Raw genomic sequence first — 60948 nt, 5'->3', positions numbered from 1 at the left:
ACTTTTGAGTTAATATCAGTTATCAAAGTACCTTTCTTATTTATTACCAATTTAAGAGACTCAAAATTATGTCACTTTCAATTTGGAAAAGTTTAAAACATGGTGTTGATTTGGAAAATATTGCTTTGGGAATATGGACCTTGACTTCCTATTTGTTTTCGGGGATCTTCTATTTTAAAGTGACGCAGGGGATGGGGGCGTGGCTTAGCAGCCTACAAGTCCAAACTCTGGGCACACCGTCTTCTGTGAGTTACACCTGCAGCAGGTTACACATTAATGGAACAACCTGAACTTCCGGCCTGAAGAAAGTCCCCGCACGTACCGCGCGCCCCGGGGTAGCAGCAGCAGCAGTAGCAGCAGTAACGGCGGCAGGCCGACATGGACCGACACCGGTACTTCATTTTCAACCAGAGGAGCGTGCTGGTCCTCGGCATCCTGCAGGTGGCCTGCGCGGCTCTGTGCGTGGTGTGCGGCTTCATGGACGCCGTTTTCCGCAAGGAGACTCCGCTGAGCTCCAGCAGGACCCCGCTGTGGGGAGCACTGGTGAGACATCCCAATGTTTAACTGGTCTATATACGCTGAATAACGTCACGGGCCAATCCTGGACCATGACGGCACTACACACACTAAATGTCTCGAATGTTAAACCTCATGGAAAAGTTGAAGTGGTTTAGTCTTCGTGATACGCAGGAATACGCAGTATACCCACTAAGAAAGCTCCAGGATTTCCATAACACAGGTGTTTCTGTTTTTAGGGAAGTCCTGCAAATTATACTTATAATTAATTTATAATAATTAACTGTGTGTCAGCTGTTTGTTGATCTTTCTGTGTCATCTGGTTAGCTCCCTACTTATTCCAACTAATTTAGTATACTTTCCAGCGACCAATGACACGCAACAACATACTTTCTGTTATATTTTGGATATATTTTAAAGTGATCAGCTGTGGTTTTCTTCTTCGCATAGGCTAAATAAAGGTGTGTGTATATATAGCCACCGTAAGTTGGTGCATAAAAGTGTATCCGAATACAGGAAATGAAGTTGTTGAAGCTCAAAACATTATATATATATATATATATATATATATATATATAAAATATATATATATATATATATATATATATATATATATATATATATATTTTGTGTGTGTGTGTGTGTGTGTGTGTGTGTGTGTGTATGTATGTATGTATGTATGTGTGTGTATATATATATATATATATATATATATATATATATATATATATATATATATATATATATATATATATATATAAATAAATAAATATATATATATATATATATATATATATATATATATATATATATATATATATATAAATATAAATAAATTACAAAAATGCAGTATACCCACTACCATACATTAGACTACACCACTGAGAAGTTGTCTCTTCCAGATCATGGCCTGTCCAGGTGTGCTGGCGCTGTTCGCCTCCCAAAGGAAAAACTCTGTGCTGGTAGGTGTCAAGGTTCCTCTTTTTATTTCCCTGGTCATTCAGTTATTTGTTAGTTAGGGATGAGTCCGATTGACTACACGTGTATATACATTTCCAACAGCAGCCCCATGATTAATAGTTCAAATAATACAAGAATGACTAATAGAAAGAGCACTACTCTGCACTAAATTAATAAAACCACCTTACTAGGGATATCCCGATTGGTTGTTTAACTGATCGGGAATCGGCAGCAGCGGTGGAAGTCTCTGTTACAGTAAAAGTCCTGCGTTGAAAATGTTACTTAAGTAAAAGTATGCAAGTATCATCAGGAAAATGTACTTAAAGTAGGCCTTCTAAAAGTAAAAGTACTTACCGTGTGTAGGCGGCTTCCGATAACTTACCTCAGTAAATTCTACACCATTCTAAGTAGAAGCACTACATTTAATGTATTAAGCTGAAGACATGTATTTCGTTACTTTGTTTACTTAGTTATGTTTGTAAACAATACAATAAAAGTAAAGGATCGGGACTCGGTATCTGCAGATATTTCATATTTTCTTTAAACTGATTAACATGAATCCTTTCTAGCGTTTTGACTGTAACATTCTTACGGGAACTGGTGCATAAATGTCTTATTTTTTTCTCAAAAAGTGTCAACACTCTAAGCAGTGGAGTCCCTGAACTAAGCCTGAGGTTATCAGGAACTTTATTTGAAGAGGAAATGGAGAATTTGGCACTTTATCCTGACCCATACTGGAGTTTTCAGGTCGAAAACGATATATTAGTAATGTTTCTCAACAATCTTGATACGGACCCGTGAGATTTTATTCTAAATACATACTGAGGGTGACACTTCAGTTTTCAAATCAACTTGTGAATTCTCTTTGGCGGGCAAACTTCATAATGTCATAAACTGTATTCTAAGTGGATTACATTATTCTGATGAAATTAGATATAAAGGAAAAGACACACAGACAGACAGACAGACAGAGTGTGTCCTTGTGTCCCTGCAGGTGAGTGTGATGGTGCTGGCAGCAGGCCTGTCCTGTGTGGCTGCAGGCCTCATATCCGTGTACTCCTGTCTCACGCTGTCATACGGGGAGGAGGACTCAGACGTCTTCCACCATCACCACAGTCCTCAAGTGGTAAACACACACACCCACCCCTAAAGGTTTATGTGGTGAATGGTGTAGTTAATTCGATGAACAGCATCCAGGCATTGGATGGAGCCATGGTTAGTAGTAGTCTGCCTACTTGGTGTGCTGTGCGGGGATCATTTTGATTGGTTTAGAAGCCCATGTGTTTTAGCCTGGTCCTACCAGACTCTCGAACATTTCATTAGTGCAGAGAGTCTGGCCTCTCTCCATTGACAAGTGTTAACTTCCTTGAAGGCGGGTACTCTGTTGAAGTTTAAATCTATTGGATCTGCCCAGAGCCACTCTGGATCTGCCATAACCACTCGCTAACGTTTGGTCGTGACGTTTGGCTTAGCATCGCTAGCGTTAGCCTTAGCCGACTCCTTCACCACTTACGGAGCGAGCTGGAAAATCAAACTTTTCCCGAACCCCGTGGGGAGGAGGGGCCACAACATCACGGCCACCAACACAGCTCCGCAAAGATTGTTCTTGCTCGGGCTTTAACTTCCGGATATTCGCCGGCGTCGCTCGCATCTTTCTCCACCGCTGTTACGAAACTACAACTCTAACTAGCGCACGACCTCAACGTCATCGTTCTCAGCCACTTCCTCTGTTGGCCATGACGTAGTACTGAAGGCAAATGGAAAATTGAGCCAAAGGAGCGCGGAGCCAGGCTAAATGTGTTTCCCCCTATCCCAGAATAGGTCAGTGGTGTGGCTAGCCTTGACAGAGCAGCGGATGTGTCTGGCAATGCGAGATTCAGTTATTAGTAAGACCGTTTGTATATTTCTGAGACTGTCGGAGGTGCTGATTCAGCTTGCTTGTCATTGTGGGGACCACGGAGTTCTAGAGTAGTAGAGAGGTCCTTATGAAAGACGGTGCTATGAAATGATCAGCCCAAAGCGACATGCCGGTGTTTCTCTCCGTCATCAACATGGCCGAGATAACCTCCTGTTGCTGCTTTGTTCCCGCGGTGGAAGTCCCAGATACATCGGGATAACAAATGGCGTCACGTCCGGATTAATAATATCGTCTGGAGGAGCCAACGGCTCGGTGAGTTTTATCGCCTTCTCCAGGAAGTTGCCCCCGGATGACTGCTGCTACTTGAGGTTCAGATTTCGCTGCGATTTTAATTGCAATAAAGAATAAAAACAGCACACAATAACACCATGATGATAAGCGGTGTGCAAAAAAAAAATCGATTCACATTCGTATCGCGATTCCAGCTCTACCGATTTCAAAATCGATTCATAGAATTCCAAAAATCAATTCTTTTTTCTTTTCTTTTTTTTTTAAATGGTATGTCTACTGCAATCACATGGGAAAAGTAACTACATTTACATACTGTGAATCGTTTTTTTTATTTTTTATCGACAATCGTTTTTTGAATCAAATCGATTTTTGAATCGAATCTTGAGCCTAAAATGCGATATTGAATTTTCTGAATCATGCACCCCTAATGATGATGCCGATTTGTAAAAAGTCTGAATTCATGCTTTGTCAAGTCTGTCGGCAGGACGACAAGCAAACTGCTTTTTTTTCTGAATGGAGTTTGGTCAATCGGGGCTATGCTGCAGGAGAATCTGAATGCTGATAGGCTGGGGCAGAGATGCATCTATTCCGGTCTTTGATATCGCTCCGTGAAACGCTTGCTTCCTGCTCAGTGTGTAGACACCATGTCAGTCTGCTGTTTCCATTTCAGCTTTTTAGAAAAATGTGTTCTTCTGTAAGTCCCTGTGTTGTTACAGAGCAGATCTCTATAATCCCAAAAGGTGTGTGTGTGTGTGTGTGTGTGTGTGTGTGTGTGTGTGTGTGTGTGTGTGTGTGTGTGTGTGTGTGTGTGTGTGTGTGTGTGTGTGTGTGTGTGTGTGTGTGTGTGTGTGTGTGTGTGTGTGCGCCTCCAATCTTTAAATAAGTGGCAGCTTGCTTCGCACTTACGACTGCTCTCTTGGTGTCTCTGCTCAGACGTTTGTCCTCCATCGGATGGTGAAGGGGGCCAACGCCACCATCCTACTGACCTGCACCATCAGCCTGGCCCTCTCCTCGCTCATCGCCTACGTGGGCTGCCGCAGTCTCCCCGGCTGTGGGTGCTACGATGCCAGAACAGGATTGGTAAGGAAGGGGCCAGTCCAGTGGTGTATTTGATACGCAGTATACCCACTAAAGAAAGCTCCAGGATCTCCATATACCCACTTCAAAATGCCCAATGACACACAACAACATACTTTCCATTATATTTTTGATATATTTTGAATTGTCATCTGTGTTTTTCTTCTTCACATAGGCTAAATAAAGATATTTCCACCGTAAATTGGTGCATAAAAGCGTATTCAAATACAGGAAATGAAGTCGATGCTCAAAACCTCCCTGGGGGAGGACACCCATACCCCCTACTATGATATGGCCCCTCCCTCCCCCAAACGCAGATTCTAGCCAATATACAGAACAGTACACCCACTAATACATTTGTGTGTGTGTGTGTGTGTGTATTTTGCATTTTGCAGGAGACGCTGGTTCCTCAGTGTGACCCTGGGGACACGGAGATGGTTTGTACATGGCAAGGTAAGAACTCATACGGTCTACAATTGCCGTTTGGCCCTCGGCAGTCATGTGATGTAGTTTGTGTGTGCGCCAAGCAGGGGGGGACGACAGGCTTTTCAACTCTCCTGTCCCATCCGGTGACCGGGGCACCGCTGAGGAAGACGACGGCCCTTCCAGACTGCCTTCATACAGCAGGCTGACCTGACCCACGTCCACATCGGGGACTACACATTTCACAGCTGTGCCTAGACATTTCTTCATTAGTGGATAGACAAGAGGGAGGGACTGATGGAAGGAAGAGATAGGAGTCCTTTGGTTGGTTGTTTCCTCTTTGACCAAAGATTTGTGGAGACAAACTCGTTTGCCAAAGTTGACTACCTGAGCTCACTGTGTATGTGACATGCCTAACTGCCCGAGTGAAAGTGTGAAATTTGTGTTCTCATTGTATAAATTCAAGACATTGTATTTGTGTATTTAATAAATAAAAGCTGACCACAGTTTGAAATGTTCAGGGTACTTTATTACAAACCGTTCTATCCTCCCAGTAGTTTGGTTCTTAGTCACTGTGAAGGGATAGCACTTTTCTTTCTGGGCAATGAGAGATACAGGAGCGTTATGTGTTCATGGCTGAAGTGAAGATGAGGCAAAGGAAGCCTTAGAGTGTGTGTCCGTGTGTGTGTGTGTCCGTGTCCCTCCAATCTTTAAATAAGTTTAAAATGTATTAAAAACAAAGGACACTTGAAGAAAGCAGCAACCAAACATAAACCCATCAAACCGTCACAGTGAGCGGTGATGCAGAGCGTGAGCAGCGGAGGAGCTGTGCATGGTAACGCCACCCGGCTCAAGGATCTAACCGCGACATGCTGAATACTGAATCACAAGCTTCCGTACAGGAGAAGCTGGGGATGACGGCAGCAGCCTTGATGTACAGCACCTGCAGAGGTGCGCGCTACAGAAGAACGGCCCCTTTCCCTCTCTGACGGGCCGGCTGACCCCACACTGCCACCATTTAGTCCCGTCCTGCTGTTTACGACAACCGGTAGATAAAGTAACGCGGTAATAAAGATGAAATGCTAACGATCCGGAGCCTTGCAGGCAGCTGGTTACCCGGTCCTCTGGGAGGATGACCAAATCACTGATTGTTACGTTGGGATTACTTTTTTCATGGCACGCAGTGCCGACCACTCACAGCAACGTGAAAGATTACTTCAGGACTATTTTTAAAGCACTACTTTTCATTCAGAACAGCACGTTGTTATTTCTGTAAATATATTTCCAGAGCATTTATCAGTAAGTTGAGTCACTAGTTAGTCTGGAGCCCTGCGCGAGAGAACGAACAGGGTCATGTGATACAGCAGAGAGTGGGAGGAGGCCTCCAATAAGACCATGCATGACTCATCAGCTGACTGCCAGCCCAAAGTGGGCAGGCCTTGACTGCTGACACCGAGCTCCCAGCTGCCCTCACAGTGAAACGTATCAAAAACGGAGCGGTCGAGTATTCCCTTAGGATTTTGGGTAAACCTGGATGGGATTACCGAGGTTGTTGTTCAGTAATCCCTCTTTTCACTGAGTTGGCTCAGCATGTGCTGCCAACACAACATTGATCTGACATGACTTCTAAAGAATCAAGGTTTCTGATCCTTGGATTTATAAAAAAAAAAAAAAAGGTGCCCTGTGAGCTTTTTGACCACGAGTGGCAGCAGACATCTTTTTTACTGAAACGTACTGAACGTACACGTATGGTAAAGACTGACCCGCAGCTGGTGGCGATAACACATTCAGCAGTTTAATACGGTAGATACATAGATAGTTTCTAAATATTTGAAATATTGCCTTTTGCAAATACATTTTAAAAGAAGGAAATGCATTCACATCTACACTTTGTGTTTTAGTGAGACGGCTGAATCAAAACCAAATAGATTGTATCATAATGTCTTCTGTTATTATGTCCACCCCCAACGGTCTGCTCTCCCATCATATCTTAGTAAAGCTGTTGTAGAAACAAAGACATTTCTATGGCAAATCATGTGTTAATGCCACTTTACTCCATGAAGAAAAAGTGACTTTAAAGCTCGGCGGTGCAGGCTCCAGACTTAAATAACGACTGAAGGAGAACTGATTTAGAATCAGATAGTTGGCCTCTTGTTCAGGATCCTTTCCATGAACCAACGACAGATTTTGGCTTTCACATAACAACAATTGTACTGTAAATACCACTTTAAAACATTTAAAGTCATTTATAAAGTTAAGCGCGAGCTTTGGAACGAGATTCATCTGCGCGTTTGTGCTGATTGTGAAGCCGCTCAGCCGCTCCTCCACTCCACTTCCCTTTTCATTCTCTCGGGGTCGTCCTGTGCAGCCTCAGCAGCTGCTGCAGCCCCAGCTCCTGGCCCCGTCTCCCCCGTCGTCCCTCCCCCTGCTCAGGTGGACGGTACCCCCCGATCCCCCGGGCGGCTGGCTCAACACCAGGGGCTTCTGAGACTTCAGCTTGTGGGCCACCGTCATAAAAATCGCCTCAACGTGGTCACTGTTTCCTCCGCCACCGCTCCCATCTCCCTGGCTGTTTGGGTTCTTGGCAGACGTCTCAAACAGGGGCATGGAGTGGGCGTCGGCGAACTGCTGCGCCACGTCTGTGCCCACTTGGACCGAGTCTTGAAGGTCGCACTTGTTTCCGACTAGGATCCTGGGTACCTCTGTGCCCAGAGCGTGCTGCTTGCACTCCTCGATCCACGCCGGCAGGCTGCGGAAGCTGGACGCGTTGGTCACGTCGTAGACAAAGACGACGGCGTGCACGTTGCGGTAGTAGTGCTGCACCATGGACTTCCTGAAGCGCTCCTGACCCGCGGTGTCCCACAGCTGGATCTACATCAATTAGAACATGTAGAATATGAGTGTGTTTGTGTGTGTGTGTGTCACAGCACACTGGGTCTTTTTTATGGGATTTGTTGACACTAAGACAAATCTAGAAGAACTTCACACCAAACCCCATTCAAACGAGGAAATCTGAATAAAAGTTCACACTTTATCAATTTGTAAGATGGAACTAAAAGCAAGTGTTTATTAGCGAACGTGGCTCGTCTTCTTCACTTCTCATGTCCTACATGTCCTTTGGATGAAGCCCAGATGTGTCGCTTTCAATTAAAAGGTTTAGTCGTCTTTACTTTATATAAAATCGTGCAGGTTAACAAAGGGAGTATTTACTATTTAAAAGGGGTCATCTAAGGACCAGTGGTCAGTGAACCAGAAGCAGTTGTCACTCCCTCATTGCCCTTGAGCAAGGCACTTAACTCTCAACTGCTCAGTGGCCCACAAAGAAGAACCCCGCCTCGATTTAAGACGTTAATATGTGAATCAGTCCTGCTCTCCCTATGATATAGATATTTTCCCTTCAATTCAATTTGATTTATAGCATAACAACAGTTATTTCAAGACAATATATGGATTATATAAGGATATATGAATACACTGAGCGACTGTCTGCAGTGCACACCCTGATTTAAGACGTTAGTCTGATATATCTGAGGATGAGAGTTAAATATAAATATATATTTTTTATCTTAAATATATACTCGTGAGCAGAATGTCTGCAGTGCACACCTTGATTTTCTCGCAGTCGATCTCGACCAGCCTCTCCCGGAAGTCCACCCCGATGGTGGCCTCGGTCTTCTCGGGGAACCTCCCGGCACAGAAGCGGTAGGTGAGGCAGGTCTTACCGACCCCCGAGTCCCCGATCACGATGATCTTAAAGATGCGAGTCCTCGGCGGCGGAAGCGTCGAGCTCGGCAGAGAGCCGCTCTCCGCCATATCACACCGACAGGCTGCCGGCTGCCGTTAGCAGTCCGCAGGGAAGCCTTCAGCAGCGGCTCCTGCACCGGCGGCAGTCCGTCCAGCTCCCGGTACCGCTCCCGGTACAAACCCCGGTACTACCGCTGCTCCCGTTATTCTGCTTCCGGTACCGCTGCTGAAGCATCCGTTCAAATCGGTTCAAATAGGGTTAATATACATCCCGTATATTTATCTTGAAAACACTCCCAGTCCTCCTCAGCCTATGAAGCCACGTACTTGTTGTCCAAGCCCGTGTGTTCTCGCGAGATAAAGGGTCCAGGGTCCAGGCTTGCTCCGTCACGGCCCCTCGGCCTCGGGACGGCCCTATGGGACGGCCTGCCTGACTACATAAGGCTCGCAGAGTCACTGAACTTCCTAAACATATTTTTTTATAGACCTGCTTCATGTGATGATATCTCTTATTGCTTTTTATTTTTATTTATTTCATTTTACTTATTGATTTTATTGCTTTTAACCCCTTTATTTGCACATTTTAATTTGTCATGTTTTTTTATTTGACTCCTCTAGTATGTTTTGCGTCTTTTGTCTTCTTGTCTGTTTAGATCTCTGCTGTAAACTGAGTTTTTAAAGGAGCTATATAAATGAAGATGATATTATTATTTAGTAATGGTCTTATCGGTTGCTATAGAGATCAGTGTATTTGTACAGGGGGTTTTCATGCGTGATGTGAGCAGATGTCACAGACTGGCTTCACTGCTGCCACCCAGTGGTTCATAGAACTTTCTAAAATATGACTTCTAATGCAATATCTCAGGGATTAGGATGGGTTGACTTCATATGAATGAATTGTGTCTTTTTGAACTAAAAGGGCAAACCTTCTCAATGGCCAGCTTTTCCATTGTGATGATGATTAACTCTTCCCCTTTATGTGTGACAGTCAGGGCAAGATTTTTGGACACTGGACCGTTGATAGATTACACAAGAACGACCTTAGCAGCTGTAGGAAGTTGTTATAGAAATGTTTCACTATTGTGTGACATGTCATGGTGCAAATACAAGGAAATAACTGCTACAGATACATACGTGTTGACTGTGATGATGGCCTCTGAAATATGTCATAGATTATAAGAAAACTCTTCTGATCACCTGGATGAATCTCCTTCTCCTCTTTCAAATAAAGAGGTCTCCCAACACTGTGTAGAGAGGCCACTCGGATTTTTTTCTGGATATGAACATAGTTTTTCATGAGGTATCAGCCTCCCTGATGCAACACACGTGAGCCCTGGTTACATCCATGGTTGTATTGGTTACATCATGACCTTCACATCATGCCCACTGCGTGCAGCTGCCCTCTTCTGTTCCTGATCACAAAAAAAGACAAAGGGAGAGAAGTGTTTAGTTTGTACATGATGCACGTTTAATAGCGAATAGTTGTCATATTCGTAATTGCATGCGTGCCTTCATTTAATAAACAGCTCTATAATGTGCAGTTAACTGTTAAAAAAACATTCAGGCAGTACACACGCAGCCCGACGTGGGGTCCTTCAGCGCTGCCTTTTGCAACATGTGTTGGATAATTCTGGAAGGAGCTCCAGCAATTCGCTTCTATTCAGTCCGACGACAAGCAACCGCATCTCGGCCTTGACGCGCCGCCTGAAACCCGGACCTACCGCAGCTCAGCCCTATTGTTCACACAGCTGGCCAACAGTAACCCTAGCCGGGGACTCTTTATTCATACCACGCCTTTTATTAATAAACTCAGCTATACTGCTGCAAAGTTAGCCCGCAGTTAGCTTTCTCTTAGCCTGCTTGCTGTTAGCCGACTTGTCAAAATGTTGGGTGTCGCCAGAAGCGTTTCCAGAACTCTAACGCCGACACGGACCTGTGTCACCAGGAACGTGTCCTCCATGCTGAAGAAGGTGAGTTACAAATTTAACTGGTGTGCGTTATTGTAACAGTGTTGATCATACAGTAGCTAGTTAGAAATGTAGCCGGCTAGCTTGGCATGCTAACCGTGTTACCACCGTCCGCTCCTTGTTCACATTGACAGTGACACCAGGTGTTCAGGTAACGTTAACTAAGTTGGACGTGTTACCTGTCGCGTGTCTGGTTAAACGGCACAGAACGTGGCGTTTAGAGGTGTAATGTATTTATTGAATAGATTGAAGTAATCATGAGAGGGATGTGATATAGTGGGCTCCCTGTGACCTTCATGAGGACATGCTGCACCATTATAATGCATCCCAATAAGTTTTATTAACAACTTCACGTTACTGATCCTCTCTTGTGTTCTCAACATTAGTCATGTTGCGGTACAGAAGCTAATGTGTCTACAGTGTACCACCTACAGACTTAAATGTGTATTAGGCATTTACTCTGAGAAAGCTCTTTTTTTTGTAATATGATTTTTTTTTGGCATAAAATCACAGGAGAGAAGGTGAGCTGTTATGTTGCCTGAGCTCATTGCTCTCAGACATTTGGAAACGTCTGTAACTGTTGTCTGGTTTGTGCACAGGCATGCTGGAGCGGCGGTGTCCAGCCAGATGCTCTCAGAGCTCTGTCCAGGAGGGAGTATGCGTGAGTATCCACACTACACACAGGATATCCCAACTGTCCTGTAGAAATGGATAATGGACAGATAGTACTTGACTTACATCAGCATATGCACTGTCAAAGATCCAATCACTTAAATAACTTAGTTTCTCACTCAGGAGTGCCAAATAGTTTTTAAAAATATCCTGTGAAGTAACTTGATTGTTGGAACGTTCTAGTCAAACTTGTAGGATGCATTCCTAATAATATTAACAATAATACTAATATCTGTGTGTAGGTCAGAGGCCATCAAGGGCTCAGTCATTGGGATTGACCTGGGAACCACCAACTCATGTGTCGCAGTCATGGAGGGGAAACAGGCCAAGGTGAGGTTAAGCAGACACCTAACCGTATGTCCACATGGGAGCTTTTCATCCTCGTATGGTAAGATAGAAAGCTCAATGTCCTGGGGCCAGTATACTCATCAGGAGCTCCAGTTTCAGACCCTCTTCTCTCTGCTCCTGACTCGCTACAGTCATGGATTCATGGTTTGCCTAAACATCCTTTTTCAGACTAACTAAATTGCAGAAGTCACATTATTTGCCTAAGAAAATTGGATTTTGTGGCAAACTTAGGTGTTTGGAGAATGTTAGTCCAAACAAGTCAAACTAGTTCTGACATGCTCTTAATCTTCATTAAGGACATTCTTATATAGGGTTACTAGTTTTTAGTTTAGTTGAATGGAAAAAGGATCTGTTTCGTAAAACATGGTGATTTATTGATTAATTTAAAGCAACATTGTGCAACTTGCCCCCTGCAGTTTAGGAGTGTAATTCACGTCTACAAATACCAAGTAATACCAAGCTCTCGCCAGCCACTCTAAGCCAAAGCTCCTGTGCTAGCGATGTAAACGGGGACACTCCCCCGGTGCTCAGTGAGCCAGCCTGGCAGCATGCCTAACAAAGACAAGAAATGAGACCGTCATATAGTGCATCAGTCAGTGTGGATGAACGGGCTGAAGTTTGAAGTAAAGTATTTGTCTTTGCCTCTCAGGTGTTGGAGAATGCAGAGGGAGCCAGGACGACTCCTTCAGTGATCGCCTTCACAGCAGACGGGGAGCGTCTGGTGGGCATGCCCGCCAAACGCCAGTCTGTCACCAACCCTCAGAACACACTGTTTGCCACAAAGAGGCTGATCGGACGCCGCTTTGACGACCCCGAGGTCCAGAAAGACCTGTGAGTGCATCTTAGGCTCTATTTAAAGAATTCTGCATTAATGGATGTACTTATTTCAATTTAAAGGAACACGGCGACTTATTGGAACTTTAGCTTATTCACCGTAACCCCCAGAGTTAGATGAGTCCATACATACCCTTCTCATCTCTGTGCGTGTTGTAACTCTGTCCGACGGCTCCACCGGTAGCTTAGTTTAGCACGGATCCTGAAGGTAATCGGTTCCAACTAGCCTACTGCTCCCAATAAGTGACAAAATAACGCCAACATGTTCCTGTTTACATGTTGTGATTTGTATAGTCACAGCGTGTACAAATAAGGTCACATGAGACACAGCCATCTTCTAACCGTTTATAAACTGGGAACTATATTCTCAGAAAGGCGAAGCAGTGCTACTTCTGCTACTTGGGCGGAGTGATATGCTTGCAGCACCTGAGAAGCCCTGAGCAGAGAGTAGCAGTGCTTTGCCTTTCTGAGAATATAGCTCCCAGTTTATACGGTTAGAAGATGGCTGCGTCTCATGTGACGTTATTTGTACACGCTGTGACTATACAAATCGCAACATGTAAATAGGAAAATGTTGGCGTTATTTTTTTTTTCATTGTTTTCTACATAACTAAAAACAGAGGAAACGTTGGAGATTTTAGACAGACTGAACCAGTCAACGGATTCATCAGCTGGACTCTTTATTTTATCTTTATTTTTTTCCATTAACAGGAAGAACGTCCCCTTCAAGATTGTGCGTGCATCTAACGGAGATGCTTGGGTGGAGGCTCATGGGAAAATGTACTCCCCCAGCCAGGCTGGAGCCTTCGTCCTGATGAAGATGAAGGAGACTGCAGGTATGACTGAACCTGCACTGGAGGGAAATTTACTTTCATATCGTGTGTGTGTGTGTGTGTGTGTGTGTGTGTGTGTGTGTGTGTGTGTGTGTGTGTGTGTGTGTGTGTGTGTGTGTGTGTGTGTGTGTGTGTGTGTGTGTGTGTGTGTGTGTGTGTGTGTGTGTGTGTGTGTGTGTGTGTGTGTGTGTGTGTGTGTGTGTGTGTGTGTGTGTGTGTGTGTGTGAGATAATGATTTGGTATTTGTGTTGCAGAGAACTATCTGGGAACAAAAGTGAAGAACGCTGTGGTCACTGTACCGGCCTACTTCAATGACTCTCAGAGACAGGTACGCACACACACAGGCACGCATATACACCTCATGCCCCTAATGGTAGTAATGTTGTGATTACATGTTGCTTTTATAAGTCTGCAGCTGTCATTACATGTAATGACATGTAATATATTTGAATATTTTTTTTCTGTGTGTGTAAGGTTATCATGGGAAGTCTACAATGGCATTTTTCACCATTTTTACTTTCATAGAAAAGTGTTGAAGAACCCGTCACCTCTGTAGTTACTGTAACCTTTCTAGAAGTGTTGACAAAATGTTGGCTTGCCAGCACCTCACATTCCCAATGTGTGATTTCATTAGGCTACCAAAGATGCTGGTCAGATCGCTGGTCTGAACGTCCTGCGTGTGATCAATGAGCCAACAGCGGCTGCGCTGGCCTACGGCCTGGAAAAAACCCAGGATAAAATGTGGGTAGAGAAGGACTAGCACTACACTGCTCCTGCCAGATGCTACTTTGCACAGGGAAACACAGAAAGTGCCCACTGTTTTATTCAGTTTTTGTTTGCCTGTGTTATTAAACTGCCTTGTGTCTGTTTCCAGTATTGCTGTGTATGATCTAGGTGGAGGTACGTTTGATATCTCAGTCCTGGAGATCCAGAAGGGAGTGTTTGAGGTGAAGTCCACCAACGGTGACACCTTCCTTGGGGGAGAGGACTTTGACCATCACCTCCTCCAACACATTGTTAAGGAGTTCAAGAGAGAGGTAAATAATGAAAGTATTTATCTCTAGAGAAGCTTCTCAGCTGTAGTTGAGGATTTCATGAGTGTTGTCTTGTTTCTTCAGTCTGGCGTGGATCTGTTGAAAGACAACATGGCTCTTCAGCGAGTCCGAGAAGCGGCTGAGAAGGCCAAGTGTGAGCTGTCCTCTTCACTGCAGGTACACACAACACCCTCTGCATCCCTGATACAACAGCTGGCCAGTCCAAATTAAGCATACACCAGAGGGTTTGAGTCCACGTCAGCGTCTCTGTCGTGCCAATCATGGCGTTAAATCACTCCCTCTAGGTTCATGTTGCCATGCTACAATAATGGTTATTAACAACATGAAAGATATTATCATACTGTATTTATATTGTGGGGCAATTCACCTTCATAATAACTATTTATTAGATATTTGGCCCCTCCCCATTTAGTCAGTCAACCAGCCAACTTGAACTAGCGTTAGCTTTGTAGAGATGGTGGGATTTTCCAAAGGGAATAAATCCCTTAACAACATAGAAACACTAAGATGCTTTGTTAACTCAATCTTGTTGTAACTAAGATATCTGTTTTTAAAAAGAATATTTCCATCAACAGATTTAGCTCCTGTATTTGGGAATGGTAATGTTATTAGCAGTAGACTTAATTAACCTGGGGTGAGTCTGATGAAAACTGCTGCGTCCGCCCGGTTCAGCTCTGAGATCTTCTCACATTGCACAGCGCTGTGAAGGAATAATCTCAGATTACGCCATGTTCTGCCTCTGGTTAGAAGTGGTGAATGTAGGCTACAGCTCATAGCATCTTAATACTGTACGGTGTCTGTCTTTTGTTTGATATATAGTGTTGGCAAATTGTTTTTTATTGAGTTTCCTCTTAGCGAAATAGACGCTGAAAAGCATAGGGCCTTTTTTTTTCGCCAACCTTATTGCGATGTTCCTTTCAGCTATACGCTCATTCTCCAGCAAAGTGAAGAAAAGTTAGTTTGGTATATCCAGCAATCATGTAGCTAATGTTGGAAGCAGGAGAAGAGTGCTATGCACGTGTGTTTCTTCAGTGGTTCTAACAACAGAGACCAATACGTTGTTAATTATTAGTTGCTTTATTGCTATTTGTATTTAACTATAAAGGATCATGTAGCTATGTTACTGTACCATGTGCATTTTATTTGCAATTCTTAATACAATTTGTTCTGTCCAGTGAACTGGGACTATAATTTGGCAAAGAATAAAATGATGAAAGCTAATCACAATCCTCCCAAATGATAGTCCTAATTCACTGGACCAGTAACTATGTAGGCTATACTGTACATTCATGAAACAGGGAGAGTACACCTCAATGTTTTATTATATAATCTTATATAATCCTGGGGAAAAAAATAACTGACTGTGTGTGCATGGAATTAAGATTTCAGAGTCCAATTTCTTCAGGTTCTTTTTATCCCTATATAGGCTATATGAGGAAGCAAAGCATATGTTAAGAAGTAAACTCGGTGGCTGTAGTGGGAAAAAAAAAGTGGCAGACAATAGCGGACTGACTGAATGAGTCTAAAATACATTTACAAACCACTGCTCTTTACTGCAACCATTTAAGGAGTTTAGTTATTTGCAAAAACGAACAGTTGTACACTTTGCCTTAAAAGCAAGCAGTGAAAGTTAAAGGGACACGCCGACTTATTGGGACTTTAGCTTATTCACTGTATCCCCCAGAGTTAGACAAGTCCATACATACCCTTCTCATCGCCGTGCGTCGTAACTCTGTCTAGCGCACCCGCCGCTTGTCTAGCTTAGCACAGATCCTGGAAGTAACCGGCTCCATCTGGCCTACTGTTCCCAATAAGTGACAAAGTAACGCCAACATTGGGCGCCTGGATAGCTCAGTTGGTAGAGCGGGTGCCCATATATATAGATGTTTACTCCTTGACGCAGCGGGCCCGGGTTCGATTCCGAACTGCGGCCCCTTGCAGCATTTCATTCCCCCCCCTCTCTCTCTCCCCCCTTTCATGTCTTCATCTGTCCTGTCAATAAAGGCCTGTCAATAAAGGCCTAAAAATGTTTTTGTGATTTGTATAGTCACATGAGACACAGCCATCTTCTAACTGTATACAAACTGGGAACTATATTCTCAGAAGGCGAAGCACTGCTACTCCGGCAGAGTGATTTGCTTGCAGCACCTGAGAAGCCCCTTGATGAGGAGCAGAGAGTTCGCTCAGAGTTGGAGTAATTGATATAGACAGACAGACAGACAGACAGACCGACAGGACTATCACAACATTTTAAATAGAAAATGTTGGCGTTATTTTGTCACTTATTGGGAGCAGTAGGCTAGTTGGAGCCGGTTACCTCCAGGATCTGTGCTGGGTGAGTCAGACGAGAGAAGGGTATGTATGGTATTGTATAACACTGGGGGATACGGTAAATAAGCTAAAGTCCCAATAAGTTGGGGTTAGTGCGCTGAAGCACAGAAGGGAGGGAACGGGATGAGGAGGAGTGAGCTAGTCTTCGTTTTGTTTGAAAATACTTTGAACGTCAACAAGAAGTAACGTCACCCAACATCACTTAGAGCACCTTTTAATAAAATCTAAGGTTTTATTCGGGCTCAAGTCCATAAATACAGTTGCATACGGGCACAGAGACGAACTAAAGGCTTGGTTAGCAACATTAGCTCCGGTTAGCTCCAGTTAACTCCATTATAAAGATGAGTTGGAGCGGAGACTGGACCACGGGGGGATGTGGTCATGGGAGCAGGTGTGGGGGAGGAGGCAAATTTGATTTAGGACATTGGCAGTGGAACCATTGGGCAGAGACTGGCGGTGTTTCTGAGGTGGAAGAAGGCCGTTATGGTGATTGGTAAAGGAGAACATTTCCACTCTGTACTGATGCATACTGTATGTAAGATCCAGAAGACTCCTTTAGCAGCGCTGAGGTTTCGCTAATCAACAGGAAATTAAATGTACCTCTGTCTCCGTCTTGAGACCTTTTTTGTTAAAGTGGTTTATTCTCTCCTCCAGACTGACATCAACCTTCCCTACCTGACCATGGACGCCTCTGGCCCCAAACACCTCAACATGAAGCTGACCCGTTCTCAGTTTGAAGGCATCGTGGCTGATCTGATCCGGCGCACCGTGGCTCCCTGTCAGAAGGCCTTGCAGGACGCTGAGGTGTCCAAGGGAGACATCGGAGAGGTGCTGCTGGTCGGAGGCATGAGCCGTATGCCCAAGGTACACAGCAGCCGATCGGTCCCACCATGCAACAGCACGCAGACGTGAAACAAGATGCAGAGACGCAACAAACATGCAGACATGAAACAACACGCAGACATGCAACAACACTGTCTGTGAAGCTTCGGCCCGCTCGTTGGGGACTCTGCACACACTTTAAGCCACGCGACATTTAGAACTTTTGTTTCCATCATGTGTCGGCAGTAGGGGTGGTACGGTTCACAAAACCCACGGTTCGGTTCGTATCGCGGTTCTTGTTATTTTTTTCTTTTAATCTTTAACACTCCAGAATATACTTCAGCATATAGCTACAATTAGCATATTGAATGCATGTTGCACAAAACATGCACACAGTGGCAGTTCTATATTGTTTTATTTCATCATAGGTAACATGAAATCCAAAATGTTCCCACACACCAGACTATAAACGACGCTGGCGCATCCTCCAGCTCTGGGCAGCCTCTCTCCCACCTGACATCTCTAAGGTGACGTGACCTGCAGCAGCAGCAGCAGCAGCAGCAGCCCCGGTCAGCTCGGTGTCTCTCAAAATCTGACGAAAATCTTTTAAACTGACCTTTGTTGATCTGAAATGAAGACAGATTCAGCAACTGCATGGCCTATTTCTCACTTAAAATGTTTTCAGAAACACGTTTCGGTGAACTATTTTAGTACAATATGAGATCGTATTCTGAACAAGCCGCCATGACAGTCTGTTTTGAAATTAGGGACCAGCCAGACCCATGTGATGCAATCGTCCAATCAGCTGCCAAGGGTTGTATTTGTCACGCCCATCGCGCTCATCATTTCCAGTAAGTGTTTTAACATAGGTGTCGAAAGTGGGCACAACGGCAGTAAGTGGTTAGTGCACATTAACAGTGTACTGACGAACCGTGTGGTACATACATGCTCCGAACCGAGCGGTTCAGGTGTTTTTTCATGAACCATACCACCCCTAGTCGGCAGGCATTAAACCAACTGGACTTTTATTTAAATAATAAAAAAAATAGTAAACTTTTGTTGTTGAAAGACCTTTACTCAACCAGTATAATTCTCTGCAGGTCCAACAAACGGTTCAGGACCTGTTCGGCCGCGCTCCCAGCAAGTCCGTCAACCCTGACGAGGCCGTTGCCATAGGAGCAGCCATCCAGGGTGGAGTTTTGGCCGGTGATGTCACTGATGTGCTGCTGTTGGATGTCACACCCCTGTCTCTGGGTATCGAGACCCTGGGCGGAGTCTTCACCAAACTCATCAACAGGAACACCACCATTCCCACCAAGAAGAGCCAGGTACTGAACCCTGAGGCTGGGACTGTGTCTTCGTGTTTGTGTAAAAGCTGTTTCCGGGTGTTAATGCGTCCTTCTGTCCCCCCGCCCCTGCAGGTGTTCTCCACGGCGGCCGATGGACAGACGCAGGTAGAGATCAAGGTGTGTCAGGGAGAGAGGGAGATGGCAGCAGACAACAAGGTGCTGGGTCAGTTCACTCTGGTGGGAATCCCCCCTGCCCCCCGCGGCGTCCCTCAGGTTGAGGTCACCTTTGACATTGACGCCAACGGCATTGTCCACGTCTCGGCCAAGGACAAGGGGACGGGCCGAGAGCAGCAGAGTAGGTGTCCTGCCGAATGCTAACACAAGGAGCTGTAGGGCTCCCCCAGGGGCATTTCTTTCATATCAAATTGTACATTCAAAACAGGAATTACATTCAAATCCATTAATTAATCTATTATTAAATGGAGAAACTGTAAAACGATTTTCAAAATGAAACTTTAAAACAGTAAATAAATACCTAATTTGTTTAATACATTAATGAATTCCTAAATAAAAAAGCATTTATAGATCTAGATTTGAAATGCAGTTTAAAAACCGAAATTAATAATTGTATTAAGAATAGTTTTTAACGAGGCATTTTAAAGGGCAATTCCTTTTCTCATTTTAAAATCCATTTCCTCGCTCCTGTTGCAATTCTGAATTTGATTTGCAAAGCATTGCATGGAGACAGGCTCTCTGATTGGTCATATTAGAATAGTCAATAATGAATGTTGTTCCAGTAACAAAGTGCTGGATATGTGGCTTTAATTTAATGGTTTATTATTAATGAATAAATGGTTTTCAAACAGTGTTTTAGGACCCTGTGTCGGGGTTATCATGAGTTTGAAGTGTTGAGCGTCTCTGTGCAATCTCCTCAGTCGTGATCCAGTCATCAGGAGGGCTCAGCAAAGACGACATCGAGAACATGATCAAGAATGCCGAGAAGTACGCAGAGGAGGACCGGAGGAGAAAGGTGATGACGCCTGGCAGCACGTTGACTCGTGGCTTGAGTCTTGAGTTTGAGTTTCTCCCTCTAATGCTCGTTTTCTGGCGCACAGGACCGCGTGGAGGCAGTCAACATGGCCGAAGGCATCGTCCATGACACCGAATCCAAGATGGAGGAGTTCAAGGACCAGCTTCCTGCTGATGAGGTAAAACTGATCTTTACTTTGTACATGCATGTGAAAAATCAATTTCCAGTTGTGCTAATCCTCAATTCATGAAAGAATTGATTGTTGAGATGATGTGTGGTAACCATATCATGACGGGGAATAGGGCTGGGTGATTTTGAGCCAATCGGATATCACGATATTCTTGTCCTAATACCTCAATATCGATAATTCTAGGGTTCTAGGGCTTTAACAAAATATCTTCACACTTAGATTTTAGATAAATAATCATCAGTAATGCGGGCGTACTGTAATAGGCAAATAATGGAACAGCTACAACAGTCTGGTAAGTTCAGAAAATGACATCACTTTACTGTAATGCAAACTTTAAAACCAGGAAAAGACAACACTTTTGTCATATTACGATATCCAAAATCTACGACTATATCTAGTCTCATATCACGATATCAATATGATATTGATATATTGCCCAGACCTAACGGGGCTATAATAATATAAAGTGTCTGCTGTGCTATTGTTTGTATTATTGTTGTGGGTGCTGTATTGAGTCATGTTTCCTCTCAGTGCACCAAGCTCAAGGAGGAGATCTCGAAGGTCAGGGATCTTCTGGCCAACAAGGACTCTGAAACGGGAGAGAACATCAAGCAGGCGGCCACCACCCTGCAGCAGGCCTCACTCAAACTCTTCGAAATGGCCTACAAGAAGGTAGGAACTCTCCCACTGAGGAAATGTGACGCAAAAACATATTCCAGGTCTGTCATTTCCTAATTATTTCTGAGGAAGCTTCCTGAAGAGAACTTTGTACTTTGGGACCGGATCATGGTAAATCTGTTTTGTTCTTATTAAGGGCTGAAACTTTAGGGACCATCACGTGGTCTGTCTAAAGCCACGGAGCTTTATTTCACTTTGTTTACAACATTGTGTTTATTAAGTATTCAAATTAAGACATTACTGAAACAGAGCAGCACTGTCCGCGGTGCTGAAACGGAGCTTCTCTGTGGAAATGCCGACATTTTGTCAAGATGAGCCAACAGTTGATTGGTCCGTCTGCAGTGAGCTGCTCTTTAAAGGGTAGTTTGGTTTTTGTTTTTCAACCTCGGCCCTATTTTCCATGTTTTAGTGACTAATGTGAACAACTATCTTTGAAATTGGTCCAGTATTAAGCGAGAACGCAGCAGTGAGCCCTTTACATTACCATACATACATACATACCCCTTACATTGTAACTTGTTTTGCCGACTGCAGCAGTCTTGCTTTATACATATACAGATAGCAACCTCGTGTCACTCTTCTTTCAGTGTTTTCTTTTTAACTTTCTGTTATGGAGTGGAGGGGGCAAGAAGAGTGTGATTTATGAAAATGTCCGTCTTCTGGGCCCGTTGCTTTGAAGCCTGGCATCACCACACAGCCAGCGTACGGAACCGTCTTTCATGAGTTCACCTGGAACTCCCAGACAGCAAGCATGTTTAGTTACGTCTGTTTCTCTCCGCTTGGTTGTTCTTCACAAAGCACCGGGCTGGTCAAAGTTAACTGATGTTATAGAGGTCCGTTAAAACAAGCGCTATCGGAGCACATGTTCGGTTGTGATAGACTGCAGAGAGAAATAGACTCCCTTGCGGTTTGGGAGTCCCAGGTGAAGTTGTGAAAGCCGCCGCCGTAGATGCACGGTAAAGCCGTACAGGGAGATGAGGGGCTATTTGCTGTGTTTCCTGTGCTGGTCGGTGTTCTTCTTCAGCATTTAGCTGCAGTCTAGAACATTTTTTACGTTAAGCGTATATACTGCCCCCGTCAGTTTCAGGTACCTGTAAAATGGGGTTGTGTGTAACGGTTTATGGCTGTGAAAATAAAGTGTGAGCAGCTTCATGCCCGATGCTTATGTCCACCATGTTCCTGCAGATGGCAGCAGAGCGGGACGGCAGCAGCAGTGGCTCGAGCTCATCAGAGGGAGAGAAGAAAGAAGGCCAGCAGTAGAGCTTTGCACCAAAGTCACTGGGTTTCCATGACAACGGAGGGCCGTCTGGACTGGCTGGATGTCAGTCATTCTCACTATAATATATTATTCTACTGTGTTTTGGCAGTAAATCCTCTAGAGAAAAGATAAATGTCAATGTCCTATGATATATCCTATTTGTAATTTAAATGTCATGTATGTTTATTTTTACAAAGCTGTAAGGTAGTACTTTTTTTTTTTTTTTTTTTTTTTTTTCTAAAACATGATGTAGGTTTCATCATATACTCAGTCTACGCAATGGAATCATTCTTAGTTATCTTGTTGTAACTGTGCGCTCAGAATAGCTTGGCGGTGGGACGTTTCAGAATGAAAGTCTTTAAACATATTGGATCTTTGTCAGAATCTTGTCCCGAGTTCATTCTAGAGAAGCACTGCGCAACTGAATATTTAATTTCATCACCTTCACTCTTTGAAATCTGTAACAATGCATCCGAAGCACTATCTGTTCCTATTGCTTATGTCCTCTTGAGTAATTTTTTTTTAAACAGGCCAGAGTAGTACTGAGTAATGTGGGGGGGGGAGACGGAGTATAAATACAGCTGTCTATGCGAGGGTCATATTTGATGTAAAAGAACATAAGGACTTGATCTGTGAGGCGGCCCATCTTAAAGTTCTTTGCATCCTCTTTTGCAGCATTCATCCTAAACCGCAGTTTGTAAATTGTAAATCAACCTGTCGACTACAGTCAAACTAGAAATCTGTGAATCTGGATGTGGAAATTGCGCGATAGAGGATGAGACCTTAGTTCTCGTTTCCGAGCGATAGCAGGACCAGTTGGAGTTCAACAAACCAGTACAGGACTGAGAGTTGATGATGAGCCAAGCTGTGTCATTTTGCTCACAAGCTGCCATAAACTGCTCTGTGTGATGTGACCTTTGCTACGTGCCTGCCATATAGTGATCCAGGCCTGCTCTTTATGTGACGGGAGAACTGAGGCCACGTTTTGAAGTGAATTTGACGGTGTTGAGATTACTTGCTGTTTTTCTAATAAAAATCTGAAACGTTGGTTTGTGCCTAAGTACAGCCTCATTGTCGACTCTTCCACCTAACTGTTAAAGTATTTCAACGTGAGATAAGAAACTTCACTTGATTTAATCAAGGAAAGATGTCTGTGTTCTATCTCAAGAATTAGTTTCAAATCTGTGAAGCTAAATGATTGCAGACTGAAGTTGCCAAAAGAAATGGAAGATATAAATTATAATCCCGCTCCGAGTAAGCAACGTTGTTCTTAGATTTAGAGTTTTCTGCATGGTCTTTGTCATTAGGTGTAGGATCTGGAATGGTAAACATTATTACTGACCAAACTGAAAGTGCATATAATCATGCCATACTATACATACAATTGAAATGATCGTACTGATCACATAATGTACCTACACTACCAGTACAACTTCATAAAAATATCGTGCATCTTAATCTGTAGGCTGAGTCCTTAGCAGCCCGGGCTGCGGAGGCGTGAAGAAAAAATAACCTGTGTGGTTTAAAAGGTGTCAAACTACAAGTGAATCGGTTATGAGCAAGACCTCTCTTTAGAATGGGGAACATGGGTGAGAGCTGCATATTTATTAAGGGAGAATGACTACCACCTTATAAGGCCCACACAAAGCATATTAGGTCATTCGTCATTCATGTACAACTTCCTAATTTACTATTGTGAGCAGTACTTATAAGGTTATTGAGGGAAAACTCTTAGATTATGGATGGCATATGGTCATGCAGAATAAGGGCTTTAATACATGCTTTTAAATGACTAGTTTACTATGACTAGTTACAGTAATGTGTACCTTAATATAAAGCGGTACCCTTAACATTTACTGTTGATGTTTTGTGAAGCTAAAATTTATTCGGTGCATGTTCATTTACTGCTTTGTTATTCCTGGCTCTACAAATGCAGTTGTCTATTTTTCGGTCAAAGTTGCCTCATAGTCATGTTGTCCACTAACTTGCAGGTACCACTTTCAAAACTCCCAACATCTGATGCTTTGCATTGACAGCCTTATTTTTGTCTTGCCTTCAAATATTTGCCATTTTGCAGCTGATTTATTTTATTTATTTTTTTTGGGGCATTTTTAGGCCTTTGTTTTCACAGGACAAATGAAGATATGAAAGGGGAGAAAGGGGGAATGACATGCAGCAAAGGGCCGCAGGTTGGAGTTGAACCTGCAGCCGCTGCGTCGAGGAGTAAACCTCTACACATGTGAGCCCGCTCTACCAGTTGAGCTAACCCTAATGTAGGAATACATACGTAACTTTATTAGTAGAATTCATAGTGAAATGAAAGAAAAATAAATGAATTGCTGCCTGCTCAAAAAGTGGATATTATTATTATTATTATTACAGTGCTGCATATACGTTACCTACACATGGCATTGCATTGTGGCTTTGTTATTAACAAGAATAAAAAAACAAACCAAACTAAAATCAGAAATGCAAGATGTGTTACCAGTAGCAATTTTTAAAATAGCGCTTAAGTGTATAAGGATTGTATTTAAATGAAATAGTTTGCCATTTATGGGAATACACATATTAGCTTTTTGTTGTTTGCAAGAAGATTGATACCAATCTCATATCTGTCCGTTAGCTTAGCTTAGCATAAAGACTTTAAGCAAGAAGAAACTGTCCAAATATTAAAAAAAAACACCTACCAGTTTCTCTAAATAACATATTCACTAAATAACATATTAAAAACTGAAGTGTAAAAACAACAAGAGGGTTATGTGCTGGACTATTTCTTGGCCGAGGGCAGTGACCGGCTGAGTCTTTGGACAGCTATGAGACTGTCAAATATGAGAGCGATATTTCCCAAAATGTCATTGTCTAATTTTTTTGTGTCCCGTGAGATGAAACTGTCACCAAGCGCATGAAGCTCCCGAGCGAAGAGGAGGAGGACGTGGCTGTGACTGGCAGCAGGAGGAGGGTGCAGGCCCGCCACCGCGACATTATCAGAGAGCAGTTCTGGGAGGAACCCCCAGACGTCCTGGAGGACGAAAACTGCTAACAGCTCCTGTCCTGCAGTAGGAGAAAAACACTGAACTGAGTCATTGTAATTGTAATTTATTTATTTGAACAGGGACAATGCACAAAAAAACATGAATAGATGTCTTGTGCCAGGTTGTAGCAAATTGCTAATTTCCGCCTATAGTCCCTGGGCAGGTAGATGGCACGTTAAAATACAGACAAAGGATTTACAGTATACAATATAGATACATAAAGTCATAAAAATCTACAGACATTATTGTCTCCCAATCCCACCCCAAAAACACACCGTAATGTAGCACATCAATTTACTGGTGGGAGCAAGTCTGCTTTGTTAACAGCCAATGCTTTGATAAGGTGCAAGTTAGTGCATGAAATTAGCTCTGTAGGAAGATTATTCCACTGATTTATAGCCACAAAGGAGAATTATGTATGCAGTTTTGCGTTGCCGAAGACTACATTTGCCCCTTGTGGCTGATCTAGTTACCCGTGTTGTTTTTTTTAGAGCAGAGTGTAACAAATCTTTTCAGAGGTGGATAATTATTTAAAAATTAAGCAAGCATTCCAAGAACCCAAATCACCAGCTGATCCACTTCAACATAATGCCATAGGAAATATTGAATTCTTCAGAAGAGATACGTCTCTAAAGTCATTCCCACTCCCTATTGCACGTTCTGTCAACCTGAACAAACTGGAACTTTTCCTGCACATGGTCTGGGAGTGTGAACAGGTGCATGAGTTCTGGAATAAAACAACATCAATAATATCTGATGTGATAGGAAGTCGAATTCCTACTGACTGGATACCGATTGTTTTGTTACTTAATGACGACTCTAAATTACACCTGCTTGGGAGACAGAAGAAAATTTGGCTAGCCGGCTCAACCGCAACCAAGAAAATGATAGCTCAGCGCTGGCTTTTTTGTATATTGGTTTGTTTTGTTTTCCTCTAGACTGCAGAGGGTGGGGGGTGGGAGAGGGTTTTGGTTCTTGTTCAAGTGCATTTATTTGTTCTGTATGTTATATGTTAAACATATAAAAATAATAAAGTTATTATAAAAAAAAAAATTAAGCAAACATTTGACAAATTTAACATTTTCAAGATTTAGCATATCATATTTAGTGAGAATATGACAGTGATGGTAATGACGTGGCTTTTTGTCATCTTGAGGGCACTTTTATATAATGATTCAAGTGGCCTTAGGGCTGTTTTACATGCCTGAGACCAACTTGAAATACAACATAAAAAATGTGGAATAATCCCCATCTGGCCACAACGGTTGAAGTGGACCCATGCAAGCAGTGGGCCGACGATAGACCAGCTTGTTTTTGACTGATGTACAGTAGATAAACAACATGCCACCCATGAAGCTTAGTACACTTGAATACTTTGAAAGAGCTTCTTCTGAGACTGAAGCCTTTTGATGATTGACTTTGTACAATGACTCTATCCCTGGCGCAACATATTCTTACATTTTTACATATTAAAGGTCCCATGGCATGGACATTTCACTTTATGAGTTTTTTTTTTAACATTAATATGTGTTTCCCCCAGCCTGCCTATGGTCCCCCAGTGGCTAGAAATGGTGATAGGTGTAAACTGAGCCCTGGGTATCCTGCTCTGCCGTTGAGAAAATGAAAGCTCAGATGGGCCGATCTGGAATCTTCTCCTTATGAGGTCATAAGGAGCAAGGTTACCTCCCCTTTCTCTGCTTTGCCCGCCCAGAGAATTTGGCCCGCTCATGAGAGAGAGACATCATGGCTTGCAAACAAGCAAAGTGGCAGTTGGTCAAGGGCGATGTGATGATGCCCATCATGTTCAAGGGGAAGCAGAAGATTTCATAAGATTTCAGCATTGGGTGTTGAGGACATATTGTACACAGCAGTTTAATATTGCCCCAGACATCTTCCCAATCCTAGTCTAGTGCATGTAGCTCTCCTAAAGTTGCTTTACCAAAAATATATCCTCATTTGATATCATGAATAACATTATTCAGAAGACTACCATCACTTGATCTTTCAGCATGTTTAACAGGATTCATCTTGGCCCACTGTTTGTTTGTTTTTTAAACAAGGTTTATTTATTCATTTTTCAGTTACGAACAACACAGTTTATGCAGCAATCACAGGTCGCATAGATTTGAGCAAAATCCCTCCCACCTTCCCACCCGTCCCACCCCCAGGTAGAAGGCAGTCAAGAGTAATATGAATTACCAAGGGTTACACACATCAACAATAAAAAAAGAAAGAAAAAGAAAAGAAAAAGAACTAATAAAGAATTGAGAGAAAATATATATATATATATATACATAAATATACACATACATATATACCCACATATACATACATATACACATATACATACATACATACATACATACATACACACACACACACCCCCATACCCACATACATACATACATACACACACATACATATAAATAAATAAATGAGAAAAAAAATTTAATAAAAATCAAGTTAAGTGCAGTAAGAACGCTAATGCAAGCAAAAGAGGATGAAGGACAGTCATCTGAAGTCAGATTGTATGTTCATCCCTTATGGTTAGTAACCACTGTTTGTTTTTAATCTGTGTGTGGCCTTTTTTGACTCATCTATCTTTTTTTTGTTTAGGAAGCAGTTTCCTAATGGTTGAAATGTGATGATACAGGACGCCTATCTGCAAAGTGTTTAGTAGCACGTACAGTTTCTAGTAAGAAAGCATATCTGAGATAGGAATAAGCAGAGTAAAGCAGAAACCAATACCTTTCGCAGTAGCGAGTGGCCTTGTCTTGCAGCCAGACCACCATTTAGAGATATGAATGGATTCGGCGGCCTGCACTGTCATCAGTGCTAAGAATACCTCACACACCCTGTGTGCACTCTATCCTTCTGACATGTGCTCTGTGGCACATTTATCATCGCACTTAGAAATGACCGGCTCAGTATGAATGGCTGCTGGAGGCTCAATGTGGTAGGAGCCAACTGTATTTTGATACTGTAGTAGGCTCGGTTACAGTCGGATATTCCAGCTGTATTTTTGGTCTCCTGACCTTGTTAAAAAGCATGTAGCTTCTCTACTGTACTTTATGTAACCAGGAGCAAACAGCATTTTGGATATGTCACAGAGGCCTGCTTGTTTTAATAAGATCTCTATAATGAGTTAATGAACAATTACACACTGCACTTCAATTAAGTAAGATGTACAAAAACACATTATGATTGCAGGAGTTGCTCTTTTCGTAAAACATAAACTGTGCGCTTAGATCAGTTCACTTGGACCATTGCCGACACATCAATGACTCAACATATGGCCATATAGTATAGATGGTTTCTTAGTAACCAGAACGTGTTGAGGCAAGTGGTGCAGTTATTTAAAGACAGCATGTGTTTACATGCAGGGCTTACACTTAATCCTGTGGGACTCCCGGTTTAAAAAAACTGAGGAAACCTCAGTAAAATTGTACTGTAATAGCTCTTATAAATATCTTTCCTGTCCTCAGTTGTGATTGGTTACGTACCCACTGACTGACTGACACTAAGCTGCATTCACATCTTGTTGTACAGACTGGAATTACAAGCAACCGAGTGGGGAAAAATGTTCACATAAGCCTCGGAGACCGCATGAATTTCTGACAATATCTTCCACTTGTTGAAAAGAACCACAGAAGTGTCAATAAACTGATACCAACATGGCCGCGAAGCCACCATCACTGGCAGTAACGGCTAAATAAGATCCATTGTACTGTGACGTAATAAGATACACATGGTGTGACTACAAGGCTGGCAGTTGGGATAACCATTTTGGAATAATTCATGAACACTCCCAAGTCAGAATAACTGGTTCCTTGTTTTTCTCATTCGGCCAACCTTGTGTGAATGCAGCATTATAAAGTCAATATAAAGAAATCAATTGTACACATAAATATCAGTTTAATAATCATTAGGAGGATTACTGAGATGGCTGTATAATGTCCTGGCTCTAAAGTAGGAAAAGATAACCGTGATGATGTCACAGTGATGTCACTTGGAGACTACAAATTTATAACAGAAAGTTACAAACTGGAGATGTGGAGTTTGTAAGATGTAGACATTGACCAGGCAGGGAGGGTCCAAATGACTTTTTTATTTTTTTATTTTGCATGATGGGAAATGTAGGATCCAGCATTTCTGGAGCTTGAAGCATATGAGTAAAAATTAGAATATCTCTACTGCTTCAATTTTGACCATTCTGTTTTTTAATCTGTCTCTTTGTTAATCTGTCTCTCGTCTAACTATGCGTAACTATATTTTTTTTTTGTTAATCTAATGATGAAAGAAAACATAAAAAAAATCTAAAAAATGAAAAATTAAATTATAGATCACACGAATAATTAGGCTACGCATTTTCCCTTTAAAATTAGCTAAGATTATAGCCATAATGCTCCATTAAAATGGCCCACATCGCCTCGTTGCATTTCTTATATTAGTCTAATCGTGATTTCAGTGTCTTGTTGCTCACTCGTACATGTTGTCATCATATGTGTACGCATAACCCCAGCAGTGTCTCTCCGTGTGCGTGCGTGTGTGTGTGCGTGCGTGCGCGTGTACGTGTGTGTGTGTGTGTGTGTGTGTGTGTGTGTGTGTGTGTGTCAACGAATGGGAGGGGTTGAGAATGAGAGAGATGTGCGCCCCGCGGTCTGACTGCAAGCATCTCATTCAGACGAGCTAGCGGCGGCGTATCGCGATGTCCCACCGGCGGCGCCTTCTTCTCCATCGCATGTGAAACAACCCAGGGGCTAGTTTAGCGCACATTTATGTCTCAGGTCAGCAGATTCATTGGGAGCCACCTCTTGTTGTTAGAATGCGTCCAGGAGCGCGCACTTCTCCGCCCGATGCTGTGCGGTCCTCCCTGTGTCTGTGCCTCCTAGTAGTCGTGCGCTGTGCCGAGGCTGCTGCTCTATCTGAAGCCGCTGTTTACAACGGTGAGTCTGATTGTTTCCTGGAGCGATGGCTGACATTGGAGTTGTACATGTGTTGGGAAAAACTAGACCTGAGAGTGCATTGGATTGCATTTATTTTTTTAAATTTTATTTTAATTTAAAATGTCACTTGTGCATGCATAATGTTAATATTAGTCCACATGTCAATAATAATAATAGTAAAAAAACAAAATCAATAGCCTATGTCATTAAAGTGCCTATATGCTGCAGACCACCTACAACAATGACTGTCATTTTTCGCCTTTTTCATAAGGAGAACATAAGCAGGGTTCACTGGGGAGCATCCTCGATCATGTCCAAAATTATGAGATTACTTATCCCACATGGCTGCATCCTCAAAGACACACGAGGTCTGCCGACAAAGAGGTGAGTCTGTCTGCCTTTGTCTGTTTCTCTGTTCATTTCACTATCGAAATTATAAAAGAAAAATATTTTCTTTATTCATTTTAATAATGTTGCCACATGTAAGTCCGCTTTTGTTTGACCCCCTTGCTGCAATCTCCGTTTTCCTCCCAGCATCCTGCAAAGGCTCAGGTTCGGATCTCAGCTGAAGGCCGGGAGCTAAAACTACACCTGGAGAAAAACGAGTGAGTGACTTTGAAAGTGCAGTACACCTCCTTTGTGTTTCCTACAAAAGATTGAAGTAGCAATGTTTCCGCTGCACTTCAGTGCTCCTAGGTTACAGAAATGAGTCAAAAAGCCCCCCCCCAAAAAAAAATAGTCGCCTGTATCAAACTTCTCCCATGTGACTGTACATTGAGCTTTGTATTCTTAGACTTCCAGAAGATGCCCCGGCTAGCCCCGTTAATTTGACCAGATGTTAGCTGTCACATAGACACATTTATAAGGTCATCGGCCCTGTGGGTGCAGCGAGGGGGGAGTGAAGGGAGGAAAGGAGGTTGATGGTTTTGGACGACAGCGGGTTGACACCCAATCTGTGTGCCTTGGGCAAACAGGAAGTAAGACTGTGCGTCTGCACCTAACATCCCGTAATCTGATGGAGCGGTTCCTGTCCAGCAACAATGGGACGGTCGATAGGAAGCGTCTCCCTGGTGTAATGGACAGCGCGATGACCGGGTGGGACAGCAGGGAGGACTGGAGCAGTGGCCATGTCAGAGTTGTGGTTTATCACTTTGGGATTGGAGCCAGCACACAAGTGAAATGGGAAGCTTTCATGAACATTAGAGATGAAGTCCATTTGTTACTATCAGTTGCTCTCTCTGTCACTCATTCACTCACAGGCACACACATTAAACTAACCACGACTCCGCTGTGTCTGACTGGACGTCCCCTAAGGGATTTGCCCCTCCCCCCTCCTGCTCTCCCTCCCCAGCAGGTGGTCACACTGTTAGATTTCCTCCTGGGCAAGGAATTTTAATCAATCACACACAGTGTTTGTCCTCCTGAAAGAGAGGGACAGAGAGAGACAAGGAAAGACAGAAAGTTAGTTTGAGGGGGCCATCCACACGGAAACGCTTTTTGGTGTAAACGCACATGTTTGACATCGTTTTGGCCAATTGTCCGAACGGATCCTGTAAACGCGTTGCTTGAAAACGCAGTTTTTTCAAAACCTGGTCCCAGGGAGAAAAAATTTCGAAAAACGGCGCTCCTCGCATCTTCGTTTGGACAGCGAAGCCGCATACTTGCACATCGATGATGTCAGGGAAGATGGGGGGTAAAAAGATTGTTTTGGTGCGTGGCCTGAGATAGATCAAACTTTTTCGAGTTCCTCAACATGTAGCAGAGATTGTGTTAACTGATATCTATATTTGCAGATTACTCGCTCCTAGAAAAACAGAAATAGTTTTCATATGTGGTGTTTGTTGCTGTTGCCGTGCTGTCAATATTTAAAAAAGATTTTTGTCATGGTCCCTTGATGTGATTTGATGCGTGCTGCAGATCAAGTTTCCTTCGGGGTAATAAAGTTGAAAGTTGAAGTTGAATACAACGGAGTAGACCAATTGTAATTACTTTCGCTCATAAGCAACAAAAATATGTTTTGACACCATTTTTGTGCAACTCCCCAACTGTTTCCTGGAACAGGAAAGCTGTTAAGATTTCTTCACTTCTGCTCCAGTTCCAGTTAAAATAGGAGTGAGGTGATGTGAAGAATAGGACAGGTACTGAGATGATTTAGAAAAAAGTATTGTAGAAATTAAAGCAATTGTTAATTGCATTTTCAATGATAAGGCATCCAAAAGGATTTAAAGTAAAAATAGACATAGCTTTTATTTGTGCCCCACACATCCTTAGTATTGATTCTGTAATTGGCTGTGTCTGAGAGCTTTATTGATCATGTAAATACTCTTTTCTCTTTCATTCACTTAAGCTTCAGCCTCCTTACACACCATATTTATTATGGTGTGTAGAATGTTCTAATTAAATAAGAAAATGTTCTAAATAAATAACAATGTCAAAATTGAGAATTTATTGTTATTACAGAGAGGGTAAAGTACAGAAAAAAGGTACCGTTGCTCCATTGGTTCAAATGTGAACGGTACCCAACTCTAGCCGTAATGTTAGGGTTATGTTCACCATGATTTCAAATTTGCAATTTGGTGTATATTATAAAAATATACGTTATGTTCCACAAACATACAACATTTGTATTTAATTTAATTTATGCACCTTAAGTTTATATGATTAACTGATTATATCTTGAGATATTAAGAGAGATGATGTTTTCCTAAGTTGAGGGAAGGATTCCATTAAAAATGTTAGTAACTCTTTGGAGGGCCTTACGTTTTTTAAACATTGAATCATAAAGTTCAGCCCCCCTCCCCACCCCGATATCATTCACACAGTCCTTTTTACACCCATTACCAACAAGCCCGCGTTTCCCCTCTCAGCCTAAACAGCAAATCCCACACTGGGTTAATGTGGAGACACATTTAGTTGCGTGAGACTATCTGGGGGGTGAAAAAGACAGCAGTTTGTGTCAGTGAAGATCAATGTCTGCTTTTGGAGAGAAGCCAGAGAAAATGCTGCCAGTGTCCGTGTCTGTGTCCTGGCTACTCCCTCTTGTCCTCATTGCCCCTGAAATTGTAACTCTGGCAAGCAGCAGATAAGGAAGATCCCAAACTAGCTGTGAGATGGTCTTGGTCTTGTCTTTCTGTTTATACTCCTGTGGCATTTTACATCTCGTGTTTTTTTTTTCCGCTCTCTCCCTTTGAATTCCAGTCCACCTCATCTACTCTTGACTTAATGTATCACTTAATCAGAAGCTGGAGAAATGTAGCTGTGAATGCTTGTGAGCATCAGTACTCCCAGTGGCTGGAGTACAAACTTAATCCATTTACTCCCTCCCCTGCCATGCTTGTCATTGTGCATATACTGTATGTGCAGGTCTTTTTTTTTTAATTTTTTTTTTAGCTTTTATCTTAATGAAAGGCTGTGGTTCACCGGTAGAGGATTGATTTGGTTATGAGCCAGGGAGCGGCTAGTGTGCTGACTCAGAGGGAAGGAAAAGGGATGTGAAAACAGAGGGAGAGGAAAACAGTGTAAGAAAATGAATGATGGACCAGAGGAGAAGGGTTGAGGTGAGAAAAGTCATGGAAAGTAACGACAGTTGGGGTCAGTTTCGGCGTGAGTTATGTGCGCTTGGTTCAGATATGAATCGTGTGGATATTCTTGCTTCCTCCTCTACATGACTTTTATCTCTTCTTCTGCTTAATGCCCTTCCTGCACACCCTTAAGTGCATGAACCTGAATGAAGCACTCCCTTGGGAAATGTACACATCATTATTCCTCTCCTCTCCTCTCCTCTCCTCTCCTCTCCTCTCCTCTCCTCCTCTCCTCTCCTCTCCTCTCTCCTCTCCTCTCCTCTCCTCTCCTCTCCTCTCCTCTCTCCTCTCTCCTCTCCTCTCCTTTTGTCCTCACCTTGTATGTCTTCCACAGTCCACTTTAAAGACTGGCACCCCATTCTTTCTCATTTCTTTCCTTCCCTAACCTTGTGTGATATTCTCCAGGGCTCTAGTGCAAGTATACATCTCCCACGCGCTCTCTGCGGTCAGCGTTTGTGAGACTGTGGCCACACGCAGACAGACGACACACACACAAACACACTGGTATGCACACACACACACACACACACACACACACGGCAGGCCAAAAGAAAAACAAGGCTGACCTGATGGATCACAGGTCTAGGGAGTATAGGGAGCAGGGATGCATTTGCTTGTCCTTGTTTCTATGTTTAGTCTCACATTGGCTCGGCCCTGTTTGCTTTGAAGTCTTAATGTAGGCGTGTGTGTTAGCCTGTGTGTTGGGGAAACACTCACACACACACACACACACACACACAGGGCTTTACACAACAGTACATTGTCCTCCCTGTGCAATAAAAGCCTTTTCATCACCCGTTGCCGAGTGGTGTTTTGACTTTGCGTCAGCTTTCTCCCTGCCTCCACCCGCGTGCCGTGATGTCATCTGATACTATGAGAGAATGCGACCCACTGACCCTAATGCATTACCCCACATCCCCTACTCCTCGCTCTCTCCCTCACTATCTCCCAAGTACATTAGCGTTACTCCCCCACCCCTTCTCTCTCCCCTCGTGAGGCTGAACCAAGCCTTTGTCTCAGCCTCCCTGTCAGACAGTCCTGATTCAGCCAGTATTGCGCTCCTCAATCACAGCATCTGTCTGGACGCTGGACAACAGCCAAACTCGGTGGAGCTCTCCCGCCGTCACACAGAGGGGTGTGCAGTCTCGATTTTGAAAGCTCTCGCAGCATTTACCAAAACTGAAATTAGAGTCAAGGTTATGGTATATGCCAAAGGTGTTTGTGGTTTAGAATTGTCGACAGTTGGATGAGAATTAATTTCCACTTTCTCGCCTGTACGGTAAATATGAAACTACAGCCAGCAGCAGCCTAGCTCAGCACGACGACGGGAAACGCAGACTCGGCTAGCTCTGTTCAAAGGTAGCTAAACCCTCCTTATAGCACCTCTAAAGCTGATTAACTCATCATATCTTGTTTGTTTAATCCCAGTCTCAGCCGTGTTGCCTGGCAGCCTCAGGGTGACAATAAGACCCTTGGAGGTCACTGCGGCTGATCAAGAAGTAGTCCTGCCCGTACACTTCTGTAGCAAACCCAGATATAAGGGGTTAATCTGAGAGGTGCTGCTAGACCGAGTTTTTTTGGGATCATTGGACAGAGCCAGGCTAGATGTTTCCCCCTGTTTAGAGTGTTTATGCTAAAGCTAAGATAACTGCCCGCTGGCTGTAGCTCCATATTAAAGGTGCAGTAGGTAAGACTTATAAAACTAACTTTCTGTCATATTTGCTGAAACTAACCCTATGTTCCAGTAGATCTACATGAAGCAGGCTCCTCTGGCACCACCTACAGCCTGTAGTGTGATCCACTACAGGCTGTCTAGGATGGGGTGTCTAACTGCGTGTCAATCACAGCTCATGCACATGCATTCATTCTTCCTTGTGGGGGGAGGGGCTTAGCGGGAGAGGGGGGAGGGACTGAGAAGTTGTTGATGTTAAAATTGTTTGGCTAAGTCCTGGAGCTTCACAATCCTACCTACAGCACCTTTAAGCCTACAGACAGAGAGTGGTAGCAATTGTCTTAACCAACTCTCAGCAAGAAAGTGAATATGTGAATTTCCCAAAATATTGTTGGCCACAAAATCAGCCTAACTAGGTATACGCCACCTGTTGATCGACCAGATAAAACTGATTCAGTGTATTTTGTCATAGACGGCTGAGTAAATTAGAATTTTCATTTCTTTATTTTATTCATAAGGACCATGCACATCAATCAGAATTTCTGTAATTGTGCCAGCGTAAGCCAGCTGGCTAATTTTCAACTTCAACAAAATAAGCGTCTTTTAAGACACTGTACAAGCCATGCAGTGCAACAGGAAGCACTGCATTGCATACATGCAAAGCAGCAATAATTGATCATTGATCAAAGGCTATAATTATGAGCAATCAAGAGCAAGAGCAGATTTTATTGTGGTCTCATATGGATTTCCATACCCCTCGTTCTATCCAATATGGGCATCATCATTCTACACTCAGAAGCATACTATATACTCCTAATGTTACTGCATGAAAACGGTTTGCAGAACTGAACCAATGACATCATGCATAACTGCATGTGCTTTGCAGTTGTCTTATCACACAGTTAATGATCTATTTACCAGAACTATATTTTTACAACTGAAGATACTGATGAGGCAAATTGAAACTACACCTGCAGATTATTTTGGGTGGTTCCTGTGGTTGTTTCCTGCTGGATGACAGATGCATGGTTTCGCCTTTCATGCAGTTCTTTATGGTTACAGAAGCTATGTCATTATGAAGTCATGTTATATCAGTTATTTTCAATGCCTAACCGGATAAGAAATCAACGGTATTTAACCTTCAATAGAAGAGACTAGCCATGTCTAAATGTGACAAATGCATTGCTAGGTTTTTGACTTTTCTTTTAAGATTATTTTAGGCCTTTAATTCAACAGGACAGATGAAGACGTGAAAGGGGAGAGAGAAGGAGAATGACATGCAGCAAAGGGCCACAGGTTGGAGTTGAACCCGCAGCCGCTGCGTCAAGGATTAAACCTCTATAAACGTGCGCCTGCTCTACCAACTGAGCTAACCTGGCCACAGGTTTTCAACTTTTCATCAACATTTTTAGTTGTGTTGAAAACTAATACAAAACTAAAACCCTAAAACTACGCTGGTATTGTCCTTTCAGTAGTGGCAATGGATTTGTTAATGGCATGTTGTGTCTATACATCACATGGCAGCAGGTTATATAGTCCTCAGCCTCCGAGTGTACACAGCTGCTGACTGGCGTGGGAGAATAAGGGAGAATGGAGGAGAGTCATTATGTGTCTCCTCGTGGATGAAGCGATCCTTCCTGTATATAACGCCTGCTGTGGGAAAGCTCAGTCAATCATCATCCACTCTGCCATTCATTCTGCCTGTTAGAGCGACAAAAAAAGGGTTATGCAGATGAGAAAAGAGCGCGATGAGAATATTCGGGTAGTTACAGAAACAGGGAAACTAGAGGAAGTCTATAAATGCACTTAGAAGGTCAAATCACAATACGGGGGGAGGGTTTACCCCGTTTAGGATGACATCAGCCGGATACATTACCGCTGAGTGGTCATTTTTTTAAGTCTTCTCTTGTGTGAGTGTGTGTGTGTGTGTGTGTGTGTGTGTGTGTGTGTGTGTGTGTGTGTGTGTGTGTGTGTGTGTGTGTGTGTGTGTGTGTGTGTGTGTGTGTGTGTGTGTGCGTGTGTGTGCGTGTATACACATACAATCAGCCCCCCCTCCAACCCCAGACTAGTAATCTGTTAAAGGATGAAGCAGACATTTTCTGTCTGTGACTTGCTTTGTGGCTGATTGCATCAACAGACTGCCATTGATTCAAGAGGCTTGTCTCCTTTGGGGCATCTGACGGAAGAAAAAAAGAAAAATCCCCAACACTCCCTTCATTTGTCTTCATCATCCTTTAAAGTAATAGTTTGAGATTTTGGGTTAATACGCTTACTCATTTCCTTGCCGAGAGTTGGATGAGAAGATAGATACCCCCGTTCCTGTGTGCGCAGTAAATATCAAGCCACAATCTGCAGCTGATTGGCTTAGTTTAGCATTAAGACCTAAAACGGGGAGAAATAGTTAGCCGGGCTCTCTCCAACTATAACAAAATCCAGCTACTATCATTTCTAAAGCTATGCCAATTTCTCTAATACGTACAAAAAGTTGCAAAGTCACTGCAACTAGAGCCAGGCTAGCTCTTAACCCCCCGTTTTGAGTCTGTATGCTAAGCTAAGCTAGCCAGCTCCTGGCTGTAGCCTTGTATTTACAGTAAATGACACAGATTTGAGTTTGGTATTGATTTTCTCATCTAAATCTCAGCAAGAAAGCGGAAAAAGTGTGTTTTCCAAAATGGTGAACTATGCATTTAACTTCAGCCTAATTAAACAAATGTTTGTTCTCCAGCAAAGATGAAAAGAATAACAGTTAGCCTAATTAACGCATAGATATTACCCAGAGGTAAAGCTACAAGCTGAATTAAATGTAAAATAGATGAAGATGATACATGATAAATAATACAATCTTAGTGGGACATCTAAGGTCTGTCTCGTGTTTATTTAAGACTTAAGTCCAGTCTCTTTCAACCAGTAACCAGTTTGTTACATGCAGGTTTCTTTCCATCTCTCCAGCTTGATTTCGCTGCAGTTACAGCCTGTTTGATGGATCTGAGTTTGACTGTGGAGAGGGGGGGGAGACAGCTGTGAGACAGGGAGAGTTTATGAATGAAAACAGGAAGGATGGATCGAGACAGATTTGGAAGGAGAAAGGCAGGAAAACAAGCATCTGTACGAGATGTAAATATTGTGCCGGTAGGTTGACAGAAAAATCCCGAATCTGAAGACACTCACTCAGTCAAACACACAGATAGAGTTAGTTACCACAATGAAATGAATGTTTCTCTTGGTATGTGTATGTTTCCCTGATTTATCAACCTCTCCTGTGCAGTCTGTGTTGTATACTAATGGAGACATTCCAGTAGGCTTATAGAGAGGAGAATATGAGGACATTAGTAAATAATAGCCCTGTCAAACAAATGCGGTCTGAACATACCAACACAGTTAAACTCTCAGCATAGGGAAGTTACCATCTCTTACTTCAGCTATACTTTACAGAAAGTAAAAAGGGTCATTCGGGAAAGGTACATATGGATTTTATTACAATCCCAGCACTTTCCCACATTACTCTTTGTATTTGCTCTTATCTCTGCCAGGATCTGTGTCTAAATCTTTAAAGCAGTCTTATTTTTTGTAGAGTGTTTCTGTCAGAGTTAATGTTTTATGAGCTGTGGGCTGCTGGAGAAACTTCTGTCTTCTTCTAACTTCTCTGTTTCCTGCAGCTTTTGCTCTGTACTTTTTTTCCCCCACCATTGTTCCACCATAATGTTGTTGTTTCAGAAGATGAAACGTCTGACGCTACATATATTCTCTTGCAAATTGTCTCTGAGTTTGTGCCGTCTTTCACCAGGCAGCTGTTGGCCCCTGGGTATCAGGAAATATGGTACACTCCCGATGGAGCCCGCAAGTCCTCCTCTCCTGCCAGCACTGTAAGTCCATGAAACAGTCTGATGCTCTTAAACTGCAGTGAGGAGCTGTAAATGATAATAGAAGAGAAATAGATATGAGTGCAGTTCATCAAAACCTATGGCAGCAGTATAGCATACCATATGGACATAACATACTGCATTTTATGCTCGCATAACAAGCCTCTCTGGTCTCTCTTATCACTACCCTGCTTCTCTACATAGAGAGCTGTGTGTTGAGCATTAATTGTCTTTGTCTTCCAGGGACACTGTTTCTACCATGGGGAGGTTCTGGGCATGGAAGGCTCAAGTGTTGCTGTTAGCACATGCTCAGGACTCAGGTAAGTAAAATCCCACCACGGGTTGTATTCATAAAGTTTTTAAATATTTTGAGTGGGGGCCCAATAGTGAAAGACATTTCTTAGAATTCTAAGAAGTCTCCCATAAGACTAAATCCCATAAAAGTGCCAATCTATTTGTGAAGACAGCTACTAACTTAACAGCAGGCAAGAGGACTTTTCTTCAGCAAAGCAGTAAAGAGCCTCAAGAAACAGAGCCAAGACAAAATCTGTCCCAATAATCAAAAGCAGGGAGTTAGTGCTGCAGATCGTGTAGGGATGACGTCTGTGATTGATCTTAAAGATGTATTGGCAGCACTCGCTCTGTACATTAAAGCTATTAGTTCCATTAATGCTAATTTTACAGCCTCAGTTTATTTGTTTTTCAGCTGACGTGAAAGCACTTTGAGCCAACAAAACAGAATTTATGGATACATAGCAATGTCCTCACTGTTTTCTAAGTCATTGATAGAATAGCTGTCTACAGAACATACAGTAATACATAAGTTATTGTTGTTCAACATTTCCTATTTTGGGTCAGCTTGCCAAAAAAAGAAAAGGACATTTGTCCAAATGTTGAGACATTTTCACAGCTCTGAACATCACTAACTTTCCTAGTTTACATCCACGACGTTCCAATTCCGGGATTGCTGCCGGAATATCCGCCGGATCAGGCTCTTTTTTTTCGCCCGGATGTCCGTTACTTTCTGCTTTCTTTGTGTTGTAATTTTAAACTCCGGTGGATTCATGAGGACTATAGTTAACTGCTCCTCAGATCTCTGCAGGGTAAATCCAGACAGCTAGCTAGACTATGTGTCCAGTCTGAGTTTTCTGTCACATGTTCCACCAAAACAAGTTCCTTTTCGAGGCTATTTTGAAGCCGCACCGTGGCTCTGTCGGGCACTTAGTTCCGCCCAAGACGATTGGGATCGGTTTAAAGAAATCCCAATAATCCACAGTGTGTTTCTCTCCCATCCCGAAATGCTGTGTGGACTAGCCAGACCCTCCTCCGCAGCGCTGTGGAGGAAGGTCTGGCAAAGCGAGACTACTACTTTCCTTATCTTCGATGTTCATACATGTTATCAGCTGAATACAAAAAACCTGTTTACACTAATACCTGGCCAATATCTATCTGATAGTCCCCGATTACAGAAACCATGTTATCAAGTTATTTAAGTGCAGATGCACTCATATTATTGTTGCCATATTAAGATCCATACAAAAAAATCCATGCATCAGGGTCAACCGAACCTCCTTGAGGAGATGTAACCAAAGCCTGCACAACTGTCCAGCCTGTGATCAAACCACGGCTGATTAGATAAGAAAAGTTGACAGGAAACAGTTGTGTGTAGTGTCTTGTGCAGTCCAGTGGGTTAGTAGGTCATTGGCTCCAGAGCTGGTTCACTGAGTACAGCTCAGTGTGGAGATCCTGTGTGTTCTCCCAGTGTGAACCAAGACGGCTGACCCTTTCTGCTAGAAACACTCAGAGAGACCGGCAACAGAGAAGGAACTGGCAAGCACTGACAGAAATCATAGCCATATGTGTGTTTACGTGGGAGGACGATCGATGAATACGTCTTCTTACTAATGTGGATTCTCTGGAGAAATGCAAACACAGCAAAGAGGAACACTGACATGTGGGCGTCTGACCTCTCCAGATGTTTTCTAGAGCTGCTCGACCTGCTGCTGAGTGCATGCTCGTGTGTTTGTGTATGGACGTCTATGTTCATGAGGGTTTTTTGTGAAGAAGCAGAGGATTGTCTTATCGCTTGGCCTGCCCCAGCTGATCTTCATCTATAAACAACAGTAAATCGCCTGAGACGCTTTGCTCCATTTCACCCATCCGTAAAACCCCCACAGCCAGATAAAAAAAAAATCCCAATCTGACGTGCAGCCATAAACGTATTACCCACGCTTCAGTTTGACACTGCAATTAAGGATTACTGTTGGAAGTTACCTTTACATCTCATATTTGAAAATGTATGTACAATGTTTGCAATAGAAACTATGATTTATTTCCACAGTATATCACAGCGTGCAGACATACAGGCAGACAGACAGACAGACAGACAGCAACCAAACTGATCCACATTGATTTTGTCGAGCTACGTTTTGATGGAACCAACAGGAGTGTCTTGTTTCCCCAGGGGACTGATTTCTCTGAACACAAGCATCAGCTACCTGATAGAGCCTCTCCCTGTTTCCATGGGTGCACAGCAACACGCTGTGTTCAGAGCCGAGAGTCTCCATCTGCCCAGAGGTAGCTGCCGGCATCACCCTAGCAACGAGGAGCACGAGGAGGGGCTTAACAACTTCATCCATGGGATGATGTCACCGCGGAGCGGGAGGGTGCGTTGGGACAGGACGAGCCCACAATGATGCCTGAAATCCTTTGCAAGTTTGACACAAAGCATGACTATATTCTCTTTCAAACTGTTGTCTCCATTTTCAGGAAAAAAGGGACCTGAACCAGAATATGAAGTACGTAGAGCTGCTGATAGTGGCAGACAAGGCTGAGGTGAGGACACAGTCGTGAATTTAGTCACTTTTTAGGGAATTTTTTATGACACCATTAAGTGTGAAGTGCTGAATTAAGCATCCCAATATACTTATCATCATACTTATCATCCAGCATCATTTCCAATAGTCTGTTATGAACTAGTCCAAAGACATGCAGGTTAGGTTAGTTGTTGACTCTAAATTGCCCATACTGTAGGTGTAAATGTGAGTGTGAATGGTTGTCTGTCTTATGAGCTATTTATATGCAGTATAAATAGTAAATGTCTGCCTTATACAGCAATGTAATAAACCTAAATATAGAAAACGGTGTCAGTAAATTGCACCCATCACTCTATTTATAGTTATTGTAACTATAAAGCTCTGAATCCCCCTTTTGAGATTTGGGAGGATGTAAAACAGAGTGTGGGTGTGTCATGTTTCTGTGGTCGGTGTTGTTTATGTCGTTGGCAGTTTGAGAAGCATGGGAGTAGTCTTGAGAAGACCAAACAGAAATTGCAAGAAGCGGCCAACTTGGTTGACAAGGTAACATCTGCAGGATGCATGAAAACCACAAACCGACACACATCTGGTTCATGACACGTGTATCTAGTAGGTCAAATGGGATATGTTTGTGTGATATACCCTGTCCACCACCACAGTACTACAAGGCTTTGAGCATCCGTGTGGCATTAATCGGTCTGGAGGTGTGGACCAGCCAGGACATGATCGCCGTTTCAGACAACCCTCACAGCACTCTGGCAGCGTTCCTGTCCTGGAGAGGCAAACAGCTCCGCACGCTCCCCAACGACAACGCTCAGCTGATCACGTCAGTGTCCCCGTCTCCCACTAATCTTCCCATTTGTCATTCTTCACCCTCTCCAACGCTAGTGTCCCCCGTATCTCCTCTAAAGCCCCCTGTCCCGTGGGGTAGACCTCTTAATTGATTTTATCTTTATTGCGTGAGACAGTAAACATCACCAGTTGTGTCCCAGTGGGCCGTTGTCCAGCTGGAACTAATCACCAGTGGCGTTTTGTGTCTCCAGGGGGAGGGGGTTCCAGGGCACCACCATCGGGCTGGCACCTCTCAAAGCCATGTGCTCCGACTACCAGTCCGGTGGAGTGAACGCGGTGAGAGACGAGAGTCTAAACAAACATTAATCCTCTGCGTGCACTTGAGTAGAGATCCCATCCAGATGGGGGGGTGGCTGTAGCTCAGGTGGTACAACGGGCCAATAGTAATTTAGGTCAGTATAGTGGAACGCTGGCACGTATCCAGCAATGACAGAATGCACACGAGAAATATATAGCATGAAATATTTGTCTCCACCTCCCTAATAAATTGACTTTTTGAAGTCCTATTTGATTCTTCTTTTGAATAGGACCACTCCGAGTTAGCTGTGGGTGTAGCTGCCACCATGGCACATGAGATGGGCCACAACTTCGGCATGAGCCACGACAGTATGGGCTGTTGCCAGGCGAAGGCCGAAGACGGAGGTTGCATCATGGCTGCTGCTACTGGGTACAGTACAAAAAATGAAATACGAGTAGTTATTAAACTAATGGAGAGAAAAAACAGAACATTTGAAAAATGACATAACATTTAATGAAAAAATTGTGTGAACCAAGCCTTACTGTCCATACTGTGTTTGTGCTTCTTCCTCATCACGAACCAGGCATCCATTTCCACGCGTGTTCAATGATTGCAACCTGAGGGAGCTGAGGAGCTACCTGAGCTCTGGAGGAGGGAAGTGTCTTTTCAACTTACCCAACACCAGATCCATGTATGGAGGCCAGCGCTGCGGCAACGGTTACCTGGAGGATGGAGAAGAATGTGACTGTGGAGAAGAAGAGGTTTGTTGTGTCCCTTGAATGTTGCAGTATATATTTTCCTTGTATGTTTTTTTGCCAGGACTCAATGTGCCATGTTTTTTTGCTGTGTGTAGGAGTGCACCAGTCCCTGCTGTAATGCTAACAACTGCACCCTGAAAGCTGGAGCTGAGTGTGCGCATGGTGTCTGCTGCCATAACTGCAAGGTATTAACATGAGAAACTGACCATCATCTAATCTAAGAAACACAGTAATCCTTTCATGACTTATGTGTCTCCTGGGCTAATACTTACTTTTAGATGTACACCGTAGCAGTTATGTATGATAGCTCTACAATTCATTCCTTCTTCATTTTTTGTTGTTGTTGTCATCCTCCTCATCTCAGTGTGTTTCCTAAACGTCTCTTCCCCCTCTCCATCTCTCACTGTCCAGTTGAAGAGCCCAGGTGTGCTGTGTCGTGCTCCCTCGGGGTCCTGTGACCTGCCAGAGTACTGCGATGGGAAGGCGGAGTCTTGTCCTGCTAATTTCTATTTAGTGGATGGCACGTCATGTTCAGCCGGCCAGGCCTACTGTTACACCGGCATGTGTCTCAGCCTGAAGCAGCAGTGTCGCTCTCTCTGGGGACAAGGTGGGTAAACTGGATAATGAATAATCTATAAATCTTTTGTTCCATAAGGTGGCATATCCACATGTTTACAGTATTGTAAATGAGGCGTATTTTATACATGCATATACCCCACATTATTGGGTGCACTTAGCTACAACTAATGCAGTCTAATACCTTTAATTAGATATTTGTATCATTGAGGAATTTTTCTCTGTTCCTCTTAAAGCTATAGTCAAATATATTACATTTTGTATTTAATTACCAAATGCAAAGTTGTGCCACATACATTCCTGGCATGTGACACTGAAACAGTGTTTCTTTATATTAAATAGATTAAGATAATTTTTTTATTATGTAACACTGACATCAGATTGACATGTATCATCAGCTAAGTTAAGGAACTCCCAAAAGGAGAATCCTGTTCCTGATCCTATTCTTCTTTTGTTTTGTTGGGATGATAAAAGGTTTGATGAGATAATCAGTTTAAATGTCACCCAACTCTTACAACTCTGCGCTAAGCTAAAACTAATACAGTCTAATACCTTTATTTATATATTTATCAATGAGGGATTTTTGTTTGTGTTCACCCTAAAGAAGAAGAATACATACTTTATTAATCCTTGAGGGGAAATTCAATATTTTCTCTCTGTGTATTATACACAGGCCTGAAATACACATGCAAACAGGACCTACAGACATGCTTTAAATGGAGAGATGTCAGAATGAGGGGGCTGCCCATGGACAGGCCCCCCAAGCAGTTAGGGGTCATATGCCTTGCTCAAGGGCACCTCTGGAGTGCCCAAGAGATGAACTGCCACATCTCCAGCTACCAGTCCTTGCAGGGACTTGAACTGGCCCACGGACTGAGCTACTGCCGCCCCCTAAAGCTATATAGTCTATAGTCTCTCAACTGTATTTGCAAATTCTTAAAGCAATATTTCAAAAATAATACAGATACCCATGTACTGTATATGGATTTCATATACAAATCAAATATTAGTTTTAATGCCCAATTTGAAAAATGCATTGTGCCACCTACAGTCCTGATAGCATGTGACACTGACACAGTGTTTATTTATATGTATATAGATTAAGGTCATTTTTTTTTATATGTAATAGTACTGACGTCAGATTGACATGAATCATATCATCAGTTAAATTGAGTTAAGGAATTCCCAAAAGGAGAATCCTGTTCTTGGGCTTATTCTTCTATTGTTTTACTGGGATGATAAAAGGTTTGATGGGATAATCAGTTTAAATGTCGCCCAACTCTTAATTATCACTACTGTATACGCACAACCATCAAACAAACTAACAATATATCTTTAAAGCAGTTAAACATCCAGTGCATGTTGAAGCAGAGAGGCTAGGTAGAGCTGAGTCCTCATTGGGTCACGTGATTAGGGATTGGTATTGGACAGTGTCCATATTCACGTTGTGACAGAGCCTCCCTGGAGAGCCTTTGTAGAACAACAGGAGCCACACAGAACAGTAAGAGATGCCATCTGGTCTCCATCAGGTGGTCACATAACCCACTGTGCATGCATTTACTGCATGTGTGTGTTGTTGTGTGTGTATGTGCAGCCATATTTATGTGTTTCTGCACATCTTGTCTCTCCTTCGACAACAGATGGCCAACCGGCCCCTGACCTGTGTTTTAAGGAGGTAAACAAAGCCGGGGACATGTACGGGAACTGTGGCAAAGATGAGTATGGGAAGTACAGGAGCTGTAAGGACAGGTGAGGATCAAAACATTTTGGTTTGGGTGCCTGGTTAGCTCACCTGGTAGAGCGTGCGCCCATATAAAGAGGCTTAGTCCTCGACGCAGCGGCCGCAGGTTCAACTCCCTTTGCTGCATGTCATTCCCCCTCTCTCTCCCCTTTCAAGTCTAAAGGCCCTGACAAACCAAGCCGTTTATCGGCCGTCGGACAGTCAGGCGAGGTCAGTGACTCGAGTCTGTTCGGTGTGTTCCGTGCCGTCATCAGTCAGATGGAGCCGTCGCTCTTCATTTGGGCCGATTTGACATGTTGAATCGGAAGGCAGGCAATCAGACTCAATGGCCAATCTGATTGGCGGAGCGCTAACCTGGAAATGACGAGTGGGATGAGCGTGACTAACGCCTCTCAAAACCTGAAGAAAATCTTTTAAACTGACCTTTGTCGACCTGAAATGAAGACAGATTCAGCAACTGCATGGCCTATTTCTCGCTTAAAGTGTTTTCTTTCGTAAAATATGAGATCGTATTCCGAACTAGCCGCCATTATACTCGGTTGTAAAATCCGGGAGCAGCCAGACCCACGGGACGCGTTCGTCCAATACAGATTAGCACCGCCTGCTGTTATCGAGACGTAACACGGCGCTCACGCACAGAACGAACGCTCAAGTCGGCGTCGCTTCGGTGTGTTCCGAGGCACTTTTTGGACCAACTCGGGGAGCCAGTCAGTCCGACTGCCTTTTCTGCCGAAGGTCGGCCGTCGGGTTGGTGTGTCAGAGCCTTAAACTGTCCTGTCAAAAATAAAGGCCTAAAATGCCCCGAAAATAATCTTACAAAGAAACATTTTGGTTCATTTACATCTACATTTCCTGAGAATGACAAGTTAAAATTTCTGTACCATTCATTGCTCAATCTCACCAAACTGATGATACCCTTTTTGTTATCTCTGCCAGGGATGCTCAATGTGGGAAAATCCAGTGTTTAACCTCAGCCTCCAAGCCCCTTGAAAACAATGCTGTTCGCATAGAAACCACTGTCACTATGGGCAACCAGAAGATCCAGTGTATGGGAACACATGTGTACAAGCCTGGGCAGGGGGACGAGGGGGGGCAGGGCGATACTCTGGACCCTGGCCTGGTCATGACGGGCACCAAGTGTGGCGAACACTCGGTGAGATTTACTAAATGGAATTTGTTGTGGCAGAGAGCATGCTTTATATATCTTGATCTCTTTCTCTTGAGATGTTGGTTTCTTTTTTTACCTTGTTGTCATTTACTAACTTTGTGGCTCCAATCTTTGTAATGTTCATGAAGACAAACTTGTACCACCATTAGGAACTACTTGCCTATTTTAACTCTTTTGTGACTCTTCTTCCTCACACCTGTCCTTAATGGAACAGATTTGCTTCAATGGAGAATGCCGCAATTCATCTTTCCTCAGAGCTGATGAGTGCAATGCCAGGTGCCATGGACACGGGGTAAGTTCCGATGTGTGTGAGGAAGGATGCTGGGGGAGATTGATTTCCTAGGAGTGTTGGGGAAGATGTGGCTGCCAGCCAACTATTATGCCAAGCTAGCAAACTTGGCAGGAGCGGAATAAGTATTTAGATAATTTTACTTAATTAAAAGTAGCAATATAGCAAAGTAAAAACACTCCAGTACAAGTCACAAATCTTGCTTAAATAAAAGTACAAAAGTATGATTGGCAAAATGTAGATTACATACTGTAACTATAGTTGTCAGATAAATGTCTTGGAGTAAAGAGTACATTATTTTTCTCTCAAATACAGTGAAGTAGAAGTAGAAAATAGAAATAATCAAGTAAAGTACAAGTACCTCGAAATTAAATTATGCTTCAGTAGAGTAGTTGACTTAATGCACTTAGTTCCATGCCACTACTGAACCTTGGACTTGTTTCCACTTAAAATGATTCAAATGTACTTCTGGAATCCAAAATTGGCATTCATTCCATACCGGTATGTCAATGTAATGAATATGAAAAAAATGTTGTTGTAATTTTAATGTGTAATATGTTCTTTCACCAGCTTTGCAACAACAATCACAACTGCCACTGTGACGTGGGTTGGGCTCCTCCTCTGTGTGACCAGAAGGGGTCTGGGGGGAGTGTAGACAGTGGACCTGTCATCAGCCACAGTGAGACACTTTAGTTTTTTCTCAAGCATGCAAATGTGTTTTTCATATATCGAAACTTTAGAATATTTCTTTGAAATTGTGCATTTTATGACTCTTGTCGATTTTATATTCCAACAGGCAATCTCCTTCCAGTCCTGGTGGTCCTCCCCCTGGTTCTCTTTGTGGTTTTGGCTGCTGTTGGACTCTGGTACTGCTACAGACATAAACTCCACCCACTAAAAACCTCTGCTCCACCTCCAGTGCCAAAGTAGGTCATTCCGGAGTGTTATAAATTAATAACAACACTAGTTCTGCTGGCAAAGTACTTTCTATGTTGTGTGGATGTATAAATGATGGGTCTGTACTTTTGTGTTTGTGTTTTAACCCTCAGTTGTTCGGTCCCGGTCGAGGGCAAGCCTCTGTATACCAACATTCATGTGAACGGTCATGCCAACCCGACATTCTTGCTAAAAAAACAGGACTCGGATCACCTGGTAGGGAAGCCCATTTTGACCCAGACAATAATGCCATTCTCTAGTGTTTGAGAATAATAGAATAAACCACTGAACTTTGTTATGGTTGCATTCTTCCACAGGGGAAATCCTCTCCTAATCCGAGCCCGTCTTGCTCCTCGCGGTCCAGACACGCTATTGTGCGTCCAGCAGTGAAGCCCCCTCCCGTTCCTGCGTACGATGCAGAGCAGAGAGAGCAAACACCCCAGCCACACACACAATACTCTCCTCAGGGTTACACTCCACCTCCCACTAAATCTGCGCAGCTCAGCGAGCAGAGGCGAAACCAGGCACCTCCACCGCCTTCAGGACCTCCACCTTTACCTTCCCTGGACGCCAAAACCCACTTACAGCATTCGGTTTTACCAAAACCCCGACCAGACCCCCCGACCAGACCTCCACCGCCTTGTCCTGTTAACAGGCCGTCAGGGGTGAGGCTTTTTTGTGTTGTTTTTAAGTAAAGCCAATTTTGTTCTCGGTAACTGAATGTGAAATGTCTTATTTTTCATTTTGATGTAGGAACAGCAACAAATGAAAGGCCTGCAGGTTACTACCAATGCTCTGCAAAGAGGAAAAGCTGGTTTGGCTCCATCTGCTGGACAGAAAAAGCCAAACAGGTAATTCACCTGGGGGAGTTTTCTAATGTAAATATACAGTATACTAACCCCTTTGTTAACTTCTTTTTAGTTGTTGATGTTGTTGTTGTTGCTTCTTTTAGAAACTAAGAGCTCAGGGATACGTTGGGGACGACCACTTACATCCAATAATGGACTGCCTCTTTTTGAATATTAGCAGCTGAAACTGTGGGATATGATGACTACGTGACACAATGTGGATTGCAGTGTATTTACACAGTTGTGTATTGAGGGAAAAATGGTAGAATCACAGCAAGTCATAGTACACATCACAACGAGTATGTTGTAAGTCTCAAATCTTCAACATTTAGGCTTGATCTGTGTTTTGTAAATTAGCCCTTTGTACTTGCTTTCACACTTTGAAACAACGAAAGCTGTGATTTTAAGTTTTTGTCATTATTATCCCATAAGTTGATTGAAATGTGATATTGTTCCATGTGCGCAGCAGTGATAAAACACTGTTGCAGGAGTATTTATTCACAAAGAAAAATGAATGTTTACAATGTAGCCTACTAAAGTGTCTCTTCGAGACACCAAAAAGCATCAGCTGTAAAGGGATGTCTTATATTAAGAAAAGATGCCAATATTGAAGTGCTTACGCTTCTTATGTGTGAATAAGAAGGGGATTTTAACTGGACTCAAGGGCACCAGTGAAAGCCCTGCATGCATGCTGTAAGTATATGCTTATGATGAGAGATAGATGTCTGATATGTAGCAGGAAATGTAATTTCTTTCTGTTTTATTTGTTTTTGTTTCAGTGATTTTATATTGTTGCACTTTGAGCAATCTTTTTAGTGTTAAATACTCATCCGCTGAAGGCATGTAAGTCTGCAGAAGGTGAGTATTTGATGAAGATTGTGGTGACTTTGCACCCACACTAACTCTTATTTTTTTTGTGTTGTCACCAACAATCTGTGATCTTTGTCCACGGTAACGTTTCAAATAATTTAATATGGGGAAAGAAATATGAGCCATAGTTTTATTAACATATATCAGTTAAACATCATAATTGCACCATACATTTTGCGTGTTTGTCAGACTAAAACTGCTCAGTGGGAGTTCCGTCATGACCAAAATGCTATAAAGTTGCTCTTTTCCAGGCTGTGTAAGAATGAGAACTTTGTAATTACTGTGAGGTACTGTTTAAAATCCTGGTCCATTTGACTGACCTGTAATCTGTCAGCTGTCATCTTTTACCTTCTTATTAGACCTATGCAAACCCTGGCACTGTGCTCCACGCTGTGCCCTAAACTGGAATTCAAATAAACACATGGGAAAATAAAACTATGTTATACCTTTTAACTGCTTGTGTTTTGTCAATGCATGTGATCTTGTTCATACCATAATTGTTTTCTAGATGCAAGAGCATAGCTCACTGAATGAGTGACAGACATTGGCATTGTCACATCTTTCCAAATAGCTGCAAGTAGCAATTAATGCACGAAACGTCTTCTACATTTAGGGCAATTTTGAAAAACATGTCAGAGATTCAGTATGTTCTACTTGTGCCAATCCTTATACGGCCAAATTATCTGCTGGTGCGCCTCCCAAAACTGCAGGAATGTTAAACTAGTGTTTAACAGTAGCCCACGGTTAAAAAGAAAAAAGGCAAGCCTATTGTTTACTGTATCTAATTTGGAATACTTCTGCTAACATAAAAAAATAAATAATAATAATAATAATAGGTAAATTGTGGGTTTGTCATAGAACTGTAAAGTGTAATGAAGAACTGCCTGCTTGTGTGAACATTAATGTTAATGAGTAAATCCTAATCACATTTAATAGAGTAGCTAGGGATTAGTAAAGCCTAATCACACAAGTAGAATAGCTAATGATTAGTTAAAATAAGTTAATTGAGAAACGAATCTGGAGCGACTTGATAATTGTTGAACCATTCATGAGTACTTCCCTAATAATTCCAAATGGAGGACTATATAGAACAGACTATAGGAGATAGGCCTCTATATTAATAAATCATTAGGGAATGATGAGCTCATGAATATCTGTGAATTGATCGTACCGACCACTTTCTTCATGAGTTGTTCGTTATTAACTCTGAACCAGCTGCGCGCAGCACAAAACTAGAAACGACCTTTGTGCTTTTCACTAGTAATTCATCATCATAAGTCCTCTGTTAGGAGTTATTAGGGAAATAGGCTACTTATTAATTATTTACTCAATTAACTAATCATTAACTAATAATTAGCTACTCTATAAAATTGATTAGTAGTTAATTATTAACTAATGGTTCACTGTCTGTTAGTTCCTCATGATTTCCTTATTTGTTCCCTGGTAACTAAGCTAGGCCTACTCAACATTTTGTGTACTTTGTTGTAAATAGTTAGGACTACCGAATTTGTAAAACGTGTTTTCATCTCTATAAGGATAGGCCATAGTTTGACAATAATCATTCTTGAACAGCTGAATCTTGCATAGGAAAAAAATATTGCGGAATATAGGCTTAATTTAATTCACGTGTTGGCCAGTTGGGGGCAGCGCAACCCCCCGGAAGCCCAACATTGATAGCCTACCTCACATTTTGAAGTTGACATGTCGCAAACTAGCAAACAGCTCATATGCATATGAAGCAGAAAAAGAGCAACATTGCATTCAGTTGGAGTCGTGTTTTTAGCCACCTGAGGAATGTAAGTCCATTATTCACCATACTTTTAGTTCTGTTTCAGAGTCCACCAACTTCTGAGGGAAATATCTGGCTTTTTAAGTGCTAAACGGACCCACTGTTTACCTGCTAGCTAGTTGCTAGCTTTGTCCTGTCTGTTTGTGCTGAAAACAGACTGCCTGCTGAAATACGACTGCACGCCGCTAGAGGGCAATGTTGGTCAGTCTAAAAACAAGTAATGTGCACCAAGATTAACCAGGTCATTTCGAGTGTTTTTATTGTAGCCCCGAATGTCATTAGCCTTGTTGTAGGGTTTATATGGTTCAGGCTCAAACACACGGAGCTCTGGAGCAGGCCCGTGCGTCGCTTTGTGTCCGTTCTGTAAAAATAAAGATGAGCAGCCCAGCTGTGGGCAGCTTCAGTTAATTTGTCTCATTCAGAGACCAGAGACCCAAACATAGAACTGAAAGATGCTAAAAACACTGACAGCTGAGGGGGAACTGCAGCCTTGGATGTTATTTGTCTGTGGGTTCATCGCTACAGGCAACACCTTGTATTTGTTATACCGATTTATGCCAAATTAAAATGGTTCACATCACATTCACATCACTTCCTTGATACACTTAAACATGTGCATTTGTTGTGTTGTTTGAGAAAGGCCTTTGATGTCAAAGCACATTCTTCTGCTTTTCAATTGATCGATTATACATCAATAGTGGATGTATAGGTTTTGACACCCCCTCTTAGCACTGCTGGAAATGCTGAAAGGTGCCTGCCCTTTAGATCTCCACATCCTTCGCTGAGATGAAAGCTCTCTGATTTATTCTCATCAAAAGACCAAGGCTAGACCCCATGAACCAACCTTCCTTCAACACAAAAACAGCCACACACACACACACACACACACAAATGTCCTGGTTGACTCTGCAGACTGATCTTCCACAGGACCAAAGGGAGGCAAAGGTAGCTGTCACTCAGAGGGAGATGTGGCATTGGCAGGCAAAGGTTTAAGCATGTGGCTTAATTGCAGCCAGTCTCTCCTGCTGAGCATAATTAGTATTAGCTAGCATGTCACTTCCTGTGGAGTGTCATTTATTAGAGATGATGATTGGCTGAGAGATAAAATGCAGGGGTGACACCCCCGCCTCCCCTTGCAGCGGGGGGGCGCAGCCAGGAGGGGATCTTACCTGCTGAAAGCTCCCCTGCCTTGTGCTATGACCTCATTAAGCCTGACTTGTTTTTCCACTTGTAACGTTGATTACGTCATTTCTTCCACTTTTATCCCAATGAGACCCTCCTCTCTGCTCTGATTTTGGGTGATTATGAGTAAATTCAGACAGCCAGTGTGATAAATGTGGACGTTGTCCTGTCCAAACAGATGTAACTAAACTAACAGGAGCGCGAGGGAAATGTCAGTCAGGCAGTCAAGGTCCGATCAGGCACAATAAGCGAAAACAGCTGGCATGGTGTATTCAAAATGTGCCGGTTAGATTTGTGTCCGACTTGATCCCGACTTGCTCTGATGCCATGCACGCGTGGGCAACGATAACCTCGCGAGATCGAGGCGGCCGCAGTTTTTAGAGCCAGGCGCCGCAGTTGCTCTCCACCGACTCCACCAAGACCCAGGGCATGATGGGAAACGCCTGGCTCTCAGCTGATCTAACAGCTGAGTGGTTCGCGACGGACTCAACAATGTGACGTTTTATATAAACTTTCTGTTGTTTTTGAATTGGAGAGATTTTGATAGATATTTGTCTGATTTGAAGGCTTATTCTGTTAACAGAACACAACACGTCCAAAACCATCCATGCTGTTTTGAGTGAGATACGGTTTCTGAATGTGTCCTGCCTTCAGTCTCCGGGTGAGCTGTTCAAAATCTGCACGGCTTTCTATGTTGAAACGAGGGGGCTAAACCATGCTAGCGGTTAGCACCCTCGTTCTCAATGGCAAAACACTGCTACAACACACACAAGTTCACCATAATCTACAAAAGAAATTGTATAGAACTACTAACATGTCCCTATTCTGCAGGTATTCCACGCAAAATTGGAAGTGTGCCCTCGTTAAGAAAAGTCTCCCGGCTAATCCTGCCTTGTACTGACGGAAGTTAGAGAAACAGCTAGCTAGCAATTGTGAGCCTTACCTAGCTACTGCACATGTGCGACAAGTAGCGACAACAAAGATGTTACAGTTGAGAGGTCTCACTCTGTAGCACAAACAGAGACCTGAACACACAGGGTGAAAAGAGGAGCTGCAGCAGTGTGCAGTACAACAAAAATATGGTGTTTTCTGATAATTAAACCATGTAAACCTATTCTGGTACAACCTCCAAATACAATTATGAACCTAAAAATGAGCATTATATGGCCACTTTAAAGGGGTGATAGAATGATTAGGCTATATAGGGTATTTCACACTGTTCCGGTCTCCTAATAGGGTATGTAATATTGGTTGTGCTGAAAATGGCCCAAGTGATTTTCTGTGGGCCACACTGTGAATATGGCCCTATTTTGAACTAGAGCTTTTCTTCCAAATACAGGAATGCTCATGAATATTTAGATGAGCTGCGTGCTGATTGGTTGAGCGACCCACATACGCATACATTGGAGTCCCATATCACACACACACACACAGGGCCTAATTTACTAACACTAGCGCAGTTTGCGCTGCGTCTGTTTATGCGAGTTCGGTAATAGCGCACGCTATGCTTCCACATTTTGCGTAGTATTTATCAACCCTGACACCCATAATAGGCATAAAGGTCTACGAGGAAACTCGACTGCAGCTGGTTTAGACCTGCTTTTAAGAGGCGGAGAATTTCCCCCGCAGAATAGAGACGCACTCTTACTGACAGTCTTTGTAAATACCACGGAATATATAATTAGGCGCACTTTGCGCTTATCCTCCCACCTTTTTGGGTGGAACTCCCACTTTCCCCACGACCCTCCAACGAACGCATATTGAAAGCGCAACTTGTCTATTCTCGCTCATGTGGCAGATAATCTGCGGTTTTACCCAAGTGCGCCCTGTTTATAAATAGCCCGCATCGGTTACGTCCGTCTTTGCGACCAATTGGCGCCTGGAAACAGGCGCAAACGGCTTGATAAATCTAGCCCACAGTGTCTGTTACATGCCCAGACATGCCTGGGCGTGAGCCGGCTGTAGCCAAGACAAAATGTTTCGACACTTTCATTATAACTAGTGTAGTTGTAACGTTATCATTGGGACATCCAAAAACCTCCACCAAAGAATCACAACTCACCTAATAGCTAGTAAGCGCGGGGAGCGGAGATGTAATGCAGTGTCCTCTGCCAGTGCCTCTGCAGCGCTGCGTTAGATCCATAACTCCCGCTCCATTGTCCGATATACTCGTTCTAAACACTTTTCTCTGGGCCAGTAAGCTATTCCGTTGTACAGTCTGGAACCCTGCATTTACGACCGTGGTTCATTTTCAATAACCTTGGAAAAACTTCCAAACTTTGTTCTTTCTAAAGTCCTACACAGCGCAGCTCGTGTGGGAGATCCTGACAGAGCTCCAGCTCAGTGGGTCTGTGAAGGGGGAGAGGCCGACAGAGAAGGCAGCAAACCTGTCCCGGCAGATTGTGGCGCTCGTGAAGTCTGATACTGTCCTACCAAATTTGCAATTAGCCATACATTTTCCCATATTTGAGCTTTACATTGTTGATTTTTCGCATAAAAAAGTCTCAGAAGTGAATTTAGTGGTAAAATAGCAGATGAACAATGTATACAATTTCAGAGATCTGCGTGACCTAGATTCAGAAGACTAGCTGACCTCAGGTCAGTGGTGTAGCCTATGTAAATGTTGGGGCGTGACAAAGACTGGAGACAAGACCCAAATGAGGAGGAGTTGAGAAGTTGACGTCAACTTTTAGCTTTGTTGAGATTCGCCCGTTTTCCGCGGCAGTTTCAAATTGTGAGATTTGCAGAGGAAAGAGGTGTCAATGGGATTTTGAGGTTCTATGTATGTCCTATTTACCCACCAAACTGTCATTTTTCAACTATGACGGGGTACCCCATTAACATCAGCAACAGATCGACCCTGTGGAGAATTTAAACAGGCTACTCTGTCATAATTAAAAAAAATTGAAGACTGTGTACAAGCTGATATATGGGTTTGAAAACATTTTAATGAATAGGAATTGGACCTGAGTGTTTCTGTGACTTCCTGTACAGACTGAAGGCTGCTTGAACGGCTGTAAACTGCCGCGGATTTTTGTCACCGCCCGCTGCAGCTGCTGCCTGCTCCCGTCAGCTTTAGAGGCGAGGCGCTGCTCATCTCAAACAAGCCTTTTTTGACTTGTAATTGTATAAAAAAAAGCTGGTGTTACTAATAACACTAACGATAGCTCTGTTCTTTCCAAGTGTTCCAGTGAGACTGACATGCTCAATCTCAGTTCCCTTGTGTGAGAGCTCCTCGCTCCTCGGCTGAACCGGAAGTTGTTCTGGCCCTCCTTCGTGAAGGCCGTCTCAAAGCTCTTATTCCTGCCCCGTGGAGCGAGCCTCGAGGAGGGATACACGAGAGCAGCCTTCCCAGAAGCCGTGCGGCTGAAAGCTGTTGCTAACTCCGCCCATATAGCCGACAAATTAACGTGACGCTTCAGAGGAAAGGATGTCTCATCCCTCTAAAAACACATTTCCTCGTTTCCTCTCTCCTCCGTGATTACTTTGCGTCCCACCCATGCTTCCTCGGTGGGACGGACTATGACGCGAGGAAGGGAAGCAAGTGGAGGAACCTGGGATGCACCCACAGTGAGCCAGCATGCACAATACCAGGACCCTGAAATCAAAGCAGCTAAATGGAATTCAGCCATCATTAGTTTTTTTTTTTTTACACCTGTGCTCTTCCTACTGTGACATCTTAAGATGTCTTCTGTAAAAAAAAAAAAAAGGTGAGCAAGGGAGAAATCAGTCAAGTGCTTGGTCACATTAATCAAAGTGCTTATATTACGCTTTTTGGCTTTTTCCCTTTTCTTTATTGTGTTATATATCTTTTGTGCATGTTATAGGTGTACAAAGTGAAAAAGCCCAAAGTCCACCCCAAAGAGAAAACACGGTTCACAAGCTGCTCCAAACAGCTCTATTGTAGTCCAGCCTTTACTTCCATGACAAACGTGCGTCACTTTGTAACACACTTTATAATGCTCGCCTAGCTGCTAGCGTAGCACGTCCTCATACTCTGCTTCTGACTGGCTAGTATTCCTTACCTAGCTACTGCGCATGTGCGACTCCCAACAAAGATGGAATAGAAGTAAGATGCCTCACTCTGTAGCTAAAACAGAGAGCTCAACACACAGGGGGGAAAGAGGAGCTGCAGCAATGTGCGGTATGACAAAAATATGGTGTTTTCTGAAAATTAAACCATGTTAACCTATTCTGATATAACCTCTAAATACAATTATGAACCTGAAAATGAGCACAGTATGAGCACTTTAAGCAAAACAAGTGAAAACCCCTGAGCAGCTGTACCATAGGCATTGTTGGAGACTTTTTGTAGATATGTTTTGTAAATAAATCACGTTGGTGACATTTATGCGTATCCAGTTTTGTGTTTGATCACAAGGGGAAGCATTGTCACCGGAAAGCATAAAGGTAATCAGCCACAGGTACACAGGTGTGTGGAAAAGGGGAAAGCATGTACTGTAGCTTTTCACCGTGTTAGTGCGCTTGTCACGATATTGTTTTATTAGTGTTTATCAGAAAACCAGAATGAAACCTACCGGAAAAGAAATGGACATATTGAAATAAACCTGTGCTACAGTGAGCATGCATTGTCATGAAATGAACGGGTCATCGCACTGAATGGTTTTTAAAGTATGGACATTTTCACAGAAGACATTTTTGACTTCTCGTAGTAGGAAAAGCATAGCTGACATTGATAACCTCAACGATGGCTCAATTCCATCAAGTGTCCCAGTAAGCTGTTTCAGTGAGTCAGCATGTACAATACCAGGGCCTCTCCTTAGTGGAATGCAGCCATCATTAATGGTTCTGAATACACCCGTGCGTCAAAGCTGTTCTCCCTTTGTCCCACCACATTGGCCTAATGTAGGTTGGATTAAAAGACTCTACAGGCATGTAGGAGCTTTAAAGGCATTTCATCTGTCTTACATATGGAATGGCCTGGATTGCACCAGTTGCTTACCAGTAATTAGGAGCTTTAGGCCTTTCTACTGAAATGGGATCAAACCACAACTGCAGATTCACCGGCTCATTTAAATGCCAGAGGTGTCAAACACTGCCGGCTGGAAATATTCGTTGCATAGTGTATTTAAAGATAGCATCATCAATGTTCACATCTACTATTGTTGTGTTATTGCTGGACAATAACCTTTCAGTCCCTCCAGGATTTTGCAGCCTTTTTTTGAGATTGTTGCGGCCCAAAATGCCAGATTTTTGCGGGAGCTTTTGTAAAAAATTGCAATAAAAGTTGCGATGTCTTTTGTATTTTTGTTGCAATGAAGTTGCGAGAGAGTTCTTTAAAAATAAAAAAGAAACTTGTTTTGGGGAGAATAAAATTATTCTGGGCTGAGTTTTCCTAATAACCTTCCCAAAAAGGCTCAGGATGCTGCAAATGTTGGTATAATATAAAAATGGCTGGTGGATTTAAGACAAAAAACTGTATTTATTGAATGAATCAAATTTGAACATATGTGTCAGTGGCTTGATGATCTTTACATTGTTAGTTAATTTCCTATTCTGGCCACACACACACACACACACACACACACACATTCATACGGTTTGATAAAGTACTTACTGGCCTTTAACTTATCATTGCACTTACAATAACAAGCGTAGCTGTCCTCAATTTAGGTCATCGTTAACGTCTCATCTCCGGTTTTTCCTGCATCCACCGTGTGTGTTTGTGTGTGTGTGTGTGTGTGCGCGTCAGTCGCGGGGGGGAACTGAGCAGCAGCCCCGCCCGCTGCAGAGAGCCGACAGGATTGAAACTTCAGCAGCTTTCAGCGACTTCATAGTGAAAAAACGTTACAGCGTACATTGATGTTAAAATGTATACAGGTTGGCAGGACGGTCTTAAATGTTTTGCACGGCCTTTCGCTGTACATTTCGTTGGTAAATGTGAGATGTTCGAGTCACACACGTCTCGTCTTCAAGGAAATGAATTTGGCGACGTGCGTGTGTTAAGTCAACCCGTTCTCCCTCCCGCTTGGTCAGTGGCTCTCAGAGTCGCGTACTGACGCAAAGTCTTGCACGTGGGACTGCTGGGATTGGTTGAAGTGCCGCGAAACTCCGGGTTATTGGTCAAATTGGCGGAAAAGTTGCGGTGATTGGTTGAATCTGCGTGAATTGTTGTGATCGCGACATCGCGAAATCCCGGAGGGACTGACCTTTTAATGGTTTCTCTATTTATACAGTGAAGGTTAAAATTCCATTCCAACAATGAGCCTTCAGTGTTAATGGCTGAGTCACCACCCCAGGGACTGCTGGTGCGTTATATAGTTAAGTGTTGCTCTGATTGAGATGCTTGCCTCTGGCAATAAAAGGTCAACATAAATGATTAATGTGAGGAAAATGTCATAAGGGAGGGTCGGCAGCAAAAAGAGCTGTAAGGTAGCTTGGGAATAACTCTTACATCCATAAATTTTCTTCTCTCTTTTTTTACTTTTACATATTATTCAAACCATATACATTTGACCCCATGTACAATTTGGAGTGTAGGTCTTTGATTAAAGTTAATAGTAAGCATTATTTACATGTGGCTTCAATGTTCAGCACAGCTGGGTTGCTGATGCATCAGACAGACAAATCGATCATACATCAGTTCACGCACAGTTTCCTCGGATGTGGATTATCCCATTTAATTGTGAGGTTTGGACTTATCATGCGTATTCATATCAATGAATAGAGGATTTGTTATGAGACTCCCACAGAGGTGAGTCCACGCTGACACGTTAAGAGTTCAGACGAAAGCTTTTTACCTCTAATTAGAACCCTTGGCAATTCTAATGGATGCCCTTATGAAAATATATTTAATGACCTGATGTCAGCAGGAGTCTATCCTCTGATGTCTGCTCCATCTCATTAAGACTTGTGTGTGTGTGTGTGTGTGCATGTGCGCGTGCACGTGTGTGTTTGTGTGAGAGATATAATCTTTGACACCACAAGACAATTTTATCACACACTGGCAACATTGCCTTTATTGTAAATACTGGTCAATCTGATGCACAATAATCTTTCACAAAAAGTGGACAGGAAACAGACATATGTCACATAAGTAGCTGCCTACATCAAGATCACTAATATCCAAAGGGTATAGACGAACAATGACTGCACACGAGTGTGGTCTTAATATTTACCTCCAACTAAGATGCCAAATTAAGATTTTTCCCAGAGGGTTTCTTGCAGCACTAATACTTATAATAATAACTTACGATGTTCTTTCACCACACGCTGAAAATATATATATAGATATACTGTGTACTATTGAATTTACATTGTCAACATTGCCAAAAGCTTTTAATTTTTTCACTTATTATAATGTGATGTGTTCTTCCACATTAAATAACAAAAACACAACAAATTGACAATATTATGTAATATTTATCTCATTTACAGCTGATACTGCTCTATTTATAGTCCAGTCTTGTATTGCATGCTGATGGCATGTCTTACCTTTGAATAATATCCTAACCACAGTTGACAGTTAACACAAATGATTAACGATGCAGCTCTGTGCAGTCCTTTAACGGAGGTGTGTTGATGAAGCTGCTGCTGTCTGAGGACTGTATTGAAGATCAGCTGGAACGTGGTTGTTATTTTTCCCCGTCTTTGCTCT

General features: G+C 42.9%; 5 protein-coding genes across 6 annotated transcripts in view; 3 read left to right on the top strand and 2 right to left on the bottom strand.

Annotated features, from left to right (window-relative positions):
* Positions 1-204: 204 nt before the first annotated feature.
* On the top strand, positions 205-5639 carry zgc:113425 (uncharacterized). Its single transcript, XM_028589806.1, has 6 exons — positions 205-543; positions 1419-1478; positions 2471-2602; positions 4559-4705; positions 5098-5155; positions 5233-5639. The coding sequence occupies exons 1-6, from the start codon at positions 379-381 to the stop codon at positions 5337-5339; spliced, it is 669 nt and encodes a 222-aa protein (XP_028445607.1). The 5' UTR covers positions 205-378; the 3' UTR covers positions 5340-5639.
* Positions 5633-9290, bottom strand: rab33ba (RAB33B, member RAS oncogene family a). The gene is made up of 2 exons (XM_028589805.1): positions 8732-9290; positions 5633-7996 (listed from the first exon to the last, which is right to left on the bottom strand). Exons 1-2 carry the CDS (start codon positions 8936-8938, stop codon positions 7496-7498), a joined length of 708 nt encoding a protein of 235 aa, XP_028445606.1. The 5' UTR covers positions 8939-9290; the 3' UTR covers positions 5633-7495.
* Positions 9291-10476: 1186 nt separating this feature from the next.
* hspa9 (heat shock protein 9) lies at positions 10477-23236 on the top strand. The gene is made up of 16 exons (XM_028589474.1): positions 10477-10839; positions 11436-11497; positions 11751-11838; positions 12506-12687; positions 13402-13526; positions 13778-13851; positions 14158-14264; positions 14398-14560; positions 14642-14734; positions 17564-17773; positions 18832-19059; positions 19153-19375; positions 19956-20050; positions 20136-20228; positions 20772-20912; positions 22104-23236. The coding sequence occupies exons 1-16, from the start codon at positions 10753-10755 to the stop codon at positions 22176-22178; spliced, it is 2046 nt and encodes a 681-aa protein (XP_028445275.1). The 5' UTR covers positions 10477-10752; the 3' UTR covers positions 22179-23236.
* A 6624-nt stretch (positions 23237-29860) lies between these two features.
* On the top strand, positions 29861-50812 carry adam19b (ADAM metallopeptidase domain 19b). Of its 2 annotated transcripts, XM_028589326.1 has the most exons (23): positions 29861-30154; positions 30426-30538; positions 30689-30759; positions 39192-39270; positions 39511-39587; positions 41732-41933; positions 42037-42102; positions 42555-42626; positions 42743-42909; positions 43127-43211; positions 43463-43602; positions 43757-43934; positions 44027-44116; positions 44343-44538; positions 46148-46256; positions 47185-47401; positions 47631-47708; positions 48276-48384; positions 48502-48631; positions 48755-48857; positions 48959-49306; positions 49395-49492; positions 49594-50812. In XM_028589326.1, exons 1-23 carry the CDS (start codon positions 30034-30036, stop codon positions 49598-49600), a joined length of 2856 nt encoding a protein of 951 aa, XP_028445127.1. In that variant the 5' UTR covers positions 29861-30033; the 3' UTR covers positions 49601-50812. The 2 variants fall into 2 exon arrangements, with proteins under 2 accessions (XP_028445127.1, XP_028445128.1); XM_028589327.1 differs by lacking the exons at positions 29861-30154; positions 30426-30538; positions 30689-30759 and adding an exon at positions 38487-38536.
* A 10089-nt stretch (positions 50813-60901) lies between these two features.
* Positions 60902-60948, bottom strand: part of gpr151 (G protein-coupled receptor 151) — a 1344-nt gene continuing 1297 nt past the window's right edge. Inside the window, exon 1 of the mRNA XM_028588816.1 lies at positions 60902-60948. This exon is cut by the window's right edge and continues 1297 nt beyond it. Within this exon, the coding sequence (XP_028444617.1) occupies positions 60926-60948 (23 nt within the window). The 3' untranslated portion in view covers positions 60902-60925.

This window comes from Perca flavescens, chromosome 10, assembly GCF_004354835.1.
Source record: "Perca flavescens isolate YP-PL-M2 chromosome 10, PFLA_1.0, whole genome shotgun sequence".
NCBI lineage: Eukaryota > Metazoa > Chordata > Actinopteri > Perciformes > Percidae > Perca > Perca flavescens.
The sequence above is the reverse complement of the archived record's forward strand: the minus strand, read 5'-3'. Positions and strand labels throughout refer to the sequence as shown.

Coding starts and splice junctions, on each gene's coding strand:
- zgc:113425 (XM_028589806.1), top strand. CDS start 379: ATGGACCGACACCGGTACTTCATTTTCAACCAGAGGAGCGTGCTGGTC. Junction 2,603..4,558: donor ATCACCACAGTCCTCAAGTG/GTAAACACACAC, acceptor GTCTCTGCTCAG/ACGTTTGTCCTCCATCGGAT. Junction 4,706..5,097: donor ACGATGCCAGAACAGGATTG/GTAAGGAAGGGG, acceptor TGCATTTTGCAG/GAGACGCTGGTTCCTCAGTG.
- rab33ba (XM_028589805.1), bottom strand. CDS start 8,938: ATGGCGGAGAGCGGCTCTCTGCCGAGCTCGACGCTTCCGCCGCCGAGG. Junction 7,997..8,731: donor TCGACTGCGAGAAAATCAAG/GTGTGCACTGCA, acceptor TAATTGATGTAG/ATCCAGCTGTGGGACACCGC.
- hspa9 (XM_028589474.1), top strand. CDS start 10,753: ATGTTGGGTGTCGCCAGAAGCGTTTCCAGAACTCTAACGCCGACACGG. Junction 11,498..11,750: donor CTGTCCAGGAGGGAGTATGC/GTGAGTATCCAC, acceptor ATCTGTGTGTAG/GTCAGAGGCCATCAAGGGCT. Junction 19,060..19,152: donor TTCCCACCAAGAAGAGCCAG/GTACTGAACCCT, acceptor CCGCCCCTGCAG/GTGTTCTCCACGGCGGCCGA.
- adam19b (XM_028589326.1), top strand. CDS start 30,034: ATGCGTCCAGGAGCGCGCACTTCTCCGCCCGATGCTGTGCGGTCCTCC. Junction 42,910..43,126: donor GACAACGCTCAGCTGATCAC/GTCAGTGTCCCC, acceptor TTGTGTCTCCAG/GGGGAGGGGGTTCCAGGGCA. Junction 47,709..48,275: donor CCAGGTGCCATGGACACGGG/GTAAGTTCCGAT, acceptor TTCTTTCACCAG/CTTTGCAACAACAATCACAA.